Source organism: Rutidosis leptorrhynchoides, chromosome 4 (assembly GCF_046630445.1).
Source record: "Rutidosis leptorrhynchoides isolate AG116_Rl617_1_P2 chromosome 4, CSIRO_AGI_Rlap_v1, whole genome shotgun sequence".
NCBI classification, from domain to species: domain Eukaryota; kingdom Viridiplantae; phylum Streptophyta; class Magnoliopsida; order Asterales; family Asteraceae; genus Rutidosis; species Rutidosis leptorrhynchoides.
Genome location: NC_092336.1, coordinates 444,538,113 through 444,610,201, shown reverse-complemented (window position 1 = coordinate 444,610,201; position 72,089 = coordinate 444,538,113).

Genomic DNA, 72,089 nt, shown 5'->3' with positions numbered 1-72,089 from the left:
GGGATTTAATGCTTGGGGGTTACCCTACTTCACCCCTATATAATAGAAATCCTAGGCTACGAATTGAGGGGATCTTCCATCAGTTTTTAGAGCATCAAACACACAAAAACACACCATTAATCATCATCAAATCAAGATTCAAGCTAGGTTTCAAGGAGTGTTCTTCATGCAACTTCAAGAAGTAACCATGATCATCATCACCAACATGCTTGGCTAGTTTCTTTCACTTTATTCCTTCCATGAACAATTGATACATGTATTCTTTTCATTCAAGTTTATGTGGTTTGTAATGTTATGAAACTTATGTCTTTTGAATTGTGGTATTATAAACCAATTATTTATTGATCAATGCAAGTATTATTGATTGTGATTATTGCAAGTTGAATTATAGTGATTTAACATTGTGTTCTTGATCCAACTTAGTGTTAATTAGATTAAGGATAAAGACATAGTGTCTAGGTTGCATGATTCAATCCCAAGATAGTTATAATTGATAAGCCTAAGAAATCTTGTCTATGAGATTTGATCAATACTTGATAAACATAATACTTGTTTGAATGAATGCATGTTAGATTGGGATTGTGAAGGAATAAAGACTTCCATCCAATTGATTACAACCTTTTTAATTAGCTCGTTGTTTATGCTCTTAAATACTCAAAGTTTACATTTGCTTAGTAATTGTTAATCTAGTTTTTACATTAGTTAATTTTAGTTAATCACAAACAAACCAATCTTGAAATTGCTTGCTAGTTAACCACAACTTCCCGTGGAACGAATCCTGATTACCCTATCTAAAGTAGAGTAATTAGGCTATTTTTGACCGGCCCTTCGACACCGATCATGGGCCTATAAAAGGCCGCGCATTCTGATCGATTTCAACATCTTTTTCTAATCTCTCTCTCACGATATATATATATATATATATATATATATATATATATATATATATATATATATATATATATATATATATATATATATATATATATATATATATATATATATATATATATATATATATATATATATATATATATATATATATATATGTATATATATATATATAAATATATATATATATATGTATATATATATATATAAATATATTTTATAATTTTAATTTTAATTTAAGATTAATAATAATAAGGTTATGTTAGCGAATGTTGTAAGTGTGTAACTCAAAATTCTGTCCGTGTAACGTTACGCTATTAATACTCATTGTAAGTTATGTTCAACCTTTTTAAATTAATGTCTCGTAGCTAAGTTATTATTATGCTTATTTAAATTGAAGTAATCGTGATGTTAGACTAAATATTAAAGACGGGGTTATTGGGCTTTGTACAATAATTGGGGTTTGGACAAAAGACCGACACTTGTGAAAATTGGACTATGAGCAATTAATGGGCTTTATATTTGTTTAATTGAATGATAGTTCGTTAATTTAATATAAAGATTTACAATTGGATGTACCTATAAATAACCATATACACTCGATCGGACACGATAGGTGGGATATTTATAAAAACTAATAATCGTTCATTTAACCGGACACGGGAATGGATTAATAGTCAATGGACTCATTAAAACAGGGGTGAATTATGTACAAGGACACTTGGCGTAATTGTTAACAAAGTATTAAAACCTTGGGTTACACGCAGTCGATATCCTGGTGTAATTATTAAACAAAGTATTAAGACCGTGTTACAGTTTAAGTCCCCAATTAGTTGGAATATTTGACTTCGGATATAAGGATAATTTGACGAGGACACTCGCACTTTATATTTATGACTGATGGACTGTTATGGACAAAAACCAGATGGACATATCGAATAATTCAGAACAAAGGACAATTAACCCATGGTAATAAATTAAAATCAACACGTCAAACATCATGATTACGGAAGTTTAAATAAGCATAATTCCTTTATTTCATATTTCATCGCACTTTTATTTACTGTCATTTTATTTATTGCATTTTTTTTATCGCACTTTTTTTTAATTATCGCAATTTTATTTACCGTCATTTTATTTATCGCACTTTAATTTATCGCATTCTAATTATCGTCATTTACTTTACACTTTAAATTAAGTTATATTTATTTTTAATATTTTACATTAGGTTTTAATTGCGACTTAAGTTTTAAAATCGACAAACCGGTCATTAAACGGTAAAACCCCCTTTTTACAATAATATATATATATATATATATATATATATATATATATATATACACAAATATAGTTTAAAATAAAATATAGCGTTAAACTTGGCTAGCTCCATGTGGAACGAACCGGACTTACTAAAAACTACACTACTGTACGATTAGGTACACTGCCTATAAGTGTTGTAGCAAGGTTTAGGTATATCCACTCTATAAATAAATAAATAACTTGTGTAAAATTATATCGTATTTAATAGTATTTTGTAGTAAAAATATAACTATTTCGTACCCCTCTGCTTTAACATCACGTGCTAAGGGGAATCTTTGTGCCGTTATATCACCCACACATATATAAAGTTTAAGTACTCGTGTCTAGTATGTAAAACTTAAAAAGCGCGGGTATTCTCAGTCCCAAAAATTGTTAAAGTAAAAAGGGAAGCGATAACTCACAGTGAATAAGCAGTAAAAGTCGATATGAAAAGTATGCAGGTAGTAAGTCGGTCCGAAAGGTCGTCAACCTAAGTCAAAGTTCACTAAGTCAGTGAATTTTCCCCAAAAGTTTAAAAGTGAATAAACTAAGTCTTAAGTATCATCATCATCATCATCATCATCATCATCATCATCATAAGTAAAAGATAAAGTAAGTTTTCAACAAGAATAGAGATCGAAACAAAAGGCTGACTTCGGACAGCTACTACGACCTCTATACAAAATGAAAAGATGCGTGGTCAGTGGCCAAGGCTCCGTATGTGAGTCCTCTAACCGCTGTCCAATTTTCAGATCCTAACTCGATGTCGTTTGACCGTGGCGAGGGTCAAACGCGAGTAGGTCAGAATTTTCAGCACGTCGTTATAACGGCGTAGTGACATTCGTAAGGCTATAAATCCTAAACCGTATATCGGATTTAGGCGAGGCCTAAATGAAAAGTCATCTACTCGAAACGAACTATCTGAAAATAAATTTTACAGAAGTCCTAGGAGTCTGATCAGACCCCAAAAAACAGCAAACAAGTGCTCCGGTGGGTTTCTTGGTGCTTGATGCTCATCACGGTTCTCATCCTTGATGCGTGTAAGCTTCAAGTGTACAACTCTTTGATGTTTTAGCATCACTTTGACCAAGTTTCAACCATCAACACACAACTAAGAGTAAAAGCTAACATTCTACAAGTTTTGAACATCAAGGTTGCCTCTTTATTGCATAAACCCAATAAAGCTTCAACCTTTGTCCTTTTTACACAAGTTTATGAATCTTCATCATATGAGATGATGAAGAATTGATCTTTATCATCACAACAATAACAAAAAGGTTCCAAGTAAGTGAGATCTACAATGATAACTTAGATATCAAGTATTAAGAAAACCCTAAGCTAGAAAGCTTGGATCTTTACAAGATTAATGAGACCATAAGCTAGAAAGCTAAGATCTAGAGAAAGTAATGAGACCATAAGCTAAAAAGCTAAGATCTTTAACAAAATAATGAAACCCTAAGCTAGAAAGCTTGGATCTTTAATGTTCTTGAAGACCCTTAAAGCAAAAGGCTAGATCTTCAAGTTACATGAAGTTCATAAACACAAGTTTTGATCTTTTTAACAAAATAAAAGGATCATAAGCTAGAAAACCTAGATCCAACAAAGTAATGAAGATTCTAAGCTAGAAAGCTTGAATCTTTCATGTTCTTGAAGGATTCAAATCAAAGTTTGAATATTCAAGATATAACAAGATCAAGAAGCTAAAAAGCTTGATCCTTGTATGATGATGATCATGATGTCGATTTTATGAAGAAGAAAAGAAGAAGAAGAAAATTTAAAACTTACACTTTTTAGAGTGAGAAAGGCTAGAGAGAGAATTAGAGAGTAAGTGTGTGTAAAATGTGAATGAGATTAAGTGTGAAATGGATGAGATTTGCTTGGTATTTATAGAGTGGTGAGGTGGTGGTGACCGTGGGTATGGGGGACAAGTGGGGGACAACTTTTGCTTTTTGGTTAATGGTGGTCTAAAGTTGGTACTTATGTTGGGATCTCATGCAACAATTGTGATTATGGTTAACAAAAATGCTAGTATGTTCTCTCTAATAAATGGGTTTTTGTCTTAGATTTATATGGGTCATAAACTTATTAAAATTGGGCTAATTAAATGGTCCATTAGCTAGAGTAGGGTGGGCTAAAGTCCAATAAGGTAGAAAGTCCAACAAGACTAACTAGTGAGCATAAGTAAATTACTAAGCGTAATTAAGCAACCAATAACCCAAGTAATTGTTATTAGAAAATAACAATTAGTATTGCTGATATTGCTCAAAATGAACATATATTTAGTCGCAATATCGGTCCAAAATAATAAGTTTGTATTTGTATTTGTATCACTTTTCGGTTGTAATTGTATAAATAAAGAAAAGTGAAGACGGGGTGCGAAAATGAAGATATGTCAAGAAAACGTCAAAACACGAGAAAGGTACAAGTCAACAAGTACAAAGTACAAGTTCGCGAAGCATGAAGAAAAATTGTCGGCACACCAGAGATGGGTAGCTTCAACTCTCGCATCACTTGGATTTTTTAAGTCAAGAGCTGGGGCATGCACTTAACAATAAAAAAATAAACAAGTGTGTCAAGTATCATGACCAAGATTAAAAATCAATAAAAGTTAGGCAAAGGTGATCTTGTTTCTGTATTAAAATGGGAAGTGGTCAAAGTGGCAAAGACACACATAATAAACAATAATAAAATGTTAGGTGAAAATTTGCTTATGATCATATTAAAATGGGAAAGCAGAACAAGTTGAAAAGAAGAGGATATATACACACACAGACGACATATACAGAGGGGGGAGAGTTCCAAAGAGTTCCACAAGTAGTCAAAAAAAAACATGTACATGTGCGTACAGTAGTGAAAAAAGGGTTACAATTTCAACATTCACAACACAATTACATACACACATATACGCAGCACAAACTTTCAAGAGATACTACACAATTAATTAGTCTTGTATTTTCAGTGTCAGTATTATTTTCAGTCCCGAGTGCAATATTTAAGATAGTTTTTATTTCAAGGGTGTATTGTTCGTGATTAAGGGTATTATTGTGCGAGTAAAAAGGGTGTTATTATTGTAATTTTCTACCGTTTGAAGTTAATGGAAGTGAATATTTTCGTAAGTATACTCTGTTAAAATTATTGTTATAAATTTTTATCGTTATTATTATGTTTGTATATTTATATTTTTACGTTTTCCCTAGTATAATGAGTAGCTAATTTCCCTAGTGTTTGCTTAGATGTAGAGCCCCTAGTGAAATGGATTGTTATCATTTGTAAAAATTAAAATGTAACTTAAGTATTTTTAACATTGAGCCTAGTTAAAAAACCATTATTATATAATTAGGTGTTTAACTCTTGTCACTTAATTTATTAGATTTAAATAACGAAAGTTATTTTTTAGCTATATAAATTAAGCTTCAACACTAAAAAGTGATCTAGACGAATTTATGAATAAGTTATTAACACTAAGTTATAAATAAATTTCGGTGGTTTGGGTAATATCAATAATTATATGACAGTGAAATTGTAAAAAGGGAAACCGTTACGATTTGGGTATTGGCGAAAGTCAAAACTAGATTAGGTCTCAATTTAAATACTTGGGGAATAGTAACTATCTAAATAAGATCAAATGAAAATTAGATTTAATTTAGTTAGTCGTAACCTTATATTTTTTCGAAAGAAAAATATAAAGTTTATTACTAAAACATTTTAATTAGGGCTTAAACTCAAAACAATCCATGGATCTAGAGGTGACACATTTAAGTAAACACTCCCATTATATATTGCAAATTATTATTATTATTGTTGTTTTTACGTATTATATTTATATCTATTTATTTACAAAGTCCAAAAAGAAATGGAAGGTCAAACCGACCAACCCATTTTGACCAGCAAATGAACACATTTTGACCTGAGATACGAAGCATTAGAATCATGACTGTACAAGTTTTAATTGATTTCAAGCACTCGTCAAGGAGCTTAAACTTTTAAGGTTACAATTTATTTTTAACCATCTTAATTAAAATACTATATACTATCTCAAGCCTAGTTTAAGCTAAAAAATTAGAATTATAACTTAAAGTATAAGCTACACGAAACACGTAAGTATTAATACGGGAACAGTAGCAGATTAGGTCAAAATTATGGTTTTGAATAGAATATTATTATAATTACGTTATTAATTTATATTAGGTTATAATTAGGTTATAATTAGGTTAGAATGTTTTAATCTTATAATTAGTATTAATATAATTTAAAATTAGTAATTAGCTTATAATTAGTTAATTATTATAATTCCTATTAGTTTATATTAATTTTAATTAAAACATGTCATTTAGTTAATTTAAATAAATTTATATTATAATTGCTCAAAACAAAATTCTAATCATATAGTTTTATTAAAAGTTATTGTTTTAATTAATTATCATTTAGTAATAAAATTGTTGAATCATAACTAGTATAATTTCATTTAGTTCCTTTTTAAGTTAAATCTTGTAATCTTGTAATTTTATTTATGAAGTAAATTAGTTAAGTTATTTTCCATTATTGTTATTTTATAAATTCCTAATACAAAACCCCCTTTAAATTAGTTTAACATCAAAGACTATTAAAAACCATTAAACACTCCATCTCCCTGTGGAACGAATCGGATTTACCTATAAAACTAAACTACGCGGATAGGACCAGTTGCCTATATATGTGTGAAATCAACCTGAATTCATTAAAACACCATATATACAAGAAATAAATTCGTGTAACAAAATAACTCAAATCCGTTCAAAATAAAGGTTACGTTTCGCAGCATCAACTTTTTGGCGCCGCTGCCGGGGAGTTGGCAGTTAAATAAATAGATAATTTTTCTGATTCGTAGTAGTAGTTGGATTTGTACGTGGACCGGGTTGTTGGATCACCAATTTTATTGGTCTTTGAAGGATCCTGCCCCTCTGCTGCATCTTTTGGCTATTCGAAACGTGGCCAAAATCAGAAGGATAATCTGTTTGTTTAAAGGTTTTTATCATTGTTTTTATGTTATTCGATCTTCTCGAGGAAATTCATTTCCAAGAAAGTTCAAAGTTTTTGAATAAATCCTTTAGTTCTTTGTACAATTTCCCAAATTGTATGATCCGTTCAATCCTAAACTCGTTAAACTTAATCTGGAATCACAAAGAATTAATAAAGGACAAAAACAACAAAAAGAAGTAGGAAGTACTAGTAATTTTAAAACACCGAAAAAAAAAAAACACTAAAAAGAAACAAGTAGGTAACCCTAGATAAACCTTTAGTGTTGTGATTTCATAATAAAAAATTAATGTATGAACTTACGTTCCTCCAACGCTGAATTAACTCCTTCACATCCTGAACCTGAAAGAAAATTTCACGAACGCTTAAGAGCTCAAGAAGTAGAAACTCTTGCTAAGAATTTAGAATCACTTTCCTTAGAATCCGATTCTAAACCAATAATTCAACCAATCATAGAGCCAATTATTAAAGAAGAAGAAGAAATGGCTGACACAAATTTAACGATGGAAGCATTAATGAAGGCCACAAGAAAAGGTCAAGGCCACGCAATCATCCAACCCGAGATGACTGATGGCTTTGAAATAAAAGGTCAATTTTTACACATGGTAACTAACACATGCCAATTCGGTGGAGCTCCAAACGAGGATGCTAACGAGCATCTTCGTAAGTTTGTAAGCATTTGCAAACTATTCAAAATTAAGGATGTCACCGATGATGTCGCATGTTTAAAAATCTTTCCATGGTCATTAAAGGATGAAGCTAGATATTGGCTAGACTCATTACCTGAAGGCTATATTGAAGACTGGAATGATATGATGGACAAATTTTTGTCAGAATTCTTTCCTGCTTCAAAAGCAGCAAAATTACAAAGTGATATAAATCATTTTAAACAAAAACCTAATGAAACTCTTTATGAAGCTTGGACTAGATTCAACAAAATGCTTCGAATATGTCCTCAACACGGGTTGAGTACATTTCAAAAAGTTTGTATATTTTATAAAGGAGTCAATGTAGCAACTAGAAAAGATATAGATGTTGCAGCCGGAGGATCGGTTATGAAGAAAACACCTGAAGACGCTCATACAATCATTGCTGATTTAGCGTCCCATTCTCATAATTGGCATCAAGAGATAGAATTCTCTAGATCATCAACCGTTGCTAATATCGAAAGCAATGATGAAATTGCTTCTTTAAAAGTTCAAATGGCAAATCAAGCCAGACAAATTGAGAAAGTAACCAAGGAAATGCATGCTATCAGAGTAGGATGTGAACTATGCCAAGGTCCCCATCTTACTAAAGATTGTAATCAAGCAACGATGGAAGAGCAAGCAAATTTCTTAGGTTACTTGCGAAAAGGTGAAATGAATTTTAGCGATTTTCCAGCAATAGAAGCAAATAACCGAAGATATCCTCCTATCAACAGCTATCAAATAGGAGGACCTTCAGGTTCAAATAATAATAACTATCAAGGAGGAAATCCAGGTTACCAAAATAACCGAAATTACCCAAATCAAAATCAAAATCAAATTCAAAAAAATCCACCACCAGGTTATAATAACCTAAACAACCGTAATCAACCTCAACGAATTTATCAAAATAATTTCCAACACAATCAACCACAACCACAACAATTAGCACTTACACAACCACAACCCGAGAAGAAATCCGGTTTAGAAGATCTCTTGAGAGATTTTATGGTTAGGAACGAGCAAACCGCGGAACTTCAAAATCAGCAAATTCGAAATCAACAAGCTACGATTCAGAATTTAGAAAGAGATGTTGGAAGGATTTCACAGTTACTAGCAGAGAGACCGCCTGGTACTCTCCCCTCAAATACTCAAGTGAATCCCAACAACAGTCAAACAAGGAATGAGCAAGTAAATTCCATAACTACGAAAAGTGGGTTAACCATTAACCCCGATATTCCAAAACCTCCTGCTCGTGTTTCTATTCCTAACGAAAAAGAGTCTTCCGTGGAAGAGGATAAAGTGCCAACCACAAGTGCACCTAAAACTCAACCGCCATTAAAAGAATACAAACATCCAATTCCATACCCACAACGTTTGAAGAAAGATAAATTACAAGCACAGTACAACAAGTTTTCCGAAATGATTAAGCAAATTTGTATCAATGTACCACTTGTAGATGTTCTTGCGGGTATGCCAAATTATGGAAGGTTTATCAAGGATCTCATAGCCGATAAAGGTAAATATGAAGAAGTTTCAACCACATTCCTCAATGAGGAATGCTCAGCAATTTTGCAAAAGCAAAAGATGCCACCGAAACTTGGAGATCCTGGTAGTTTCATTATTCCGTGTCTGATGGGAGATTCAGTAATGTACGATGCATTAGCTGACTTAGGGGCAAGTATTAATCTTATGCCACACTCCCTATACTTAAAACTAAACCTAGGTGATCTAAAACCAACTAGGATGTGTATACGCCTAGCCGATAGAACTTTTAACTATCCTATTGGTATTGCCGAAAACCTACCGGTTAAAGTTAATCATTTAATTTTTCCTGCCGATTTCGTTGTCCTTGAAATGGAAGAAGATAGCAAGGTTCCCTTAATTCTAGGGCGACCTTTTCTAAATACCGCTGACGCGATTGTGCGTGTTAAAGATAAAAAACTTAGTCTAGGTGTAGGGGAAGATAGAGTTACCTTAAACATTGATAAAGCTATGAAACAACCTATCTCCTCCGATGACGAAGTTTATAAGGTAGACATTGTGGATTGTTGTGTTGAAAAAGAATTGCAAGAATTACTAAATGTAGACACCTCGGATTTCACCTCGACGGGTGAAAGTGAAGAATTTGATGTCGAGGTTGAACTTGAAGAATTGTTGAAGGTAGTCATCGATGAAGATGACATTGAGGAAGAAATTCTCAAGGAAGATGAACCCTTTGAAGAAATTACCGATGGTAATAGGTTCCGAATAAAATCTTCCTTGGAAGAACCACCAACCTTAGAACTTAAAGAATTACCGGAACATTTGGAGTATGCTTATCTCCAAGGTACGTCACAATTACCCGTTATAATTTCATCAAAACTCTCCGATGACGAAAAGGGTAGGTTAATGTCCGTTCTAAAAGCTCACAAAAGGGCAATTGCTTGGAAAACAACCGATATTCCTGGGATTAACCCAGCTTATTGTACTCATAAGATTCTAATGGAAGAAGATTTTAAACCCGTGGTACAAAGGCAACGAAGGTTAAACCCTAACATGAAAGAAGTTGTCAAGAAGGAGGTTATCAAGTTACTTGATGCCGGGTTAATATACCCTATATCCGATAGTCCGTGGGTTAGTCCTGTTCAAGTAGTACCCAAGAAAGGGGGTACAACTGTCGTCCTTAATGATAAAGATGAACTCGTTCCTACGAGGACAGTCACTGGTTGGAGAGTCTGTATAGACTACCGTCGTTTAAATGACGCCACAAGGAAAGATCATTTCCCACTTCCTTATATTGACCAAATGCTAGAACGTTTAGCGGGAAAAGAGTACTATTGTTTCCTTGATGGATTCTCCGGTTATTTTCAAATTCCCATTGATCCAAAAGACCAAGACAAGACAACTTTTACTTGTCCATTTGGTACCTTCGCATACCGACGAATGCCGTTCGGATTATGCAATGCGCCAGGCACCTTCCAAAGGTGTATGATGGCAATATTTCATGACATGATAGAAGGAAGTATGGAAGTCTTCATGGACGATTTCTCTGTTTTTGGAGACTCCTTCGATTCATGCCTTTCAAACCTCGAGCGAATGTTAATTCGTTGCGAGGAATCAAATCTTGTTTTAAATTGGGAAAAATGCCACTTCATGGTGAAGGAAGGCATTGTTTTAGGACACAAGATTTCTCGAGATGGAATGGAAGTAGACAAAGCTAAGATTGATGTAATCTCAAAGCTTCCTCCTCCAACTAACGTTAAAGGAATTCGTAGTTTCTTAGGTCATGCGGGATTCTATCGACGATTCATAAAGGACTTTTCCAAAATCGCTCGACCCATGACTAAACTTCTTGAGAAAGATAGTACATTCGATTTCAATGACGAATGCTTACAAGCTTTCTCCATTCTAAAAGATAAACTTACGAATGCACCTATCATAGTATCTCCCGATTGGTCCAAACCATTCGAACTAATGTGTGATGCTAGTGATTTCGCACTAGGAGCCGTTTTAGGACAACGCCAAGATAAGAAATTTCAACCAATATATTATGCAAGTAAAACACTAACAGGAGCACAAATTAACTATACAACTACCGAAAAAGAACTCCTTGCAATTGTATTTTCTTTCGATAAATTTAGATCGTATCTTGTGTTATCCAAAACGATTGTTTTTACCGATCATTCAGCCCTAAAGTACTTGTTCAAGAAACAAGATGCAAAGCCTAGATTAATACGTTGGATTCTTCTCTTACAAGAATTTGATATAGAAATCAAGGATAAAAAGGGTGCTGAAAATCTCGCTGCTGATCACTTGTCTCGTCTTGAGAATCCCGACCTAGAAAAACTAGACGAGTCAGTTATTCATGACACTTTTCCCGATGAGTTTCTAATGAGAATAGAAACCGAATTTGAAGTTCCATGGTTTGCTGATTTTGCAAACTATCTTGCTGCAGGAGTATTAATTAAAAACCAAACGTACCAGCAAAAGAAGAAATTCTTTGCTGACTTAAAGTTTTACTTCTGGGAAAACCCTAATCTTTTTCGAATAGGAGCGGATCAAGTTATCCGCCGATGCGTATATGGTAAAGAAGCTCAACAAATATTGGAGCACTGTCATCAAGGCCCAGCTGGTGGTCATTTCGGACCTAGCTATACAGCTAAAAAGGTCTTTGACTCAGGCTTTTATTGGCCAACTATTTTCAAAGATGCACACCACATGGTTAAAACATGTGATTCTTGTCAAAGATCTGGAAATATCTCCAAGAGAGACGAAATGCCACAACAAAGCATCCTAGTATGCGAAGTATTTGACATTTGGGGTATTGACTTCATGGGTCCATTCCCCGCTTCTAACAAATGTAAATACATTCTCGTAGCAGTCGATTACGTTTCTAAATGGGCTGAAGCAAAAGCCCTACCCACTAACGATGCTCGAGTTGTTGTCAGCTTTCTTAAAAACCTTTTCTCACGTTTTGGGATTCCAAAGGCATTAATCAGTGATCGTGGAACTCATTTTACAAATCAATTACTCGAGAAAGTGCTTAAAAAGTACGGAGTTAATCATCGTTTCTCAACTTCTTACCACCCTCAAACGAGTGGCCAAGTTGAAAACACGAATCGAGGTCTTAAACGAATTTTAGAAAGAACGGTAAAAAACAATCCAAAAATCTGGCATCGAAAGCTAGATGATGCGCTGTGGGCATTTAGAACCGCATTTAAAACGCCCATTGGTACTACACCTTTCCGATTAATTTATGGAAAGGCGTGTCATCTACCTGTCGAAGTCGAACACAAGGCATATTGGGCTTTAAGAGAATGTAACACCGACCTTGTGCAAGCCGGAGAAAACCGATTCTTACAACTGAATGAATTAGATGAATTAAGACTACAAGCTTATGAAAACTCTAAAACATATAAAGAAAAAACTAAAGTATGGCACGATGCACGATTAAAAAAGAAAGAATTTGAACAAGGGGATAAAGTATTGGTATTCCAATCAAGTTTCAAGTTTTCACCTGGTAAACTTAGATCCCGATGGACTGGGCCATATATAATAAAACAGGTTTTTCCATCTGGATATGCAGAGTTATATAGCAAGGACGGTGGAACTTTCAAGGTGAACGGACACAGACTCAAGTTATACTTTGACGGAATCAACACTACGGAAAGAGACGAAGTCACATTCTACCCTAAGGACAAATAAATTCAGGGTAACTCTAAGGTTTTAAACTCCATTCTCGATTTGTATTATTTTTTATCTTTAAGAGTGGGGTTAGATTGGTCTTTCCCTAGCAGACCCTAAAGAACTAGTCTTCTCCCTCCATTCTACCTTTTTAATTTCTTTTGGTTTGTTTTTATTGTTTACTTTCAAGATGCGAGGTCAATATATCTACAACCATTTCATTTTAATGTGCGATAAGATTTTACCAAGGGATGTAGTGTTAGATATTAAGAAAAGATGCGATGCGACGAGAAAAGAAGAGAGACAAGATTATAATGAGAAAAATTATGGAAAAGGCAAATCAAAATGCGCTAAGAGACGTCGAGCACGTCAATTGGGTAAATGTGAAAAATGTGGAAAACCGGCTCACTCCGGAGATTGCCCAAAGAACCAAACGGACTCTAATTTCGAGTACGTAACTTTATGCCGAGAAGGGCCTTTCAAATGTTTAGAAGAAAACCTCTTAAACCCACGAGGTTACGCCTACGAGGCAATGGGAAGCGAAATTTCACGACTCGACTACGAGGCGAGTCAACGTGGGTTCACTATCTAATTCTTTTTCTCGTCGATTGTATGTATGTGCATATTTTATTTTTATTTTTTATTTTGTGTGTATTTTGGTTTATATTTGTTTGCAGTGAGTTTTATAAAAAGATCTACTATTTAAAATTGATTAAACTTGAATTTAACCTGTTTTCATTGAAAACGATAATGTTAAAGTGTTAAAACTGAATTATTGTTGTTCAAATTGCACGAAATTAATTGTTAAATTTTTAAGATATCATTTAAATAGTAAATCACGAAAACAAAATAAAAATTAAAAAAAAAAATTCTTTCTACTAAATTGAGGTGAAACGCCTTGAGTTTAACTTGTTTCTTTGAAAATGAAAATGTTAGGTTTCACAACTGAATTTTCATTCTTCAAAATTGTACAGAGTATTTGTTAAATTCTAAAAGTCTATAGTAGATTGCAAAAATATACTCTTTTATCAATAACCGTAAAAATATATAACTTGTAAATCTTTGTCGTGGATAATGATAGGTTTGACAACCGAAATTAATCTCTACCTAGACGATAGGAAACAAAGTTTTAAGTTTGAAAATTAGTTGATTTAAGGGTATATAACAAAAATAGAGTGAATTTTTATTTATTTATTTTTATTTTTCATGTACTTGTTTTTATTTTATTTATTTTCGATAAAATTATAAAAACTTTAAACTTTTAATTAATTGAATTTTATAAATTGAAATTAAAAATTTATAAACGGATTAAGATCAGGTGTAAAAACCGAATTTCCGTTACAAATATAAATTTTCAAAAGATATTTTAAATTCAATTGATTTTAAGTTATATAAACAAAAATAGAGTGTATTTTACATTGTGTAATTTTTATTTTTCATGTACTTGTTCTAAAATTAAAAATGTTAATATTTTTAACACAAAAATAGAGTGTTTTTATTTTATTTTGAATTTGTTTTCGAAAAAGATTTAAAACTTTAACTTTTAATGGATTGAATTTTATAAATTGAAATTAAAAATTTATAAACGGATTAAGATCAGGTATAACAACCGAATTTCCGTTCCAAATATAAATTTATAAAAGATATTTTAAAATCAATTGATTATAAGTTTTAAAATAAAAAAAAATATTAGCGGTGTGTTTTAATATTCTCTTTTGCTTTTATTTGTATATACAGAAATTTTAAGTGTGGGGTAAAATTTTTGTACTCTTGAAGTACAACCCCATATTTTGTATGTTTTTAAAATGGTTTTGATAGGTACAGAAGAAAATGCAATTAGACGAAACGAAACATCAAATTACATTGTGATACAAAAATTGGATACAATCATAGGTAAAACAATTTAAGAAAATCCAAATCGGTTAACAAAGGAAGTTCCAAATATTCTACACTTTTTGTCCTCTCAAATTTATAAATTATTATCTGATTTTATGTAATGAGGGCATTACATAATCTTAAGTGTGGGGTGGGAATATATAAATTCTCGAGAACTTATAAGTTATTGGTTTTTATGAAAAATTTGAAAATTTGGAAACAAATATATCTAATCAATTTTTAAGGTAACTACGAGCAATTAAAGATCAGGCGTCAAAAACCGAAATTGTTGTCTCAATACATTAAAAACGCATAAGTTTATTTGTTTAAAACCTATAAAAGAAAAACCATTTATAAACAAGAATTTATAAAACCTTATGTTGAGAACCATTTATCACATGTTTCTATGAAGTTATTGCAGATATCATTGCTTTGGAATGTATAAACCTGAATATTCTATTATCACGAGTAATAGAGGATGAATCAAGTCCATCCCTTAAGGAAGTAAAGTCTTCCAAATTGACACACTTGCTAACTTATGTTAGAAGATGTAGTCCAGAACAGCTGTAGATTGACGAAAAATCTTGAAAAGTCATCTCTATCATCGGCTGGAAATCCACCTAACCTCAGCATCAAACAGGGTTTTTGGTGGTCAGACTTATCCTAACCATGAGATGGATCTGTCTCGTACAATGGGGGGGCACAATGCAAATTAGCTTTTAAGACTAATGAATCTAATCCCCAGATGGATGATCTCCGTAAAGATTAATAGCATCTATGTTTGACCGCGGTCAACATACATATGCCATAACAAATTGAGGTGTGCAAACTCATGGTTCACCGATGATATTTGGACACGATATAATTTTGTTCTAAAACTTATGCTATTTTATGAATTATATTGTGTAAAACTATTTTTGGACATTTGGCTTCAAGTTCCATGATACTACAATCATGGGGGCGAATAGCTTGCTTATCGCCGACTGAGACTTCGGTTTTCAGTTACCCTCAACCGGAATTTGAGGTTAAAACCGGAAAACGTGTCTAGTGTAAAAACTAGCATGACATTTTATATAAATCATAAAACGTTTTCACAAAGGTCCAATTTTCCCTAAGGATCCAAATTTTTAAACCTTAATCACGAGTTTCAACTTTGTTTCTGTTGTCAGAATTTCATTTCGTGTGGTGTGCGTGTGATTCAATAAAAATTGTGTAGTGTTTCCAACTTATTCCATATAGCGTGTGTTTCATTTTATGTAGCGTGTGTTGTGTGATTTAATGTTCGATAAGGAAAAATATGTAATGTTCCGATTCTGTTTAAAAGATGTAATTGCTTGAGGACAAGCAATGTTTAAGTGTAGGGTATTTTGATATTGCTCAAAATGAACATATATTTAGTCGCAATATCGGTCCAAAATAATAAGTTTGTATTTGTATTTGTATCACTTTTCGGTTGTAATTGTATAAATAAAGAAAAGTGAAGACGGGGTGCGAAAATGAAGATATGTCAAGAAAACGTCAAAACACGAGAAAGGTACAAGTCAACAAGTACAAAGTACAAGTTCGCGAAGCATGAAGAAAAATTGTCGGCACACCAGAGATGGGTAGCTTCAACTCTCGCATCACTTGGATTTTTTAAGTCAAGAGCTGGGGCATGCACTTAACAATAAAAAAAATAAACAAGTGTGTCAAGTATCATGACCAAGATTAAAAATCAATAAAAGTTAGGCAAAGGTGATCTTGTTTCTGTATTAAAATGGGAAGTGGTCAAAGTGGCAAAGACATACATAATAAACAATAATAAAATGTTAGGTGAAAATTTGCTTATGATCATATTAAAATGGGAAAGCAGAACAAGTTGAAAAGAAGAGGATATATACACACACAGACGACATATACAGAGGGGGGAGAGTTCCAAAGAGTTCCACAAGTAGTCAAAAAAAAAACATGTACATGTGCGTACAGTAGTGAAAAAAGGGTTACAATTTCAACATTCACAACACAATTACATACACACATATACGCAGCACAAACTTTCAAGAGATACTACACAATTAATTAGTCTTGTATTTTCAGTGTCAGTATTATTTTCAGTCCCGAGTGCAATATTTAAGATAGTTTTTATTTCAAGGGTGTATTGTTCGTGATTAAGGGTATTATTGTGCGAGTAAAAAGGGTGTTATTATTGTAATTTTCTACCGTTTGAAGTTAATGGAAGTGAAGATTTTCGTAAGTATACTCTGTTAAAATTATTGTTATAAATTTTTATCGTTATTATTATGTTTGTATATTTATATTTTTACGTTTTCCCTAGTATAATGAGTAGCTAATTTCCCTAGTGTTTGCTTAGATGTAGAGCCCCTAGTGAAATGGATTGTTATCATTTGTAAAAATTAAAATGTAACTTAAGTATTTTTAACATTGAGCCTAGTTAAAAAACCATTATTATATAATTAGGTGTTTAACTCTTGTCACTTAATTTATTAGATTTAAATAACGAAAGTTATTTTTTAGCTATATAAATTAAGCTTCAACACTAAAAAGTGATCTAGACGAATTTATGAATAAGTTATTAACACTAAGTTATAAATAAATTTCGGTGGTTTGGGTAATATCAATAATTATATGACAGTGAAATTGTAAAAAGGGAAACCGTTACGATTTGGGTATTGGCGAAAGTCAAAACTAGATTAGGTCTCAATTTAAATACTTGGGGAATAGTAACTATCTAAATAAGATCAAATGAAAATTAGATTTAATTTAGTTAGTCGTAACCTTATATTTTTTCGAAAGAAAAATATAAAGTTTATTACTAAAACATTTTAATTAGGGCTTAAACTCAAAACAATCCATGGATCTAGAGGTGACACATTTAAGTAAACACTCCCATTATATATTGCAAATTATTATTATTATTGTTGTTTTTACGTATTATATTTATATCTATTTATTTACAAAGTCCAAAAAGAAATGGAAGGTCAAACCGACCAACCCATTTTGACCAGCAAATGAACACATTTTGACCTGAGATACGAAGCATTAGAATCATGACTGTACAAGTTTTAATTGATTTCAAGCACTCGTCAAGGAGCTTAAACTTTTAAGGTTACAATTTATTTTTAACCATCTTAATTAAAATACTATATACTATCTCAAGCCTAGTTTAAGCTAAAAAATTAGAATTATAACTTAAAGTATAAGCTACACGAAACACGTAAGTATTAATACGGGAACAGTAGCAGATTAGGTCAAAATTATGGTTTTGAATAGAATATTATTATAATTACGTTATTAATTTATATTAGGTTATAATTAGGTTATAATTAGGTTAGAATGTTTTAATCTTATAATTAGTATTAATATAATTTAAAATTAGTAATTAGCTTATAATTAGTTAATTATTATAATTCCTATTAGTTTATATTAATTTTAATTAAAACATGTCATTTAGTTAATTTAAATAAATTTATATTATAATTGCTCAAAACAAAATTCTAATCATATAGTTTTATTAAAAGTTATTGTTTTAATTAATTATCATTTAGTAATAAAATTGTTGAATCATAACTAGTATAATTTCATTTAGTTCCTTTTTAAGTTAAATCTTGTAATCTTGTAATTTTATTTATGAAGTAAATTAGTTAAGTTATTTTCCATTATTGTTATTTTATAAATTCCTAATACAAAACCCCCTTTAAATTAGTTTAACATCAAAGACTATTAAAAACCATTAAACACTCCATCTCCCTGTGGAACGAATCGGATTTACCTATAAAACTAAACTACGCGGATAGGACCAGTTGCCTATATATGTGTGAAATCAACCTGAATTCATTAAAACACCATATATACAAGAAATAAATTCGTGTAACAAAATAACTCAAATCCGTTCAAAATAAAGGTTACGTTTCGCAGCATCAATTGCGTAGTCATAATATTCCAATTATGACCAAAGTTTAACGTGTACAAAGTACGTAGCTCGTTTCAAACGTCAAGTGACACCAACGGTCGTAAAAGCATTCGGGGATCAAGTTAAGTGATTAAACACTTAATAGCACGTTGTAAGATGTTAACCAAAGTAATTATCATGAAATAATATCCCAGAGCATAAACTCGCTTAGTACGCACAAATACGCAGTTTCGTGAAATTAACAAGCACAAATATAAGTCGAAAAAGTCGGGTCGTTACATTAAACTTGGAATGCTTCAAATGCTGATTAAGATAATGTTGATTTCAAGTCTTGTGAAATGCTTCTAAACCAGCCGAACTTACTGTTTTTGGATGTCGATTCCCACCCACAACCGATTCTGTTCAAACAAGGTGGAATCTCCACCTTAAACATCCACTATTAAAATATGATTCTATTAGACTTCAAGACTTGAAATTGTTTTTGGCCAGTTTCACGTTAACAGACAATGAACAAGACCAGGTATGATTGATTGCAGTTCCGTCCAATTCATATTCTGTTTCGTACGGCATTCGTGTCATTTTACAATCTTCTAATTACATGCTTCCTATTTGGCCAAAAGTGGTGTGGGGTAATAATGTTCCGTCCAAAATAATGTTATTTCATTGGTTAGCAATTCGGAATAATATTCCCGTTAAAGACGTTCTAGCCCGAAGACATATTTTGCCCTCTACTCAATCGAATCTTTGTGTGTGGTGCACGTCCGAAATAGAAACCACGAACCATATTTTGTTACAATGCAAGTGGTCCTCTCTTATATGGGCAGATCTACTCAAATGGTGGAATATTCGTTGGATCGTCCCTCAATTGATTGAAGCGTTTTCATTTGATTGGCTTTATTGCATGGGAATCAAAGCTTCAAAGTTTTGGAAGTTGATCGATCTCGCTACTATTTGGGCTATTTGGATGGCTAGAAATGACTTCATTTTCAACGGAAAGTTCACTTGTCGTTCGGTTATCGTTAGGAACATCAAGCTCAAAGTTTTTCTTTGGGCTACAAATCTCAATTTTTGCCATGGTTTGCATTCTTATGTTTGGGATATCAATCCTCTTTTAATATGTTACTAGTTCGTAGTGACCTTTCATGTAATATGGTTCTCATGACTGAGAGTTTAAGACCGTCATTGTAAAGCTTTCTTTAATTCAGTGATCGTTTTGATCAGGGCCGGTCCCGAGAATTTAAGTGCCCTGAACGAGACGAAAAAAAAGGCCCCTAGACCTTAACGAATAATAAGACCGGTTTCGAGATTTAAGTACCTAGCACGAGGTGGAAAAAAGACCCCAACAAATAATATAAGATATTAAAAAAACGACATCTAACGTCATAATTTGCAACGTTTCATTTCAAAAGTTTCTAGATTAATACTCCCTTTGTGGTTTCAGGATTTAGCTATACATGTTTCATTGTAGGACGAGTCACTTAAAGATTAAAGAATGATTTATAAGGAAGCCTCGAAGCTATGTTTTTTACACTTTGTATAATAGTTGGTTAGTAGGACTCGGCCAATGAAAATTGTGTCAAAATATTATTCAAGAAATATGACTATTTAAGATTTTATATATATTCACATGTAAAAGATTTTAGTTGGAAACTTGGAATTGTTTTGTCATCCCACATCGGAGGATGAAATAGAGAACATACATCATAAAAGCAAGGGCATTGTTCTAAATGTAATTAAGTGATGAGTTGGGCCTCACTATCATGTCCATATGTTTATATAAGGCTTCAAATCCAATTCGATGATAAATTTGGCCTGCCTCTCTGGCCATATTTTTTGTTGACCATAAAATTATTGCCTCTGGGCCGGGCCGGGCCTGGTTTTGATGAAGATATCTCTATTAATACAATCAAGTTTTTTCGCCAAAAAATATATAAAGTAGTTCATCAATGCCCCATTATTGAATACACAGAGGATTGTGTGTTATAACACAGATACCAACAGTCATTTTTAAGTATGCAGTAAGAAACGAGCAACCGATCGAGCTGCTTTGCATTAGAAAACTTGGGGATTGCTATTATATTACGGAGTCTAAAATATGCCAAATATTTCAAGAAAAGTATTCTTGTGATGACAGTAAACGTAATTCAAAGCATACATTTGGAAAAATAGAGTAACAGGAGGGATGCTATTTAACTGTGATGAATAGCTATTATGCATAAATAGAGAAATCGGATTGGATCGTCATGAGAGATCATATCCCTTGCAATAAGACCATCATTAACCCGATGTCAAATCTAACGCGTCTGACAGGTCAAACGAATTTGACGCCCCCTGAGCGTCAGTTTCATTTCTGACGGGAAAAAATGTCAAATGATGTGGCGCTATTTGATTGGTCCGTGAATTATATCCGTTGGGCAACGGCTAGGAGGGTAATTTATTTTTATTTTTAAATTAAATTTTCAAACTTTTATATTTTTATCTATATAAACCCATTATTATTTATCATTTTAACATACCAAAACATAATATTTTCCTCTCATTGTTATACAAGCAATCTTATTTCTTTTCAAATTATTATGGCATCGTATTAACTCAATTCTGATTCCGATTCGGAAGACGATCGGATTGTTGAACTGATTCAAGAATTAGAAGATGAAGATTCTGAAGTCGATTCTGAGCGTGTTCCAAGAAACCGAATTTATATTTCAAGAGATTGTGAGAAAGCCGCACAAGACTTATGGAATGATGAATTTATAGCTTTTTTATTTTATATGTATTTTATTATATGTGTCAGTGATCTCTTCTATGTTCGACAAGCCTCTCATCATATTCTTCTGTTGGAGTATTTTTAGTGCGTGAAAGTTAAAGTGGCTATATCTTCGATGTCATAACCATGATTCTTTAACTTGAACTTTCATGGTTGTGTCTCCAACGAAGCGGGAAATTTCGGTTCTCCATTGGCACTTCGGTTATTATTTTGTAATTGTTTTCTTGTCACGTATAACACATGATTTATCTTCTAAAAGTAAAGAGTATCCATGCTCCATCATTTGAACAACACTTAGCAAGTTACTCGCTAAGCTTGATACTAAAAGAACACCGTTGACTGATCGAGTGACATTATTAGTTTGACCTGTTATAGTACATTTGCCTTTAGTATCAATGAGCGCTCCGTTCCCTAGTTTGACGCGGGACTTTATTGACGTGTTGATACTATGAAATAACTTTTCATCTCCTGTCATGTGGTTGCTGCACCCACTGTCATGAACCAAGTGTTGTCTCTTAGCTCATTTGCAACATGGCAAGCATAGAATAGTTGATTGTTATTCTCATGCATATCTTCTTTTTCTTCTGTGTAGTTAGCTTGATGATTTCGTTTTAAACGACACTCGTTTTCTAGGTGGCCGAATCTTTTGCAGTTATTGCAATGTGGCTTCCCTTTGTGGAAACAACCTTTCTCCAAGTGATTTGTCTTTTTGCAAATACCACATAGAGGATAGCTTTTCTTCTCTGATCGAACCCGGTTCTGGGTTTTTCTCCTCCTTTCGAGTTTTCTCAAGATTTCTTTCCCCTATTATTAGATTTCTGAGACCTTATTTTGAGTTTAGACTGAAACGCACTTTCAAGTGAGATTTCACTGCGCCGACTCAGTCTAGCCTCGTATGCTTCTAGAGATCCAACTAGTTTTGTTAATGACAGAGTCTCAATGTCTTTCGACTCTTCAATAACAGTAATGACATGATCGTATTTTTCTGTCATACTGATGAGTATTTTTTTCAACGATCCTTTTATCAGTTATATTATCTCCATAGACTCTCATTTGATTTACTACGTAGTATTTCTTTAATTCTAGAATAGTAGTCTTTTACGGTCTCACTGTCTTTCATATTTAAATTTTCAAAATCTCTTCTTAGAGTTAGTAGTTTAACAAATATCACATTTATTCTTCTTGCAAAATTTTAAACGCTTTTTTGGCCGTCGTAGCTCCCATAATTCGTGGAAAGATAGACGGTTTCAAGGCTTGTTGAATGTAGCCTAGAGCGGTAGCATTTCTTACATCTTGTTTTTTGTATTTTTCTTGTTCTTCCGCGGACAGAGTTCCGGTGTCTTTTGGAGTTGTTAACCCGACTTCGAAAATATCCCACAAGCTTTGGGCTTGGATATATGTCTTCATTCGGATACTCCAAAAATCATAGTTGTCGCCATCAAAGGATGGTGAAACGACCGCGACTAATCCTCCCGGACGGAATCTTCAACAGTTGGTCCCATCGCGATGATCGACTCCAAGTAATATCTTTAGTATGAGCTAATGCACAGCGGAAGACTTAATTCGTACCTGAGAATAAACATGCTTTAAAACGTCAACATAAAGTTGGTGAGATATATAGGTTTGATGCTAGCAGCGTTATAACTATGGACCACAAGATTTAAAGTTTATACATAATACACTCCTCGTGTATAGAAAAGATGTTGAGCACTTGGTAACCATACTTAACATTTAAATCATAGCAGCATACTCTTAAATAAACCCTACACCGTACCAAGTGTAGTAACGAAACGAAGTACTGTGCAACCGTTAAATGCTGGTCGTCCAGCCCGGTTGGGGTTGTCAGGCCCGATAGATCTATCAACAGGATTCGCGTTTACGCTCCTCACGTAAATATTAGCTACCAAGTATAAAGAAATATGCAATGGTACAACTCAACGTAGATTTTATTTTTGATCACTTGTGTCCATAACGTAAATCATTTATATAAAAAAAAACAGCGCATGTATTCTCAGCCCAAAAATATTTAGAGTTTAAAAGGGACTATATACTCACCTAATGTATTTTGTAGTAAAAATACATATAACATCATTGATCAGGTATAAGGTTGGCCTCGAATTCAAAAACCTATATCAAGTATATATATTAACACCTCTAATTGTAATCAAACAGATTCATATATTATAAGTGTTATCTTAGTAAATTAGGTGTTTCATTAGTAACTTAATTAAATGTATTTTTGTATACTTTAAAGAAGTTAAGATATTAATATAGTTTTATTAAGCATATTTTTATATAACTAATTTAATTTTTTTTTTTTATAATCATATTGATAATAATATTAATAGTAGTATTGAATATAGTAATATAATTATAATGATATTAATAATAATACTAATAGTAAAAATGATAATAATAATAATGATAAAAATGTAATTTTTAATAAAAGTGTTAACTTTGATAATTTTAGTTATAATGATACTTTTAATAAAATAACAATAATATTAATAATTATAATAATTATAATAAAATATTATAATAACTATAATAAAATATTAACTTTTGTAAAAGTGATGATAATAATTATAAGTATGTTTATTAATACTAATATTAATGATAATAATAATAACAACAATAATAATAATAATAATAATAATAATAATAATAATAATAATAATAATAATAATAAAAATGTTACCTTCTTGAAACAAGTTTAAAAAAATATATTGTCACGACCAAGATTCGAACACCCGACCTTTTATACACCCATTAACACACTTAACCAATGCACCAAACTCATTTTTCTGAAATTAAAACCCCCGATTTAAATATAACTCGTATCCTTCCTATTTTCTATCGGCCCAAGTGCCATTTACGGCCCAACAGCATTTACCCAAGCCCAACACCTAAACTAAAATTAATTTAACCCAGGATCATAAACATAACAGCCCATACTATCATTAAAATAAGTCCACGTTCCTTTTGCTTAAACTTGGAATTCGATACAGTGTTTTTAAGCCGTCATTATCATTATCTAATCATATATCCGTAATTGAAGGGAAAAGATGGGGATCGGTTCTCTCTCTCTCTCTTTTTTTAATCGATGGCTATATCTTAAAATAATGGCAGCCCTTCGTCTTCATCAACATACCATACCATCATCTATCATCCTCTCATCATCAACATCATCTTCACATCGATTTACCATAATTATCATCATAATCTCTCATTAATCACCATCATCATACTTCATCGTTACTATTGGAAACAGAAACGTAAAGACTGCAACAGTAATATAGCAGTAGCACTAGAGGGGTTCAATGGTTGATTTTTGGGGTTTGAATTCGTACAGAAATAGGTGTGATAGCAGTAGCAGTTACGTTGTAGTTTTATAATGATAACGAGTTGCAGATGGAACAGGCAACATATAATAATCACGGTTTGGTTCGTGTTAGTTGTAGAAGGAAACAGAAATAATAAGCAGGTCTTGGTGGTTGAATAAATGAAGGTGGTAACGATGGGTTATGGTGGTGAAAAGTTGTGATGGAGGCCGGTGTTTGTGGTGTTTGATAGTGGTGTTTTTATTTCTTGGCCGGATCGATCACAACAAAAAGGACAAAAGTTATCAAACAAATGGGTTTATGAGCTTTTAGTTGATATCTTGAATTGAAGATCAAATAATAAATCAAGATAACAGGTATTTGGCTTTGGTTACATGAGCAACTTGGGTCCGAAAACGGATAAGAAAAACAGGAAGATCGGGTAAGGTGATGTTTGATCAAAGAAAGAAATTGGTGAAACGTGATTGTTGCGTCAGTGATGGTGGCGGTTCTCGAGCTCGGTTTTGTAATCGAACGAAAGAAGTACACATTAGTGAACAAGATGGTTGATAGTGTAATCAAATGATATTATGGTGGGTTTGTATATGTTTTGGAAAGAGAACCGAAGAAAGAGAGGGGAAGAGAAAGATTAGATGATGATGAACTTAAAAATAATTCATCAATATACCTGTATGCTCGATGGATATATAGACAGAAGATATAGACAGCTCTTCACAAGCGTAACAGATAAAAAAAAAATGAATAAATAATAGATAGATATAACACGCGTAATTATCTGCTTCTAAATATCTGAATTTTAATTATCTATCTTATATATATTAAATCTTAATATTTAGAAAATCTATTACTAATTAATATATTAATTACAATAATATAATTAACCTTTATAAAAACACCATTATTATTATTATTATTATTATTAAGTGATATAAATAAAATAATAATAATATCATTACTAAATATAATAGATTATATATATATCAAATAAAAATACCATTAATAATTTTAATAATAATACTAATGATATTAAATATATTCGTAATAACAATACTATAACAATAAAGTTTATATCTAAAAATTATAACTCCATCTTTTAAATTTGTATTAATTCTAGTAATACTATAATAGTTTGCACATAAGAATTTTATATTTGTATCATATTTATATAGATCCATTTAATACATTTATGTAAAATATTATATATATATATATATATATATATAATACACGTAATTGTTCGTGAATCGTCAGGCAGGGTCAAAGGTTAACTGATTATCCGAGTATAAATTTCAAACTTTCTAGACCTAACATTACAGATTTTTGCTTATCGTGTCGGAAACATATAAAGATTAGGGTTTAAATTTGGTCGGAAATTTCCGGGTCGTTACAGTACCCACCCGTTAAAGAAATTTCGTCCCCGAAATTTGATAGAGGTTGTCATGGATAACAATAGGAATGTTTTCATGACGAATATGAGGTGATAATGGAGTTTTATCATTATTGAGAGATATAGATAAAACGATTCGATCACGTGAAGCGTACGAGTGAAGTTATCACAAAAGAATGAAATGTGTAATATGGAATCGTTTTAACCGATGACGTGATTATGATTGATTTCTGGATTTTAAGGGATTTAAAGAAAATCTTACGTAATAAGATTTGATTTTTCGGCGATCGGGATCTTCTTTGATTTAATGCGACAATCTGTTTCGTTTTCTTTGTCAGATATTTTACTATAAATCTACCCCTTCGTTTTTCTTATTCTCCACACCTTCTATTCTTTCCCTTTCTACTCATTCCTTAATATGCTCCATCCAATCCTGGTTCTTGATATACTCTTGTATTTATAGTGTTTCTAGTTCTCCCGTGTCCTTATATTGCTATATGCATTGATATACACGGTTTGTAATTTCTGAGTGGTTGTTGGGTTTTATATCTTCCCTTATGCTTCATTGTTCCTGATTCTGTCTTCTATAATCATTGTCATTCACAGTTAATGCTCTTTTCTATTTACTACGATTTTTTTACTACTATTTTTATTTCGAAGCTTCATTCTTTTTCTTTTCCTCCTCTTCAACCAAGCATCTCTTGTAATGGTCCGTAATTCACACATATGATTTTGGAGTGAAAATTGTTAATGCTCTAAGATAGAAATGGTAATGGAAAAATTTTGATTTGTCAAATTATCAGAATATCCTGGAAAAGACCGAATCATCAAGAAATATTTTCTTGATATTTTTAGAATTTTGAATAGAATGTAAGAGCCGTGTAACATGGTACATGATGATGGTACTGTGAATCATCACATTCCATTAGAAACTCAACATGACTTACTGTAATATAATGAAGTTGATCAAGTTTCATTATATTATACTAATTCATGCATCAGTTCCCAACACTGCTTCAGAACATTCCTATTTTAAACTCGAAGGTTTTAGAATTGTAGAAACTAACACAGTTTTTTTTTATGTTGTAACACAGATATTACGGAGAGATATATGATCTTAGATAAGAATAGTTGTGAAAATATCTTCAGAATTATTGAGGATATTTATAATGAAAGACACGATAATACTTAGGTTTTCTATCATCGATGGATAACAAGGAACATTTGTCTATGAAGGTCTAGAATGAGGAATAAAGTATTTGCCGATGATTTTAGCGCACACTGAATCATTTGGATCCTTTGAAGTCATACTTATTCTTTATGATTTGTCCACGGCTTTCTTCATAGTTTCGCATAATCCGCTTTTCGGTACTAAATTTTCTGTCGAGCGTTCCTAACCCTCCTTTCTTCATCATCAACTTTTGGCCATTAAGACCATCTATTACATGCTGCTTCGTCAGCATTTTCAAAGTTAACGGATCTGGGTCATCGGTTATCAAACCGAGGTGGTTTCCGGAGAATTGTGTTTCTAGATGATTAAACGCTGATGGTAATTTGGTGGAATATAAAAGGTTCCCAGTAACAATAAAGAGTACGCATATATATCAAGGTTGTTTCTGATGAAAAGTCGGAGTTGACTTGTTGAAGCTGTGACAAAATTTGGCTACTTTGAAAAAAATTCGTAAGGTTGTTTTTGCTAATAAATGCTAAAGAATTCGACGCGGGTACGTGTTAAGCTGTAACTTTGAGTTCGAGAGTTCTTCAGGTGCATAAATATTTTCTTCCGTAAATGAAGTACGGTTAGTTCAACTTCTCGATTGAGGGATTTTCAAGAATCATGAAAGATTTAAACGCAGATTGTAACTGTCGAGATACAAATGAGATTTAAGATGAAATCAAGTGGCAAACTTGAAGAATTATTTAGTTTCATATGTTATAGTCAATATTTTAATTCATTTCAGTTGTCCAAAGTTAGCAGTCCAATAGTCCGATTGTCCAATGGTCCAAATATTTCATATATAAATTAATATATAATATTCGAATTAAATAATACGTATCGTGACCCGTGCACCGGTCTCAGTATTGATCACAACTCAAACCATATATATATTTTGGAATCCACCTCAACCCTGTATAGTCAACTATAGAGTGTTTATGGTCGTTCCGAAGTATGTATATAGATGGGTCGATATGATAAGTCGAAACCTTGCATACGTGTCCCGTTATTTATAATACGTAAAATAAATAAATATATATCATGACCCAGTATACAATGTGTTGTCTCAGAATTAATCCGACGTATTGTTGTACATGTGTCCCGACGGTATGTACAGTGCAGAAATTAAAATTGCGAGAATGTAAATTGCGATAAATTAAATGTTAGCCGGGAACAGTTAGCTAGGAACTGTTAGCGTGGATTCCTAACAATATTTCAATTTAGTTAATTCGTCTGTTTCTAACAAATTTTATTTTGTCCAATGTTTTCTTCTTTATGCCACTTGTTAGATTCCGATAAGTCAAAATCCGAATATGAAATTTGAATGAAAATGGTTATTCCGGGGTAAGCGGATATGAATATCGGTGGTTGTAAGTAGGATAATAAATGACCGTTGAATCAGATTCGAAGAATGTACAGTGTAACTTGTTAATGTGGATTCTAAATATTCCTTGGGTACTACCCACCCGTTAAAATATTTTCATCATTAACAGTTTGTACGAAAGAATTTTTAATTACGATCTTTATGAAAAATATACTTGCATATATATTTTCTTCAGATGTAATTATGGATTTAATGAGTCAATAAGATTTTATACTCATTTGATTTATTGTTAGCACTTGATTACATGATCTATAAAACTTTAGAGATTACATAATTGCCATGTCGGACGAAGGTAAAATGAGGTGGAATGATACGTAAAGCGAAGATAATCGATGTAGATCGATGTGTAGAACGAAGTTCATACTTGAAGTACAGATGGTGATATTGAGGCATGTAATGTTGATATTAGAGGTACAGGTTGTGATGTTGAGAGTTACGGCGCGGTTATGGTTTAGGGATAATAAGGGTACTGTCGACGTCGATAATGGTGGCACTGATTATGCTGCTGGTGCTGCTGCTGGTGTTCGTAACCTTCGCACCAGGTTCTCCAAAGTCGTCACACGAGCGCGTAGTTCGTTAACTTCTTCTAGTACTACGGAATGGTTGACGGTTGAGACGAGCGGTTGAGTAAGATTTGAAATATAGAATAATATATATTTGTGACGGGATACTCTAGAAATGAGCGAGAAAATGGTGTTTCGAATAGGTTCGCCGGTAAGTGCTTCAGGTTCATCGCCAAGGGGTAATTGGATGGATGGAAAGGATCTTCAATGTGAAATGATTTCCGGATATCGGATGATATTCTAACTATATAGAATATCTATATGTAATACTAAAGATTTCGTAGGCTACAAAGGATGTTACGACATATATCAGGCAAATCTACCGATACGCCAAGATAGGAATTATCAGATACGCTAAGATATGAATTTCGTCTATACACTATCGATGCACTAAATGCAGTAGAGCGTGTCTAGACTTGAGAATGATAGGCAGGCAATTTCCTAAGGATGATAAGCAGATGATTTCCGACTAGAAATGATAAGCAAAACTTTTAACAGGCAGACACGGTCAAAGTCCAGACTCACTAATGTATCCTAACAACTACCAGTTAGACACACTAATGCAAGGCCTGGTTCGCTAAGACCAACGCTCTGATACCAACTGAAACGACCGCGACTAATCCTCCCGGACGGAATCTTCAACAGTTGGTCCCATCGCGATGATCGACTCCAAGTAATATCTTTAGTATGAGCTAATGCACAGCGGAAGACTTAATTCGTACCTGAGAATAAACATGCTTTAAAACGTCAACATAAAGTTGGTGAGATATATAGGTTTGATGCTAGCAGCGTTATAACTATGGACCACAAGATTTAAAGTTTATACATAATACACTCCTCGTGTATAGAAAAGACGTTGAGCACTTGGTAACCATACTTAACATTTAAATCATAGCAGCATACTCTTAAATAAACCCTACACCGTACCAAGTGTAGTAACGAAACGAAGTACTGTGCAACCGTTAAATGCTGGTCGTCCAGCCCGGTTGGGGTTGTCAGGCCCGATAGATCTATCAACAGGATTCGCGTTTACGCTCCTCACGTAAATATTAGCTACCAAGTATAAAGAAATATGCCATGGTACAACTCAACGTAGATTTTATTTTTGATCACTTGTGTCCATAACGTAAATCATTTATATATAAAAAAACAGCGCATGTATTCTCAGCCCAAAAATATTTAGAGTTTAAAAGGGACTATATACTCACCTAATGTATTTTGTAGTAAAAATACATATAACATCATTGATCAGGTATAAGGTTGGCCTCGAATTCAAAAACCTATATCAAGTATATATATTAACACCTCTAATTGTAATCAAACAGATTCATATATTATAAGTGTTATCTTAGTAAATTAGGTGTTTCATTAGTAACTTAATTAAATGTATTTTTGTATACTTTAAAGAAGTTAAGATATTAATATAGTTTTATTAAGCATATTTTTATATAACTAATTTAATTTTTTTTTATAATCATATTGATAATAATATTAATAGTAGTATTGAATATAGTAATATAATTATAATGATATTAATAATAATACTAATAGTAAAAATGATAATAATAATAATAATGATAAAAATGTAATTTTTAATAAAAGTGTTAACTTTGATAATTTTAGTTATAATGATACTTTTAATAAAATAACAATAATATTAATAATTATAATAATTATAATAAAATATTATAATAACTATAATAAAATATTAACTTTTGTAAAAGTGATGATAATAATTATAAGTATGTTTATTAATACTAATATTAATGATAATAATAATAACAATAATAATAATAATAATAATAATAATAATAATAATAATAATAATAATAATAATAATAATAATAATAATAATAATAATAATAATAATAAAAATGTTACCTTCTTGAAACAAGTTTAAAAAAATATATTGTCACGACCAAGATTCGAACACCCGACCTTTTATACACCCATTAACACACTTAACCAATGCACCAAACTCATTTTTCTGAAATTAAAACCCCCGATTTAAATATAACTCGTATCCTTCCTATTTTCTATCGGCCCAAGTGCCATTTACGGCCCAACAGCATTTACCCAAGCCCAACACCTAAACTAAAATTAATTTAACCCAGGATCATAAACATAACAGCCCATACTATCATTAAAATAAATCCACGTTCCTTTTGCTTAAACTTGGAATTCGATACAGTGTTTTTAAGCCGTCATTATCATTATCTAATCATATATCCGTAATTGAAGGGAAAAGATGGGGATCGGTTCTCTCTCTCTCTCTCTTTTTTTTAATCGATGGCTATATCTTAAAATAATGGCAGCCCTTCGTCTTCATCAACATACCATACCATCATCTATCATCCTCTCATCATCAACATCATCTTCACATCGATTTACCATAATTATCATCATAATCTCTCATTAATCACCATCATCATACTTCATCGTTACTATTGGAAACAGAAACGTAAAGACTGCAACAGTAATATAGCAGTAGCACTAGAGGGGTTCAATGGTTGATTTTTGGGGTTTGAATTCGTACATAAATAGGTGTGATAGCAGTAGCAGTTACGTTGTAGTTTTATAATGATAACGAGTTGCAGACGGAACAGGCAACATATAATAATCACGGTTTGGTTCGTGTTAGTTGTAGAAGGAAACAGAAATAATAAGCAGGTCTTGGTGGTTGAATAAATGAAGGTGGTAACGATGGGTTATGGTGGTGAAAAGTTGTGATGGAGGCCGGTGTTTGTGGTGTTTGATAGTGGTGTTTTTATTTCTTGGCCGGATCGATCACAACAAAAAGGACAAAAGTTATCAAACAAATGGGTTTATGAGCTTTTAGTTGATATCTTGAATTGAAGATCAAATAATAAATCAAGATAACAGGTATTTTGCTTTGGTTACATGAGCAACTTGGGTCCGAAAACGGATAAGAAACACAGGAAGATCGGGTATGGTGATGTTTGATCAAAGAAAGAAATTGGTGAAACGTGATTGTTGCGTCAGTGATGGTGGCAGTTCTCGAGCTCGGTTTTGTAATCGAACGAAAGAAGTACACATTAGTGAACAAGATGGTTGATAGTGTAATCAAATGATATTATGGTGGGTTTGTATATGTTTTGGAAAGAGAACCGAAGAAAGAGAGGGGAAGAGAAAGATTAGATGATGATGAACTTAAAAATAATTCATCAATATACCTGTATGCTCGATGGATATATAGACAGAAGATATAGACAGCTCTTCACAAGCGTAACAGATAAAAAAAAATGAATAAATAATAGATAGATATAACACGCGTAATTATCTGCTTCTAAATATCTGAATTTTAATTATCTATCTTATATATATTAAATCTTAATATTTAGAAAATCTATTACTAATTAATATATTAATTACAATAATATAATTAACCTTTATAAAAACGCCATTATTATTATTATTATTATTATTATTATTAATAAGTGATATAAATAAAATAATAATAATATCATTACTAAATATAATAGATTATATATATATCAAATAAAAATACCATTAATAATTTTAATAATAATACTAATGATATTAAATATATTCGTAATAACAATACTATAACAATAAAGTTTATATCTAAAAATTATAACTCCATCTTTTAAATTAGTATTAATTCTAGTAATACTATAATAGTTTGCACATAAGAATTTTATATTTGTATCATATTTATATAGATCCATTTAATACATTTATGTAAAATATTATATATATAATACACGTAATTGTTCGTGAATCATCAGGCAGGGTCAAAGGTTAACTGATTATCCGAGTATAGATTTCAAACTTTCTAGACCTAACATTACAGATTTTTGCTTATCGTGTCGGAAACATATAAAGATTAGGGTTTAAATTTGGTCGGAAATTTCCGGGTCGTTACAGATGGGGACATGAATATTGTACGCACCAATGGTAGTCATGGTGTACTCGAACAACGCTCAACCTGGCTCTTGATATCACTTGTTAGAATTGTTGTAGTTTTAGATGTATTAAAATTAGATTAGATGTTTAAGTTGAAATATATTTAAAGAGGGGATGTATTTGTAATATAGAAAAGATATTAGAAAGGAAAGACTTTTATTTGTTTTAGACTTGGTAATTACAAGCGATACAAGTTGGCTATTTATAGCCATGTAATGCCAGTGATATCACATCTAGAATTTTCTTGATACTTTTAACTAACTACAAATTCTACTAACTTCTAGTTAGTATCTCTACTTAAATATCTAATTAAACTAATTAAATCTAGAATACTCTAGAAATACATTAATAGTTTAACATACAACCCTCCATACTTTAGCATCTTACACCAGGAACCTTGAACTTTATCCTTTCACAATAATAACACTAATTATCTACCTCTCTTTCACAATGAATCCTACAAAACATGGACATGAATAAATAAAGGGAGATATAACAATAATACAGGCTTAGAGTGTATATTCCATCTTGAGATCAACGCCAAAGAAGATGATCGGTGATGGTAACCGGGCTCTAGATCAACGTGAACTCATCCAATCGGTGGTGGTAATTGGGCCGACACTAATAACTCTACCGATAGTGGTTTTGGTAGTACCATGTTATGAAGAAAACCCTCTTCACAAATCTTGAAACCAAGGAACCTCATAGAACTTGAAATTAAAGAAAGATCATGAAATTAGGTTTTGAGTAATGTAGTATGGAAATGAGCAACAAAGTGCTCCGATACCAATTTGTTGGTCCGATTAAGGATCATTAACAACCATATTCGAGCAAAATCAAAGACGGGAGAGATAAACACGATGAATCAAACATAAATCAATATTATTAATATAAAAGTTGAACTTACAATTGATTTAAACGAAGAAACATCGGTTGGCCAGGGGAGATCAAGCATGATCTCCCCTATGCACGGGTACCGCCAAAACGGCTCTTCCAAATCAGGGTTCTAGCCTGACCCCAATTAGAGTTCTACTCTCTTGATCCTAAAACACATGTAAAACTGATATATATAGACGACCTAGGCTTAAGTAACCCTAATGGGCCTATCGACATGAACGGCCCAACAGTCGGCCCAACAGTCACATATGCTCCTGTAACTGAACAATTTTACGCATGTAATACATCTAGGTGTACAATGTAAGAATAAACGTTATTCGCCCAGCGACGACCATACAAAATATGCATCAACACTATGAATATGGATGGCGCATATCAAAAGAAAGAAGATGGTATGAATCTGAGTGTTGAGTAAAGAGTGGGAGAGTATAACACTATTGTTGACATGAATCCAACAGATAAATAATACATAAAGAACACATCATATAGTTGACAAATAGAGCTATAACCACTTTCAGAAACAATACATTCAGTTGGTATGATTATCATGCAAAATTCGAGATGAAAAGATATCAGATATCATGGATCAACAAATGGGGCTGCACCAATCCAATGAATCATTATTAAAAAGGATGCAGAGAATGAGTTAGAGAAACAACAAATTCAGTGTGTCCTTCTTTTGCCTTGTTTCTACACAAAAATGCATCAAGATTAGTTTAACTTATATTCTATTCATCACCGATTTAGAGGTGGAAATTTCTACCCATTTACTTACTTATTGGTGTATCAACTTGGGTTATGTCTTTACTGTTAATATATAATAAGAAATCACATGGGTCGAAAATCACCAGTAATGAATGTTTATTCTGTAATACCTCCTAACTCCGAATTCTTCTTTCTTCTTTATTTTTCCAAATTACTAGATTGCTTTTGGAATAGTATAAATGTCTAATATTTGGATATCCGCTTATAAAAATATCTCTATATTCACGATTCCTACCGAAATATATCATCGAACTCTATGATAAGAAACAAAACGCAGCACCAGACAGAATCAAATAGCAACAACATCATATATTGGAGTAAGTTATTAGTAATAAACTGATGATGATGAACATATGGAGTGAATATGAAAACTGAAGCTTTATATTGATAATTGATAAATGAAACAAAAAATAGTACATCCCAATTCCCAATCTTAAATAAAAGAAAGAGAGACTAATTAATAATATGTGATGAAGTACGTACGTCTGTGAAATAGAGTAATATAATGAATGAATGATGATATATAAGTGTGACATACACCAATTAATAACCTAATAACAAGAACTAAGGCCCCGTTTGGCTCACGGAATCCAATAATATTCCGGCGGAATTGGTATTAAATTTAGACATGCGTCGTGTCAAAATTCATTTACAATTTTTTCGAAATCTCATTGGATTCCGTGAGCCAAACGGGGGTTAAGTGTAAGCCTATAGAATAGTTCCTCAGTGCTCCTTTAATAAATACACAGAGGAGTGTATTATGTTAAAATATTAATGTTTTTCTAGAAAAATCTAGATTAGTTTAGCATTATTTAGAAGTCATTAGATATTAATTGATAGATATTTAAGAAGTACTTACTAGAAGTAAGTAGATGGGTTGACTAGTAAAAATTCTAGCAAATGCTAGATGCATCACAACCGACATACATGGCCTATAAATAGGCAAATGGTGTTCCAAATTGTATACACTCAACACACAAACAAATCAACAATTCTCAATAAAGATTCAAACTTTCTAAATACCAAGTCTTCATATTTCTTTAACTAAACATCCCCTCATAAATTTAAATCAATATTAATCAACTACTAATTAATCTAAACTAAAACTACAACAATTCTCACAAGTGGTATCAAGAGCCGTGTTGGGCGTTGTTCGAATACACCATGACTACCGTTGGTACATACAATATTCCCATCCCCATCTTTGATGGCGACAACTATGATTTTTGGAGTATCCGAATGAAGACATATTTCCAAGCACAAAGCTTGTGGGATATTGTCGAAGTCGGGTTTACAACTCCAAAGGACGTCGGAACTCTGTCCGCGGAAGAACAAGAAAAAAACAACAAAAATATTGTAAGAAATGCTGCTGCTCTTGGGTACATTCAACAAGCCTTGACACCGTCTATCTTTCCACGAATCATGGGAGCTACGACATCCAAAGAGGCATGGAAGATCCTTCAAGAAGAATTTCAAGGAAACGTCAAGGTAAGATCCGTCAAACTACTAACTCTAAGACGGGATTTTGAAAATTTAAATATGAAAGAGAGCGAGACCGTTAAAGACTACTACTCTAGAATCAAAGAAATAGTAAATCAAATGAGAGCCTATGGAGATAATATAACTGACAAAAGGATCGTAGAAAAGATACTTATCAGTATGACCGAAAAATACGATCATGTCATTACTGCTATCGAAGAGTCGAAAGACATCGAGACTCTGTCGGTACCAGAATTAATTGGCTCTCTTGAAGCATATGAGGCTAGACTGAGTCGGCGTAGTGAAAACTCACTCGAAAGTGCCTTTCAGTCTAAACTCAAATAAGGTCTCAGAAATCTAATAATGAGGGGAAAAGAAATCTCGAAGTAAAGTCGAGAGGAGGAGAAAAACCCAGAACCGGGTTTGATCAGAGAAGAAAAAACTATCCTTCATGTGGTATCTGCAAAAAGACAAACCACTTGGAGAAAGATTGTTTCCACAAAGGGAAGCCACAATGCAATAACTGCAAAAGATTTGGGCATCTAGAAAAATATTGTCGTTTAAAACAAAATCATCGAGCTAACTTCACAGAAGAAAGTGAAGATATACCGGAGAACATAAATCAGCTATTCTATGCCTGCCATGTCGCAAATAAACAGAGGCACGATACTTGGTTAATCGACAGTGGGTGCAGCAACCACATGACTGGAGATGAAAAGTTATTTGATAGTATCAACACCTCCGTAAAGTCCCGCATCAAACTAGGGAATGGAGCGCTTGTTGACACTAAAGGCAAAGGTACGATAACTGTTCAAACTAATAACATCACTCGATCTGTTAATGACGTTCTTTTAGTACCAAGCCTTGCAAGTAACTTGCTGAGTGTTGGACAAATGATGCAGCACGGATACTCTTTACTCTTCGAAAACAAATCATGCGTTATTCGTGACAAGAAAAATAACTATAAATTAATAGCCGAAGTGCCAATGGAGAATCGCAACTTTCCGCTTTGTTGGCAGTATATCCAAGACACGGCTATGAAAGTTCAAGTTGAAGAATCATGGCTATGGCATCGAAGATTTGGCCACTTTAACTTTCACGCACTAAAAATCCTCCAACAGAAGAATATGATGAGAGACTTGCCTAACATAGAAGAAATCACTGACATGTGTGAAAGCTGTATGATGGGCAAGCAACATCGAAAACCTTTCCCTTGTGACAAAGCTTGGAGAGCGAAAGGTATACTGGAGCTGGTGCACACTGACATTTGTGGACCAATGAGGACCCCGTCACTTAACCAAAACAGGTACTTTATTCTCTTCATCGATGACTATTCTAGAATGACGTGGGTTTATTTCATGCGTGAAAAATCAGAAGTCTTCACGATATTCAAGAAATTCAAGAATTACGTAGAAAAAACTAGTGGCCATTATATAAAAACACTAAGGAGTGATAGAGGAAAAGAATACACCTCTACACAATTTAATAAATTTTGCGAAGATGAAGGAGTTAAACGCCAACTCACTGTTGGTTACGCCCAAGAACAAAATGGCGTCTCTGAACGCAAAAATAGAACTGTAATGGAAATGGCCAAAACAATGATACATGAAAAAGGCCTTCCAAACAGTTTTTGGGCTGAAGCTGTATACACGGCTGTATATATATATTAAACCGATGTCCAACGAAAGCAGTTGAAAACAAGACTCCAATTGAGGCATGGAGTGGAAGGAAACCGTCGGCAAAACATTTACTGTGAAGACATGTCCTAATCCATCCGGACGAAGTCCATATCGATTATAAACGATTCACAACAGTTGATTACATCACGAGGTATTTGACCCCTATATGATACATTTTACAAACATTGCATTCGTTTTTGAAAAGACAAACTTTCATTTCATCGAAAGTTGACAGCAGGCATACCATTTCATAATATATCCAACTATAATTGACTTAATAATAATATTGATGAACTCAACGACTTGAATGCAACGTCTTTTGAAATATGTCATGAATGACTCCAAGTAATGTCTCTAATATGAGTTAATGCACAGCGGAAGATTTCTTTCGTACCTGAGAATAAACATGCTTTAAATTGTCAACCAAAAAGTTGGTGAGTTCATTAGTTTAACATAAATAATCATTTCAAAATTTTAATAGACCACAAGATTTCATATTTCCATTTCTCATAAACACAAGTCCCATGCATAGAGACAAAAATATCATTCATATGGATTGAACACCTGGTAACCGACATTCACAATATGCATCTAAGAATATCCCCATCATTCCGGAATTCTCCTTCGAACATGATATAAATTTCGAAGTACTAAAGCATCCGGTACTTTGGATGGGGCTTGTTGGGCCCGATAGATCTATCTTTAGGATTCGCGTCAATTAGGGTGTCTGTTCCCTAATTCTTAGATTACCAGATTTAATAAAAAGGGGCATATTCGACTACGATAACTCAACCATAGAAAGTAGTTTCGATTACTTGTGTCTATATCGTAAAACATTTATAAAAGCAGCGCATGTATTCTCAGTCCCAAAAATATATATAAAAAGGGAATAATGAAACTCACCTAATGTATTTTGTAGTAAAAATACATATGACGACATTGAACAAAAGTAGGGTTGGCCTCGAATTCACGAACCTATATCATTTGTTTATTTATTAATACACATAATCGAAATCAAAATATATATATATATATATATATATATTTTAATTTATTAGTTATATCATTTTTATATCAATATATATATATATATATATATATATATATATATATATATATATATATATATATGTTTCATGTATTTATTTTGTATGTGAGAATATTAATTTTGTTATGTTTAATGTATAAAATATATATCGTTTGTTTGTTAAAACTAATAATTGTACTAATACTAAAATGTTATTTATAATGGTGAAATGATAATGTTGATAATACTTATTATTACTAATAAAAATGTTAAAAATCCTTTTAGTGATAAATATAATGATATTAATAATAATAATAATAATAATAATAATAATAATAATAATAACTATAAAAGTACTAATTTTACTATTAAAGATGTTTATGATAACATTTTTAATAATTATCTAATAACGATACTCATGATAATAATAATAATAATAATAATTTTAAAGATTTGTTAATATTATTTAAAATGATAATAATAATAATAATAATATTACAACGTAATGATAATACTAATAATTATAGAATGTGACTAATACAAATGTTTATGGAAATAATGCTAATTTGTATTATTTTCATAATACTAGTAATAATAATAATAATAATCATAATAACTATAATAATGATAATAATGCTTATATTAATGATAAAAACATTAATTTACATTATGTTAGTGATAATAATAAGTAAACTTAACAATAATAATAATAATAATAATAATAATAATAATAATAATAATAATAATAATAATAATATTGATAATACTAATAATCATTGGTATTCATAATACTTAATAACATAAATATCACTAATACTTAATAATAATGCTATTAATAATAATAATAACCATAACAATAATAATTTATAACAATAAAAATAAAAATAATAATAATAATAATGATTTTTAAAAATAAAAAATAAAACTACCTTGAAAGTCCTTTAAAAAAATAATTGCACAAAGCAGGGATCGAACCCACGACCTCTTGAACACCCGACACACACCATAACCATTGATCCGTCTATGTTTTTCTGAATTTAAACCCAACTGATATATACTTAACCCGATATACTTTTTCTGTTCCATTATCCTTCTTCACAATTACTCAATCGATCAAAGATGATTACTACAATCAAATTTGGTTTTCTGAATCAATATATAGTCAGCTAGTAACGTTTTTTTTTCTTGATTTAATTTAATCAAAAAAAATATAAAAAAAATTAAAGAAAACACCTCCTGTACTGTTCGCGACAGCTTTAAAAAAAAATTTGATTTATGAATTGGAGCACGTTATGGACCAAACTCACAACATGAAAAAGGTTATAAATTATTCTTATAAACTCTAGGAATCCTCAATTGAACTTCAATTGTAACAATTAACCTGAATTTGATCGTTGGACATTGTTTGACTTTTTAATTCCAAAACTTTGACTCCAAAATTCTTAGTCGATATGAAGAATTGAAAGATGGAACTTTGCAGATAGTTTCTATAATGGATTCCTAACAGAACTGCGTTTTTACTTTTTGTAATTGATTTGAATTCGGGTTTATGAAGAAAAAGTTCCTGAACAGAGACTTTGTTCCAGTTTCTTTTATTTTCTGTTTTCATTTGATTGAATGGGAGCTGTAAAGGTGTTTGATAATTGATAATGGAAAAGTTGTCTATATAAAACAGCATTAAGATTTGATCAACCTTGTTTTGTAGCAGATTAGTAGTCGACAGGTAGTACACTTCTAAACAGGAGAAGAAGAAAAATAAATCAGATAAAATTTCCTTAATCTAATTCGTACGCTTTTATTGACCTAATCAACAGATAATTAGTTTAGATGTGATTAGGATATCCAACAGAATATTTACCAGCTGCATCGATATGTATATAACCGTATAAATTTAAATAACAGTATATTTAATTGTATTACCTAATTATATATGTATTTATGTATATGTGGTTTTATATATCCATTTATATATATCTGTTTATATATATTTATATATATTTATATATATAAATACGTAACTGAAACTTATATATAAATATTTGTATTTATTTACATATATGTATTTGTATAATTATATATATTTATTCATTAAATATATAATGAATCAAAATAATAACGTTATTTATATGAATTTTAACATCTAATATCCATGAACAAATAATAATAATAATAATAATAATAATAATAATAATAATAATAATAATAATAATAATAATAATAATAATAATAATAATAATAATAATAATAATAATAATAATAATAATAATAATAATGATATTAATCATAATACTAATATTAATAACAATATTAACAAGGGTAATAATAATGATAACAATAATAAGTTTAATAATAATAATGATAATGATACTTTTATTAATGATACTAATAATAATACTAATTATAATAATATTAGTAATGACAATATAACATTTTTCATTTATCTCCATTTTTATAATAATATAACAATACTAATATAATATTAAAAGTAATAATAATATTACTATAACTACTATATTCTTAACTTGTAATTACATTTAATCTATTGATATTACATATTATTAATTGTGTAATATTTAATTATTATACAATATTTATTATATATGTTAGATATTTAATATTCATACATTTTTATATAAATACATTATATAATATGTGTTTGTATATTAAATATGGAAATATGATTGTTTAATATATATAAGTGGTTACATTTCTTTAGAACATGATGTAGAAATAAATAATATTTACTTCCACATATAATATTTATATCTCTAGTATATATTCCATTATACATAGAATAATAATTATGTATAAAAATCATATCTCTTTATATATAATTTCATTTTAATAAAAACATAAATTTACATACCATTTTACATATTTAATTCTTGTATTTAATTAATTCAAAATATTATATATGCACTTATATTTATATTTATATGTATATACATATATACATTTACATATTTATTTACACACTGTTGTTCGTGAATCGTCGGGAATAGTGAAAGGGTAAATGAATTCTTATAAATAGTTCAAAATTTTTAATACTCAACATTACAGACTTCGCTTATCGTGTCGAACATATATAAAGATTAGGTTTAAATTTGGTTGGAAATTTTCGGGTCGTCACATTTACGAGTATTTGGATCTATCTGCTACATTCATATTCCAAAGGAGAAACGTCACAAGCTCCAAGAAAAATCAGAGAAGGGAATATTCTTGGGCTATAGTACACAATCAAAAGGTTACCGAGTCTACAACTTGAAGACCAATAACATTGTAATCAGCCGAGACGTGGAGTTTGACGAAGACGCTTCTTGGAATTGGGCGAAAGATAAAGTCGAAAAACAAACATATTTGCCGAGGATATCTATAGAAACTCCAGCTCAACAGCCACTACAAACGGAGCTTCCTAGTCATGAAAGTACTGGCGAAACAAGCCCTACTACGCCAACTTCTCCATCAGCAACAATACCTATGGCACAAGACGAGTCAAGTCCGGAATCAACACCTGGAAGAGTCAAAAAGTTATCAGAGGTGTACGAGACTTGCAACTTCACAACTATAGAACCTGAAAGCTATGAAGTTGCATCCAAAGATGAAAAGTGGGTGGCTGCTATGAACGAAGAAATCAGAATGATCGAAAAAAACAACACATGGGAGTTAGTTGATCATCCCGAAGATAAAGAAATCATTGGAGTTAAGTGGGTTTACAAAACAAAGCTCAACCCTGATGGTTCTATGCAAAAACACCAAACAAGGCTAGTAGCTAAAGGCTATTCACAACAACTACGAGTTGACTACAACGAAACTTTTGCACCTGTAGCTGGACTGGATACTATAAGAGCACTTGTGGCGCTAGCAGCTCAACGAAGGTGGAAGATTCACCAACTACATGTGAAATCAGCCTCTCTAAATGGGTATCTCGAAGAAGAAATATATGTAGAGCAATCACAAGGGTTCATTTAAAAAGGAAAAGAAGACCAAGTCCTGAAGCTCAAGAAAGCCTTATATGGACTTAAACAAGCACCACGTGCATGGTACAGTCGAATTGACAGCTACTTCACAAGTTCAGGATTCAGGAGGAGTCAAAGTGAGCCCACACTCTACATCAAAACCCAAGGTAACTCGGACACTCTCATTATTTCCTTGTATGTCGATGATCTAATATATACTGGAAACAATGAGAGGATGATACAAGAATTTAAAGAAGACATGATGAAAACGTTCGAGATGAGCGACCTTGGATTGATGCGCTATTTTCTTGGCATCGAAATCAGTCAAGAAAATGAAGGCATCTTCATATGCCAGAAGAAATATACAGAAAATCTTCTGAAAAAGTTTAAAATATACGGTTGTAAAACCGTAGCCACGCCACTAGTTGTCAATGAGAAGATGAGACAAGAAGATGGATCTGAGAAAGCAGACGCTTCAAGATTCAGAAGTCTCATTGGAAGCCTACTCTATCTGACAGCAACAAGACTAGACATCATGTACGCAACCAGTTTACTATCCAGGTACATGCAAAATCCGACTCAAATACATTATGGAGCTTCTAAAAGAATATTAAGATACTTGCAAGGTACCATGGACTATGGAATATGGTACAAGCCCACTATAGATGCGAAGCTTCATGGATACACACATAGCGATTGGGCCGGATCGGTGGATGACATGAGAAGTACTTCCGGATACGCATTCACACTTGGATCTGGTGTATTCTCATGGACATCAAAGAAACAAGAAATGGTGGCACAATCGTCAGCCGAAGCCGAGTACATCGCAGCCGCTAACTCAGCTAATCAAGCTAAATGGCTAAGAAGAATACTTGAAGACATGGGCGAAAAATAAGATGAAGCTACTCAAATATTATGCGACAACAAGTCTGCAATTGCAATGGCAAAGAATCTTGTGTTTCATGGTAGAATAAAACACATTGATATCAAATATCACTTCTTACGAGAAGTCACCGCTAAGAAAGAAAAACTGTATGGTCGTGAAATATCATAGCCCTTGCGAAAATGGAGTAACATAACTGTCTTTAAACTGAATAACTAACATATTTGCAGATAATAACAAAAAAGAATCTGTATCTGTATGAATATATATATGAATCCCAAGAAGTAACTGATTAGTCAGTCTCTGATCCCTTCTTATCTCCACACATCAAAAAATATTACGTCTTCCAAATATTGTTAATTCTGAGTTATCAAGTGGCACTAGCGATTCCGAATATGATGTCACATTAAACGAATCAATTCTTCCATAAAACTCGAGATTTTTGATACTTTTTGTGCAGGGGTCATAAGCTACAAGGTCACCTGAACCTTTTGCAATGCCACTATCCTTTTTCAATAAAAGTTGGCCATTCTTCGTAAATCCGCAAAGGTTCCCTAAATCTGGTAATATGTCGATGTTGAAGAGTTTGGTAAACGATCTTGTTACGCCATTATTCTTCATCTTCCACACTTCACAAACATTTTCCCGGTTCATAATATTGTGTTGAACCACAGCAAGAGACTCACTAAGCTTGAATATTCATAAATCCATTTGATAAGATAACTTTAATTCATCCGGCAGTTGTATCTCCATAAATTCTTCACTCGTCAAATCAAATGAAACAATCATATAAATTCTCTCGCATGTTGTTTCACGTGCTGCAATCCAATAGATTAACCCATCTATAAGTACTTTCAAAATGTCGATGTTAGTCAGATGACAATTTCAAAGGTGTTTGAGTGGATCAAAGAAAACACTTCGGTAGAACACTTGGGCGTGATGTTTTGGAATGAAGATAAAGGAAAATTCAAGCAACTTTGCGAGGAAGAGGAATGGAATGTAAAAAAAAAATGAAGCAATTGTGAAAAATCAACCTCTTCCCTTGCATCTTGTTTAATTATGTGTTACATTTACTGTACGCGTTGTTTTTAATTATATATTTTGTTGGTGATTTTAGTGTCATCCAACGTACATTTTAGTTAGTTGCGATTTACTTGAATGCAAGTGTTAGCTAGCTATACTTACCAACGGGTTCGGAGAGTGTGGAGTACACGCCTGTAAGAGTTGGCTACTAACTATCGCGCAAAATGCGGGGGTCAAGGGGGCTGCGCCCCCTTGCGGGGTCCAAGGGGCAGCGAGATCGTTCATTCGAATAAGTGTCAGCGAACGGGTATACCTTTTGGTATAACCGATTTTTCCGCCAAAGTTGAAGGGTTACACCCTTTCGGTTTTAACTGTTTTCCTATAACAGTTTGATGGACGTTTTGTTCATCTATTCTGCATTCATCAACAAACAGAAAACGCACACATATTCTCTAATAATTTGATCAGTGATTTCATTGCCAAAAACACTGATTGCATTCTTTTCTTAGCCCTGTAAAGATTTTGTGCAACCAAGGCAATTGTAGGGCCGAAATACTTTATAGAGACAGTGATTACACGATTCAACAACGAATTCGGCAGTCAATTTATACCCGATTTCTAACATATTTTTATTTTCAAAAAAATGTAACCGTGTTATTGTTATTAATAAAAGTGTTATTCAAAAAATATGTATTTGCAGATTACTACTAATAATATGTTGTTGTTTGTAATGTTATTATTGGATTTAAGATAATAGTAGCGTATATAACTGTAAAATAACGTATCAAATCTAAGCGTTAATAGGTTAATTAGGGTTTATATAGTGAAGACTCAAAATCGTAGTTTGAAACTTCGGATATGGCAAAACCGAAGTTTCAAACTTCGGATTAGGGTTTCTCTCGCATGCTCATGAAAAACCAAAGTTTGAAACTTTGGATTTGGCAAAACCGAAGTTTCAAACTACGGTTTTACCATTTTTGTAAAAAAAAAAAAAAAACCTTTTCTATTTTTGCAACATATCTAATAAATTACTATTTTTTTTAAAAAAAAAATCCAATTAAAGGGATCTCTTGGAAGCAAGATCGTTCATTCGACTTCGTGAGATTTGAGAAATTTGTTCAAGCAAATGAACCCATATACAACATGAATGGTAAATCAGTTAACAACAGGACCCTCTTTGTAGGGTATGCCAAAAAAGATTTGAACATATCTTTTACTCCTACTGCTAATCACTCAGTTTCGGTCAAAAATCAAAAAGCTAAAGATAATAATGTGAAGATTAATCTCCCCATTAATCAAGAAACGAGTAGTCGTTTAGCCTTAACATCGCTCATTATTGATAAAGAACCTAGCGATGCTTTAAGCTTTTCAAATGGTTGAAGAGTAGATTTATTTCCATTGTTTCAATTTCGGCTTGGGGACCATATGGATACATGGTCCAGTGTAGTGATGCTGAAAGTTTCCATAGAATGACCATGGGACCAACCTTGAATGAGCTAGAATTCATGGATGTCATTCCTATGACCAAAAGGATGAATAAATTCTTTAGAATCACGAAAGTGAGGATATAAGGCATCTAATTCGACTGTGTTTCCGCAAATTTGACTATTGAAGTCGCTAAGAATTATGGTAGAGTGATTCACATCGATCGTCACTCCTACAATCTCAAACGTGTCGACGTGCTATTAGCCTTGATCGAGGTCAGCGATCCGAGTCGTATTAAGGGATACACTGAAGCAAATGTGGCAAACATGTCTTCATACAATATTTGGGTCGAAGAAGTATACATTGATGAACCAATCGTGATCATTAACGATGAAACAATTGATGAATATAATGCGGGTCTTCAGCTATTTATGTAGTCTTTGAGAAATAATTCTGACAATAAAATTTCATCGATGCTGGAAGTCTCACCGGATTTTGTGCCGGAAGAAAGTGAAATAAACGTTTGAGGTGAGGGTCTAGATTTAAAATTCAAACTCCAACTAAACCCATCAAACTAGAAGGGTAATGGAACCAACAATCATTCACAATTCAATGGAAAAAGTCAAAAACGCAATTGTATTTGAAAAAGAAAAAGCTGCAGAAGAGATTAGAAAATATCTTTTTTCACCAAAAAATAAGGGAAAGGTACAGGAAGTACATGATGGGTTCAAGTCAAATACCTATTTCCAACCCACCTCCCAACCGTTGCCTTTTAATCTCAATAAGAATGACTATCCTACCCATAGCTACTCACCTACAAATAACCCATCCAATTCCCCTTCACATTCGGTTAAAACGCCTCTTCCTACTGCTACTGTCAACTTAACCTCTTGTCTCAAAGAAACCTTTGCTTCTAAACTTGTTGGGAAGTTATCCCACATCGGTCATGGACAAAAACAAATGTATGCATATAAGACTAAGGGGGAGTCCCTCTATCACCAATTAGTTTTAGAAAATGATGATCTCTTAGACTTATATGTTGTGCATGTTGTTAAACTATACGATTTATCAATTCTGTCATGGTATCAGAGCTAAGGTGAACGGTTTGTTCTACAGCGAGTCCGAGTCAGGCCCCCATGTGTGTGCCACCGTCACTATAAAGAGATTGAGTCAGGCTTTCTTCTTCTTCTCTTGCCGCCATCTCTATAACCATTCCACGCCTCGATGTGAGGGGGCGTGTTGGGAAGTTATCCCACATCGGTCATGGATAAAAACAAATGTATGCATATAAGACTAAGGGGGAGTCCCTCTATCACCAATTGGTTTTAGAAAATGATGATCTCTTAGACTTATATGTTGTGCATGTTGTTAAACTATACGATTTATCAATTTTGTCAAAACTAACTTCCAAATTTAATTCGGATCAGTATGTGGGGGCTGAATGTAAAACCTCATGTAAGAAAATAAAAGCACATTGCATCCCTAATGAGATTTCTAAATCTCTTTCTAATAACCTACGCAGCGACTGTAACCCAAATACCTCTCAAGTCAATTGGGCCGAACAAGATTCTGTTATTGATAAAGCAGATCCTTTCGATACAGAGAGTGAAATCAACCATGTCTTCGGTCAAGATACAAATCACAACAAGAGTAAGATTAATGGGAATCTATTTGGAGAAAAAAGCTTACTCACAAAGAGGAATTGATCAACTTTGATATTTTCATGAGCAATATCACGGATGAAGAGCTCATTGCCAACTCTCCAAAACAATGAGGCTCGCGCCGTGGAATACCCGAGGCCTCGGTAACAATTCAGTAGGTCAAATGGAGGGTACACTAGTCAATCTCTTTCAAATATAATTCCTAGCTATTCAAGAAACAATGATTCAAAACGTGGCTCAACCCGTTTTAAACGAAGTTTGGAGACACTTTGCATTTGATGCGGTTCAAGTTAGTGCCTTGGGAATATCGGGTGGATTGGTCTCCATTTGGAGAACTGACTTTTTCAAGTTAATCAAGTGTTGGAAGGAAATATTTTGGATAGCCACCATTATGAGGTATTTACCTTCTAATTATCTCATTCTTATAGTCAATGTGTATGCACCACAACAAGAGAATGTTAAAAAGATTGTTCGGTCTCATTTGGCCAATATTTCTATAAAGTGGTCGGGTCCCTTATGTGTTTTGGGTGATTTTAATGTGGTATGCTCCCCGAAAGAAAGGCTTCGCGAAGTTATTGATTTCAATAGCATTGCCTCATTCAACAATTTCATCAAGCATTAATTAATGATGCGTTTACTTAGGAAGGGTCTTTAGGAAAATTTTCAAGGATAGATAGAGTACTTATAAACATTCAATGGGCGAATTTGTGGCCCAATGCTATTCTCCAAATGGGCCAACCGGATTGTTCCAATCATATACCTTTAATTTGGGGGAAAAAGCTATGTTATTGGGGGCCCAAACCATTTAGGTTTAATAACTCTTGGCTATCGACTGTTAATTTCCTAAACATGTGTGATACTTTATGGTCATCTTATTCGACCAATGGGTAGTCTGCCTTTGTTATGGGCAAAAATCTTCGCCTACTAAAGTTTGACTTTAAAGCTTGGTGTGTTATACAAAGGAACCAACACACTGTCGATATCAAAGAGATAGAGGCTGAGATTTCTCGCATCAAGTCTCTTTTTAGGGTTCGTGATCTCACTGATGTTGAGATGAATGATCTTGTTTCTTTCAAAAAATTGAAAAAAAGCTACTGATTAAAATCGAATCCAGACTTAGACTTCATTCAAGACTTATGTGGCAAAAACTCAAGATTTTGTCATCTTTTTTCAAGAATCAAACAACAATCGTATTATATCGCGGGGATGCAAATCAACAATTCTTGGGTAGAAGATCCTGCTACTGTTAAAGAATTTGTTATCACGTTTTATGAATCTCTTTTCTCTAAGTGCAACAATTATGTTACTCTCACCGACTTGGAATGGGACTCGTTACAGTTAGCCCATATTTCAGCCCAACAACGCTCCTCTTGAATCTATGTTCGCATCTGATGAAGTGATAATGCTAAAAACGAACATAAATTTCATAGCATTATTCCTCAAGAAAGACAAGCTTTTAGTTGCAATTGTTCTATTTACAAGTGATATTCGTTTAAATAATAAAAGGTGAAGACAAAAGACAGATTCGACGAATTGAAGACGCAAACGACCAAAAAGCTCAAAAGTACAAAATACAATCAAAGAGGTTCCAATTATTGATAAGAAACGTCTCGAAATTACAAGAGTACAAGATTCAAAACGCAAAGTACAAGATATTAAATTGTACGCAAGGACGTTCGAAAATCCGGAACCGGGACCGGAGTCAACTCTCAACGCTCGACGCAACGGACTAAAAATTACAAGTCAACTATGCACATAAATATAATATAATATTTAAATAATTCTTATAATTATTTAATATATTATATTATTTATAAAACCGTCGGCAGAAGAAAACAACCAAAACTGAGCCTCCCCAGCTGGCCATGCGATCGCATGGCCTGGAAGGCATAAATCCATGCGATCGCATGAGCCCCAGTTCCAGCCCACATGCCTATAAAAATCGAGCTTTGGTGAACCAAAAAAATCCATCTATCCTTCTCTTCTCTCATATATACGTAAAATATATATATATATTTATAATTTATATTTTAATTTTAATTATAATTCTAATAATAAGGGTATGTTAGCGAATATTGTAAGGGTGTAAGTCGAAATTCTTTCCGTGTAACGCTACGCTATTTTTAATCATTGTAAGTTATGTTCAACCTTTTTACATTAATGTCTCGTAGCTAAGTTATTATTATGCTTATTTAATCCGAAGTAATCATGATGTTGGGCTAATTACTAAAATTGGGTAATTGGGCTTTGTACCATAATTGGGGTTTGGACAAAAGAACGACACTTGTGGAAATTAGACTATGGGCTATTAATGGGCTTTATATTTGTTTAACTAAATGATAGTTTGTTAATGTTAATATAAAGATTTACAATTGGGCGTCCCTATAAATTACCATATACACTCAATCGGACACGATGGGCGGGGTATTTATATGTACGAATAATCGTTCATTTAACCGGACAAGGGAATGGATTAATAGCCACTAGAATAATTAAAACAGGGGTGAAATTATGTAAAAGGACACTTGGTATAATTGATAACAAAATATTAAAACCTTGGGTTACACTCAGTCGACATCCTGGTGTAATTATTAAACAAAGTATTAAAATCTTGTTACAGTTTAAGTCCTCAATTAGTTGGAATATTTAACTTCGGGTATAAGGATAATTTGACGAGGACACTCGCACTTTATATTTATGACTGATGGACTGTTATGGACAAAAACCAGACGGACATATTAAATAATCCAGGACAAAGGACAATTAACCATGGGCATAAAACTAAAATCAACACGTCAAACATCATGATTACGGAAGTTTAAATAAGCATAATTCTTTTATTTCATATTTAATTTCCTTTATTTTATATTTAATTGCACTTCTAATTATCGCATTTTTATTGTTATTTTATTTAAATTGCACTTTTAATTATCATACTCTTTAATTATCGCAAGTTTATTTTATCGCACTTTTATTATTCGCAATTTCATTATCGTTATTTACTTTACGCTTTAATTTAAGTCTTGTATTTATTTTTAATATTTTACATTTGGTTTTAACTGCGACTAAAGTTTTAAAATCGACAAACCGGTCATTAAATGGTAAAAACCCCCCTTTATAATAATAATATTACTTATATATATATATATTTGTATTTTTATAAAAGTAAACTAATATAGCGTTAAGCTTTGTTTAAAGATTTCCCTGTGGAACGAACCGGACTTACTAAAAACTACACTACTGTACGATTAGGTACACTGCCTATAAGTGTTGTAGCAAGGTTTAAGTATATCCATTCTCTAAATAAATAAATATCTTGTGTAAAATTGTATCGTATTTAATAGTATTTCCTGCTAAAATTAATAACTATTTTATATACACCCCGCTGAACATCAAGTATTTTTAGCGCCGCTGCCGGGGAGACTCTTAAAAGCCGGAAGCGCAACGCTAATATAAAAAAAAAAAAAAATTTAGTTTACTTTTATTCATTTTTATAAAAAAAATACGTTTTAAATATTCAAAAATATAAAAAGAAAAACAAAAATATAAATATTTTTAGGAATTTGATAAATATTTAAGTTTTATAAAGTTTCTTTAGTTTGTAAAAATATAAGTTTTATTTAATTTATTTTATAAATATATTTTAAAACCGAAAAAAAAAATTAATTATATATAAATCTATTTTTTTTATTGTTATTTATAAAATCATAAAGTATTTTATCTTTATCTTAGTTTTTTAGATAAGTTTTATTTAATTTATATAAATACTTTTTATAAATATTAAAACAGAAATAAATAAAAAAGTAGTAAAAAAACCACTCGGCCCGATCACTGTTGCAGCCCAAAGTGTGGCCCAAATTCGCAAGCCATGCGATCGCATGGTAAAACAACTAACACCTCATGCGATCGCATGAGGTGAGTTGACAGGTCTGGTAACCTAGTCCGACCAGTTTAGGGTTTAAATTAATTATAATTATTATTAATTAACCCTAATTAGGGTATTGTTATTTTATTATTTAGTTTATTTTGTATTTTTTAGTTTTAATTAATTTTATTTTGTTTTAATAAATTATAAAATTGATACTTTTATAAAATAATATAAAAATAATATTTTTATAAAAAAAAATTGTACTTTTTACAACTTTTTGTATATTTTTATATTTTGTCCCTTTTTAATCGTTTTAGCGTAATATTTGTATTTTTAGCTCATATTTAGTTTTAAACTTAGATTTTGCCATAGTTATTTTTACTTCTAGATTTTTTGGATTTGCCGTAGAATTCCTTAAGTGCTTTTTCTTAGACTAAGATTTAGGTACTTTAGAATTTTGCGACGTCTTTAGTTTCTTTTTAAGTTATTTCCATTTGGGATATAGTTTTTTCTATAAGCTTTAATATTTTTAGACACCTTTTACTATGTACCAATTATCATTCCAATTAGTAATTTCAATTTGTGATTATAATTTTAAGTTAGTTGTAGTAATAAGGTTAGGTTAGTCAAGTATTTTTAAGTTTTATAAGTTTCTTTTATTTTTCCGTCATCTTTTATTTTTCAACCATTTTTCTTTTTCGACCTTTTTCGACGAACTCTTTTTCTTTCTTATTTCTCGCTATTCTAGTTTTAGGACATAGATTTTTATTCTACTTCTTATCTAAATTTCTTAAAATTACGAAAATTTATTTTAAGTGGTTAAATTGATAGACATCAAAATTTTCTGGTTCGTAGTAATAGTTGGATTTGTATGTGGACCGGGTTATTGGAGCCAAACAGTCCTCAATTATATTGAGACCAAACGAATCCTGCCCCTCTGCTGCATCTTTTGGCAATTCGAAACGTGGGCAAAATCAGAAAAGTCTATTAATTGGATAACTTATTATAATTTTTCTTTCCTTTTTAAAACTAATAGGATATTCAGTGAATGCACCGAGCAAGACGTTCACCACCTTTTGTACATTCACCACCTGTAACTAGATCAAGACATTTAGCAAATATAACCACCGTTGATTTCTCTTTAGAATCGTCATCCAGTCGACCAAGTACTTCAGTTCAAATTTCCAATAATCCATTTTTTGAACCCGACCTCACAATTGAGAATCCGGAGAATATTCAGGAACGATTCATAGATCCCGAACCACTAAACTTTCCCCCGGAACCACCAATCATTCAAACAGAGATTGTTGAGGAACGAACCATTAAATCAGAATCCTCTAGTGATTCCGATTCAACAAATTCAATTATGGAGAATCTGGAACCTTTAAGTATGGAAGACCGAATGAGAGCTAAACACACTGGCCAAGGTCACGCAATAACTCATCCAGACATTAATGCGCCAGATTATGAAATCAAAGGACAAATTCTACACATGGTGACTAATCAATGCCAATTTAGTGGTGCGCCGAAGGAAGATCCAAATGAACATCTACGTTCCTTTAATAGGATCTGCACACTATTTAAAATCCGAGAAGTGGAGGATGAACAGATATATCTCATGTTATTTCCCTGGACTTTAAAGGGAGAAGCCAAAGATTGGTTGGAATCGTTACCTGAAGGGGCGATTGATACATGGGACGTTTTAGTTGACAAATTTCTTAAACAATTCTTTCCTGCATTTAAAGCCGTAAGACTTCAAGCAGAAATTGTTACGTTTACACAGAAACCAAATGAAACTCTATATGAGGCATGGACTAGATATGGAAAGTTGTTAAGAGGATGTCCGCAACATGGTTTAGACACCTGTCAAATAGTACAAATATTCTACCAAGGATGCGACATCACTACAAGAAAAGACATAGATATAGCAGCTGGTGGTTCTATTATGAAGAAAACCGAAACTGATGCTTACAAAATTATTGATAATACTGCTTCCCACTCACATGAGTGGCACCAAGAAAAAGACATCATTAGATCATCTAAAGCAGCTAGAGCCGATTCTAGCCATGACTTAGATTCCATTTCCGCAAAGATAGATGCTGTGGAGAGACGAATGGAAAAGATGACTAAAGATATTCACTCAATACGAATTAGTTGTGAGCAGTGTGGAGGACCACATTTGACAAAAGATTGTCTCAGTATTGAATTAACAATGGAACAAAGAGAGAATATTTCATACATAAACCAAAGGCCTGGAAATAATTATCAGAATAATTATCAACCGCCAAGACCGATTTACAATCAAAACCAGAATTATAACAGAAATATTCCATACAACAACCAACAAGGTCCCAGCAATCAACAAGTATCCAATAATACTTATAATCAGCAAAGACCTAATTTTCAAAACAAACCACCACAACAAACCGATGATAAAAAGCCAAATTTAGAAGATATGATGACGAAGCTAGTTGAAACTCAAACGCAGTTTTTCACATCTCAAAAACAAACCAATGAACAAAATGCTCAAGCATTTAGAAATCAACAAGCTTCTATTCAAAATCTGGAACAAGAAGTAAGTAACCTAGCAAGATTAATAGGTGAAAGAAAACCGGGAAGTCTACCTAGTGATACAAATGCTAACCCCCGGAATGAAACAGCTAAAGCCATTACCACAAGAAGTGGTACAACACTTAAACCACCTGAAATACCTGTAACTTCTGATGAAGCTATTCCTACTCCACAAGAACCACAACCTGATCAAGATAAGGAAAAAGAACCGGTAGTTGAGAAGGTTAATGAAGATAACACAGTTAAGGATAAACCTTATGTTAAACCATACCAACCACCACTTCCTTACCCGAGTAAAATGAAGAAAGAGAAACTTGAAGCCGAGCAATCCAAATTTTTGGATATGTTTAAACAGATAAATGTAAATCTTCCTTTCATTGATGTGATTTCAGGAATGCCTAGATATGCTAAATTCTTGAAAGATCTAATCTCAAATAGAAAGAAAATGGAAGAACTCTCGGCTGTTACTATGAATGCTAATTGTTCAGCAGTGCTGTTGAATAAGATACCAGAAAAATTATCTGATCCAGGAAGTTTCACAATTCCATGTTTTCTGGGTAGTCTTAGTTCAATAGAAGCATTGGCAGACTTAGGTGCTAGTATAAATTTAATGCCGTATTCACTATACACTAAACTAGACCTTGGAGAATTGAAACCAACCAGAATAAGCATACAACTAGCCGATAGATCAATAAAATATCCTAGAGGGATTATGGAGAACATGCTAGTTAAAGTTGGTAATTTAGTATTTCCAGTAGATTTTGTTGTTTTGGACATGGAAGAAGATTCTCAAGTTCCTCTCATATTAGGAAGACCATTCTTAAACACGGCTAAAGCAATGATAGACGTGTTCGGTAAGAAACTGACCCTAAGTATAGAGGATGAGAGTGTTACCTTTTCAGTTGATAGAGCAATGCAACAACCACAATCTGCAGATGATACATGTTATTATATTCAAACTATAGATGCACATGCAGAATTATTAGAAGAATTTCCAGAATTACAAGGAACAGGAGAATGTTCTTTAGGAGAAGGTAATGAACCAATTGATGAAGCTGAAATGTTAGCTACACTTATAGCTAATGGATATGAACCAACAACAGAAGAAATTCAAATGCTAAAAGAAGAAGACAGATATCGATACAAATCATCGATAGAAGAACCTCCGAAATTAGAATTAAAGCCACTTCCAAACCATTTGGAATACGCTTATTTACATGGTGAATCTGAATTACCTGTAATAATATCGTCTTCTCTTACTGAAAATGAGAAATCACAACTCATTTCTGTGTTAAAAGCTCATAAACCAGCCATTGCATGGAAGATTCATGATATTAAAGGAATTAGTCCTTCGTATTGCACACATAAAATCCTTATGGAAGAAGGTCATAAAACGTATGTGCAACGCCAACGAAGACTAAATCCAAATATGCAAGATGTTGTTAAGAAAGAAATTATTAAACTGCTAGATGCAGGTTTAATTTATCCAATTTCCGATAGTCCATGGGTAAGCCCAGTTCAATGTGTACCTAAGAAGGGTGGCATGACTGTCATCACAAATGAAAAAGATGAGCTTATTCCTACTAGGACTGTAACAGGATGGTGTGTGTGTATTGATTATAGAAAATTGAATGACGCCACCAGAAAAGATCACTTTCCCTTACCTTTCATTGATCAAATGTTGGAAAGGTTAGCCGGAAACAGATACTATTGTTTTCTAGATGGTTTTTCCGGATACTTTCAAATTCCAATAGCACCCGAAGATCAAGAGAAAACCACATTCACGTGCCCTTATGGTACTTTTGCTTACAAAAGAATGCCATTTGGACTTTGCAACGCCCCTGCAACCTTTCAAAGGTGCATGATGGCGATTTTTCACGACATGATAGAAGAATGCATGGAAGTTTTCATGGATGACTTTTCAGTCTTCGGTGATACATTTGAATCATGTCTAGTCAATCTTGAACGAATGCTAATTAAATGCGAACAATCAAATCTAGTACTTAATTGGGAGAAATGCCATTTCATGGTTAAAGAAGGCATCGTTCTTGGACATAAAATTTCAAAAGAAGGAATTGAAGTGGATAGAGCTAAAGTAGATGTAATTGCTAAACTTCCACATCCCACCAATGTTAGAGGAGTTAGGAGTTTTCTAGGGCATGCCGGTTTTTACCGACGTTTCATAAAAGATTTTTCTAAAATTGCCACTCCTATGAATAAACTCCTAGAAAAGGATGCTCCATTCATCTTTTCAGATGAGTGTATCAAATCTTTTAATATTCTTAAAGAGAAACTCACTAATGCACCGATCATGATAACACCAAATTGGAATCTACCATTTGAACTAATGTGCGATGCAAGTGATTTTGCAATGGGAGCCGTTTTAGGACAAAGGATTGAAAAACGATTTCAACCTATATATTATGCTAGTAAGACGTTACAAGGAGCACAAACGAACTATACAACTACTGAAAAAGAACTCCTTGCTATTGTCTTTGCTTTTGACAAATTTCGATCATATCTCGTTCTAGCAAAAACAATAGTCTATACCGATCATTCTGCTCTTAGATACCTATTTTCGAAACAAGATGCCAAACCACGATTAATTCGTTGGATCTTACTCTTACAAGAGTTTGATATTGAAATCCGAGATAAAAGAGGAGCAGAAAATCTCGCCGCTGATCATCTTTCTCGTCTTGAAAATCCTGAATTAGAAGTTCTAAATGAATCGGCCATACAAGACAACTTTCCTGATGAATATCTATTGAAGATAGATTATAAAGAAATTCCATGGTTTGCAGACTATGCAAACTACTTAGTTTGTGGATTCCTTGAAAAAGGATTATCGTACCAAAGACGAAAGAAATTCTTCAGTGATATAAAACACTATTTCTGGGAAGATCCACATCTGTTTAAAAGTTGTCCCGATGGAATAATACGCCGATGTGTATTTGGAGATGAAGCTAGTAAAATTTTAAACCATTGTCACACAGGACCAACAGGAGGGCATTATGGGCCTCAACTAACAGCAAGAAAAGTTTATGAAGCTGGATTCTATTGGCCTACAATTTACAAAGACGCACACCTTCTTTGCAAATCCTGTGATGCTTGTCAAAGGGCCGAAAAAATAAGTCAACGTGATGAAATGCCACAAAATGTCATCCAAGTATGTGAAGTATTTGACATTTGGGGTATTGACTTTATGGGTCCATTTCCAAAATCTCATAATAATCTATATATACTCGTAGCCATTGATTATGTATCTAAATGGGCGGAAGCACAAGCTCTCCCAACTAACGATGCACGAGTTGTAGTCAACTTTTTAAAACGTCTTTTTGCAAGGTTTGGAACACCGAAAGCTTTAATAAGTGATCGGGGTACTCATTTCTGTAATAATCAACTTGAGAAAGTTCTTAAAAGATATGGAGTAACTCATAAAATCTCCACCGCATATCATCCACAAACAAGTGAACAAGTTGAAAATACCAACCGAGCTTTAAAACGTATTCTAGAGAAAACCGTAGGATCAAATCTGAAGGAATGGTCCATTAAATTGGAGGATGCACTCTGGGCTTTTAGAACAGCCTACAAAACTCCAATTGGAACCACACCTTTTAGACTTGTTTATGGAAAAGCATGTCATCTTCCAGTAGAAATTGAACACAAAGCATTTTGGGCTTTGAAGACATGTAATCTTGATTTACATGAAGCCGGACGTCTACGATTAAGTCAACTAAATGAATTAGAAGAATTAAGACATGAAGCATACGAAAATTCTTTAATCTATAAAGAAAGAACGAAGAAATGGCATGATAAAAGAATCAGAAGTTCAAAAGAATTTAAAGAAGGAGACAGAGTTCCTCTTTTCAATTCACGATTCAAGCTATTTCCTGGAAAATTGAAATCAAGATGGTCTGGACCATTCATAATCAAAAGAGTTTTCCCATACGGAACGATAGAATTAATAAATTCAAAAGGGATTGAATTTAAAGTTAATGGTCACAGAGTTAAACATTACATACATGGTCCGATGGAAGTCGACAACGAAGTTAATCACAATTTCGACACAACAGCTAACTAAGTGTGGGGAGAATCAAGTCTTTAAAGGATAATATGTATTTCTGTTAGAGTTAGATTGTCTGTTTTCGTGTAGTTCTCGAAAATGGAACCCGAATGGTCTTTCCCTAGCAGACCCTAAAGAACTAGTCTTCTCCCCCCATTCTGAATTTTTATTTTTTTTTAGGTTTTTACAAAATGAAGACTGCCTGTGAACTAAACCATGGTCTAATGCTACACGCTTTGATCACTAAACGTAATAATGACATACTACCGAGTGAAATAGTATCAGTAATCAGAGAAAGAATGGACGGAGTTAGAAAAGAATCCAGATGCGAAGATAATAAGTTACAATTTGGTAAAGGAAAATCAAAATCCGCAGCAAAAAGAAGAGCACGACACCTAGAAAGATGTCACAAATGCGGAAAATGGTCACATGGAGGTAAATGTTCAAATAATCAAACCTATTCAAATACCGAATTTGTTACTTTATGCAGAGACGGACCGTTCATATGTTTAGAAGAAAAGACACTGAATGCTCGAGGTTACGCCTATGTAGCCATGGAAAACCAATTAAACCGACTATCTTATGAATGGGATAGATCATATAACTAAGAAATCTATTTCACAGGTATGTCTGTACAGTTTTTATTTTTATTTTTATTTTTAACCTTTTGATAATAAACGCTAATTTGTTCGCTAAAAAGTATTAAATTGGTATTGAATAAAATTAGGTTTGGCTACCGAAATTATTGATATCATTCAAAAATTTATTACATCACTGCGAAATTTAACGTTTATTCTTAAGGTATAAATATCTTTAATCAATCAACCCAAAATATTTCAAAAATTCGTCATGAGTTAAATTAGGTTTTGGAACTGAAATTACTTTACCGAAAAGAGGGGCGCATATTTTTGATAATATTTGATTGATTAAAGTGGGATAAAAAGCCAAAAAGATTTTTAATTTTATTTTTACCATGTTTTTAAAATTAATATTTTAATCTTAAATTAATATTGTAAACTTTGTAAAAAACAATATTTTTAAAATTATAAATATTAGAATTTTTAAATTAAGTTTGGTGTGAATTTTTAATTTTTAAAATATGAATTTTTTATTTTATGCATTTCAAATTTTAAGTTTGGTGTGAATTTTTAATATTAATTTTGAATTTTATATTTAAGTTGTGTGAATTTAAAAACAAAAATTTACTTTATCTCATTAAGTTAAAAATATGATTTTTAAAATTCGTCGTAAGTTGAAGACTAGGTCTTTGAACCGAAATTGCTTTACCCGAGGGAGGGACGAGAACTTTTATTATCATTATTTTTAATCTTATTGAATTAAAGTATGCCAAAAACATTAAAAAAACCCAAAAATTTTTACTTTTAAAAACCGAGCTTTGATTTGACAAATTTTAAAATTTTGTCGAGGGACAGACTAGGACAACGATCCGAAACGCCCTCGCTCCTAAAGGAAAACAAAATTTTTAAAATTTAATTAATTATAAGTTTTATAAAGCATAAGGTTTTTTTTAAAAAAAAAAAAAAAAAAAAAAAAAGGCTGAAAACACTGTAGCCGGCACCCCCATGCGATCGCATGGGGTTTACACACCAACCTCATGCGATCGCATGAGGCTGGAAAACTGGCCAGATCAAAAACTCTCAGCGAGTCTGCTTCTACACCACAACACACACACATACCCGAAAATACTCCCAAATATTCACCAAATTTCACCAAAATTCCACCGTAATTCATCAAATTTCTTGCTCTAATCATGCCTAGATTCTCATTCCTCAGCAAATTGGTAAAAATTACACCCCTAAACCCTATAAATTCCTAGTTTTTGTGATAATTACCAATTTTTTTCCTAATGCAATTTTGTTAATTTCTAGTGTAATTAGTGTTAAATTGTTAGTATTTTATGCATGTATAACCTAGATTGATGCTATTTAACATGATTTGAAGCCAAAAACTTCAAAATTTTTAGAAATCTGGGGTTTGTGTTCTTGAGAAATTTGGGGCTTTTTGATATAAACAGGTTATGGCCGATTTTTGTCATGAATTATTGCTAAATTGAGTAGTGTAACATGTTTAGATAGTTAAATGATCCAAACAATGATCCTAAACATGATTTTTGGAGATTAAAGTGGACTTTTTAAGTCCAAAATTCATGAACTTGATTTATTTGATATATTTTCCATTTGAGACTTGTTTAATTATTAGTAATGAATATTTTGACATGTTATTTGAGTTAAATGCTTATGAATTTGTATACATTTTCATATGTGCTTATTTGGAAAGTGTAGAATTGTGAAAAATTGTGAAAATGTGTATAAGTTTAATTTTGATTTAACATGTTATAGTGATTGTTTTAAGTTGTTATTTTGCTAACACTAATGCATATTTGGATGCACAATTTTTGTGTTTAATGTGTTTTACAGAGAGCCGATATTGGAGGTTCAGGAGCATCATCATCTAGACGACCAGCAACAGAACAAGAACCAGAAATGCATCACGAACAAGAACCGCAACAGGAACAACAACAGCCTGATCAGCACATACCTTATTATGATCCAGTACAGTTTGTTGATGAATTCATAGTATTCCCAATGAGGCCGCCAGTAGAATTCTCAACGATTCCTGAGCACACTCTACATCCTAATCTGAGATTTGATAGAAGATGGAGAGATTACGAGACATATCAAAGGAACAAATTCAAATTGGTAACAAAAAATGTAGAGGTGCCAAGGGTAATCGATTGGGCCCCTTTGGAAACGGTCCATCTAGCTGACCGTGTTAGACAGCTTTTAGTTCAAAGGTATGGCAGTTCTTCTTTTACAGATTGGGAACGTCTTTTCACCATTCGTAGACCTGTATATAAGGAATGGTGTGTTGAGTTGATGAGTACTGTATCACTTGATACAAATATAGTTAGGATAGATGATAGAAGATTTCTTAGGTTTATCCTTGGCGGTAGGATGTACAGAATGTCCATGCTGGACATGGCCAGGGCCTTACAGATATATACTCCTGGTGAGTTGCTATTACCCGATTGTACAAACCTGATTAATTATGGTGAACGGGTAGATAGTAACTTTGACGCTGACGCCATTTGGAGGCGTATGTCACATTTTGATGTTTTTACACGAGCAGGAGGACACTCCTATACACATACTGACATAGCCGAGCTTCGTATTATTCATAGATTTTTGGCTAACTCGATTACACAAAGAGGTCATAATAAAGAAAAAATTACCTTATATGATTTATTCTACCTAAAGTGTATTCGGGATCCTAGAAGCTTTGTCAATATCCCTTACTGTGTTGCTTTTTATTTATCTAAAATGGTAGAGGGAATGCAGGACGGGAGTATAATAGGAGGAGGTATTTTTGTTACTCTGATTGGAGAGTATTTAGGTGTTGATAGGAACCAAGGGGGTCCATTACAGATTTGTAGAGAACAGGTTGAGCCCTTAGGATTGAAAGTTTATGTGGGTGCTAAGGTATTGAAAAGTAGACGTAACCAGGCAGTACCATATGAGGGATCTCATCCTCAGGTAGAGAGAGGCTCAGACGAAGAAATGGAGGAGGCGGAAGACATTAGGGATGTCTTTCGAGATGCTATTCTTGACATCCACGTTCGTATAGATGAGGAAGCAATGACGAATGCGGCAAGACATAGTATGTATGAGCAGTGGAACTCCGAGCGAGTATACGAGGATTATAGGCGACGCCAACACGATAGCTGGTTAGTTCATCAGCACCAAATCATGAGCCAGCTATCATATCAGGTACCAAATAACTATGTACCTACTCGACCTGCTCATTTTCCGCCACATAGCCCCGATATCCGACCACCCTTTAACCGGTATGACTAGGACCAAGCCTATCAGAACACCTATAACCAACAATGGAACCCACCCGATGAGATGAACTGGAACCCCTATCCAGACTGATTTAGTTCCATTTGGTTATTTTTATGATTATTATGTTTTTATCTTTTGACTTTTTCATGTTTAAACTTATGTTATTGGATAAATTTGTGTAATTTTTATTATTTTATTATTATTGTGTACTAATATTTCATATTTAGAATTTGAAAGTGGGATATTAAGTCCCATTTCAAATTGCCATGCATGATTATACTTGTATATATGTATATTGTCGATTGTTCAAAACAGGGTAAAACAGCGCATTTTCAAAGACTGGCATTAAGTTCAGCAAAAGCTACTAATTTTGACGACAAGATGACAAATAAATGTGATGTAAAAACAGACGAAATGAACAAATGCTATGCACCATTTATCATTCAGCAAACAAACGCCAATATATTTGGAAACTTTGGTAAAATTTAATCATTTCTACGCTAATCACCCTCAATAATTTAAATTGTACTGATTTCTTGCAAGTGAGGGCATTGCAAGATCTTAAGTGTGGGAAGGGGTTAAATTCTTTCGGATTTTTAAAATTTTTATCTTTATACACTTGGTTACCATTAAAAATACTAGTAACGTAGTAGTTGTATTAGAATCTAGTGCTCTCTGATAATAAAGAACAGCCCTAGTCTTATATACTGACTACCAAATTCTAGTAAATTTTTTTAAAATTTTCAATTAAATGAACTCAAAATCATGTTTATACATATTTATGAACGATAAAACTAGGTGTTAACACCGAAATTATTGTAACCTCGGAAAGGACATAAATTGAGAAACAAACCAAAATGTTGAAATTCATTTAAAATGGAATAGAGGACGATAAAAAGGAAAATAAAAGCCAAGTGTGAGAAAATTTACCAAGTTATCTTAAACATATGTCACATATATCTGTAACAAATAACTGAAAATACTTTTGCTTTGGACTAAACTAAACCATTTTACCCGATGAAAGAAAAGAAGAGATGGATTTACACGATGAATCAATTCCATCATTAAAAGGAGGTAAAGTCTTCCGAAAAAGAAACGCGCTTCTTGATTTAGGTCAAGAAGTTGTCGTCCAGACCAGCTATAGGTTGACGAAAAATCTAGAAAAGTCATCACTAAAATCAGCAGGAAATCCACGGACCTCAACATTAAACAGGGTCGCCAAGTGGTCAGATTTATCCTAACCATGAGAAGGATTTATCTCGTACAATGGGGGGGCACCATGCAAATTAGCTTGATAAGACTAATGAATCAGATCCCCAGAAAGGATAATCTCCTTAAAAGATCAAAAAAATCAGCTTTTAAGACTGATATTACTCAATCCTAGAGATTGACCTTAAAGATTGAGAATTACAAACTCATGGAATTCAATGATATCTAAACTCGAGCTTGAACGAGAAAATATTTTGATCAAATTAAAACCGATTTGTTTTCTGAAAACCCATTTTCAATGCGTTCATTAACATTGAACGTAAAATCCTAGGAATTCACCTGGAATTCATTAGGTCACCTGAACCAAATCGGGTGTCAACCGTAAGAACGGTGGTTGCATAGTGGTCAAAGACAGGACCTTGTGCCAGACCGAAAAATCATAAGGGTGAGCTTTACTATTGCTCCTACCAAGGATAGTAATTGCATCCGACACGTTATAGACCATAATTAAAAGCATGTCAGGGGACATTGCCTTAACAGTTGCTTGTTCAACGCTTTCCTTTACAACCGGACGGTAGTTTATCGAAAGGTAATATACGGGACAAGTAAACTGAACGTGTTGCTTTCCAAATACAAGGTTAGCAAGTGGGTGACACAAAACCGCAAGTTTTGAGCTAAAATTTTCAAATCTGAAACCCACCAAAACCACAAAAAATATTTTGCAAACACCGGTGAAGGGTTATTCCAGAAAACTTATCTAGGGTAAAAGCTAGATTGACTTTTCAAAAGATCAAATATTTTCATAAAGATCCAATTTCCTTAAGGATCTACATTTTCATAGTCATGTGGGACTGTAAACCGCCTTTCAAATGTGCACTTTGCTTTGGAAACCGAAAGTAAATCGGCTATTTGATTGCAAGTGTCGTTGACCTAAACCCGAGGCAACTGTGGATGACACACCCACCTTTAACCATGGTTCTATCGTTACTATCATTGTTTATACCGCCGTATAGAAATCACTGATGTACAAAGTGTGAAGAATAAAGAAGTGATTCTTGTATTTCAAGACGATATTGCTTGAGGACAAGCAACGCTCAAGTATGGGAATATTTGATAATGCTAAAAACGAACATATATTTCATAGCATTATTCCTCAAGAAAGACAAGCTTTTAGTTGCAATTGTTCTATTTACAAGTGATATTCGTTTAAATAATAAAAGGTGAAGACAAAAGACAGATTCGACGAATTGAAGACGCAAACGACCAAAAAGCTCAAAAGTACAAAATACAATCAAAGAGGTTCCAATTATTGATAAGAAACGTCTCGAAATTACAAGAGTACAAGATTCAAAACGCAAAGTACAAGATATTAAATTGTACGCAAGGACGTTCGAAAATCCGGAACCGGGACCGGAGTCAACTCTCAACGCTCGACGCAACGGACTAAAAATTACAAGTCAACTATGCACATAAATATAATATAATATTTAAATAATTCTTATAATTATTTAATATATTATATTATTTATAAAACCGTCGGCAGAAGAAAACAACCAAAACTGAGCCTCCCCAGCTGGCCATGCGATCGCATGGCCTGGAAGGCATAAATCCATGCGATCGCATGAGCCCCAGTTCCAGCCCACATGCCTATAAAAATCGAGCTTTGGTGAACCAAAAAAATCCATCTATCCTTCTCTTCTCTCATATATACGTAAAATATATATATATATTTATAATTTATATTTTAATTTTAATTATAATTCTAATAATAAGGGTATGTTAGCGAATATTGTAAGGGTGTAAGTCGAAATTCTGTCCGTGTAACGCTACGCTATTTTTAATCATTGTAAGTTATGTTCAACCTTTTTACATTAATGTCTCGTAGCTAAGTTATTATTATGCTTATTTAATCCGAAGTAATCATGATGTTGGGCTAATTACTAAAATTGGGTAATTGGGCTTTGTACCATAATTGGGGTTTGGACAAAAGAACGACACTTGTGGAAATTAGACTATGGGCTATTAATGGGCTTTATATTTGTTTAACTAAATGATAGTTTGTTAATGTTAATATAAAGATTTACAATTGGGCGTCCCTATAAATTACCATATACACTCAATCGGACACGATGGGCGGGGTATTTATATGTACGAATAATCGTTCATTTAACCGGACACGGGAATGGATTAATAGCCACTAGAATAATTAAAACAGGGGTGAAATTATGTAAAAGGACACTTGGTATAATTGATAACAAAATATTAAAACCTTGGGTTACACTCAGTCGACATCCTGGTGTAATTATTAAACAAAGTATTAAAATCTTGTTACAGTTTAAGTCCTCAATTAGTTGGAATATTTAACTTCGGGTATAAGGATAATTTGACGAGGACACTCGCACTTTATATTTATGACTGATGGACTGTTATGGACAAAAACCAGACGGACATATTAAATAATCCAGGACAAAGGACAATTAACCATGGGCATAAAACTAAAATCAACACGTCAAACATCATGATTACGGAAGTTTAAATAAGCATAATTCTTTTATTTCATATTTAATTTCCTTTATTTTATATTTAATTGCACTTCTAATTATCGCATTTTTATTGTTATTTTATTTAAATTGCACTTTTAATTATCGTACTCTTTAATTATCGCAAGTTTATTTTATCGCACTTTTATTATTCGCAATTTCATTATCGTTATTTACTTTACGCCTTAATTTAAGTCTTGTATTTATTTTTAATATTTTACATTTGGTTTTAACTGCGACTAAAGTTTTAAAATCGACAAACCGGTCATTAAACGGTAAAAACCCCCCTTTATAATAATAATATTACTTATATATATATTTGTATTTTTATAAAAGTAAACTAATATAGCGTTAAGCTTTGTTTAAAGAGTTCCCTGTGGAACGAACCGGACTTACTAAAAACTACACTACTGTACGATTAGGTACACTGCCTATAAGTGTTGTAGCAAGGTTTAAGTATATCCATTCTCTAAATAAATAAATATCTTGTGTAAAATTGTATCGTATTTAATAGTATTTCCTGCTAAAATTAATAACTATTTTATATACACCCCGCTGAACATCATGAAGTGCAGGGAGTAATCATGGCTTTTGATGGCAATAAAACCCCGGGCCCGAACGGTTTTACTTTACAATTCTTCAAAAATTCTTAGTACTTTTAAGAGGATAGCATTATGGACGTTTTTGATAAATTTCACGCCAACCCTTCGTTTCCAAAAGGATTCAATTCTTCCTTTATCGTCTTGATTCCTAAAACCAATTCGGCTAATACTATTGATCATTTGAGGCCTATTAGTCTTATCAATTCTACTTATAAAATTTTAGCCAAGATGCTCTCTAATAGATTAAAGAAAGTCATTCATTCTATTATAAGTGAAAATCAAAATGGTTTCATCCTCACGAGACTTTTAATGGATGGCGTTATGGTGGTCAATGAAGTTGTGCATATGGCTAAGAAAAAAAAAAGTGCCCCATTATTTTTTGAAAATTGATTTCTCAAAAGCCTATGATTGTGTGTCGCACGATTTCTTACTTATCGTTCTTGAAAAGATAGGGTTTGGTGCCAAGTTCATCTCTTGGATTAAAACGTGTATCTCCAACATCAACTTTTTGGTCCTTTTGAATGGTTCTCCTTCCCGGAAAGGTACCATGAATAGGGGTTTGAGACAAGGAGACCCTTTGTCTTCTTTTTTGTTCATCGTTGTAGCGGAAGTGTTGAGCAAGCTTTTTTCTTTAGACTTAAATAACCGGTCTTTGAAAGGGTGCAATTCGGTTACGGGCAAAAAATTAATCACTCACAATTCACAGATGACACCATCATATTTGCTCATCCTTCCGTACAAAAATTAAATCGCATCAAACATATTTTGCATCTTTTCTTCAAGCTTTCCGGGTTACATATGAATGCTATAAAAACAACCTTGTATGGTATCCACGTTTCAAGGGAGGATATGATGTCCTTTTCGGCTATTTTTGATTGTAAAGTTGGAGTTTTTCCCTTTGAATATTTAGGCATCCCAATCTCTATGTGGAATCCTATTCTCCTTAAGTTCAACAAAAAACTTGCGGGTTGAAAAGGGAGATGTCTTTCTTTCGGAGGGTGCCTCGTCATGGTAAATGCGGTTATTTCTAATCTACCTATTCATTACATGTCCTTCTACAAGGCGCCCATTTCAATTATTAAACAACTCAAGAGGTACCGTAGAAATTTTCTTTGGGGCGGTGATTGTTTAAAAAGAAGACTTGTCTTGTTAAATGGGAGTCGGTTTGCTTACCTAAAGAAATGGGTGGTTTAGGTGTTACCCCTTTACGGTTAAAAAACGTTTCCTTGCTAGCAAAATGGTGCACAAAGTTAAACTCCAACAAGCTTTCACTTTGGAAATCTATCGTTGTTTCTTCCTTCGGCCCTTCATTTCGGGGAAAAATAATGAATGATGTTTCTACTCTATGGTCTTCACAAGTTTCCTCAATTTGGAGAGACTTGATTAATTTACAAAAAGACGACATGTCTAAATGTATCGTGGGCTCTAGCATTTGGAAGTGGAAACTTGGCAACGAGGCGAGTATTCTCTTTTGGTTTGATACTTGGGCTAACGACATATTTTAAAGGACTCTCCCTTCTTTATTCCTTATTTGTTCCAACCGTTACCTCACTGTTAAACAAGCTCGATGGCCCAACGATCCTGCTGAGGCCCAATTCGGTTGGGTTGTTAATTTTTGTCGCACCCTAGATCAGTATGAAGCAATTAAATGGCAAGAGTTATACAATCTTATATCCTCCTTTATCCTTACTGATGACGTTCCCGGTCTCATATTATGGAATGGCTCTTCGTGCGATTCTTTCTCGGTTGCGGATGCAATATGGTTAGTTATTCAAACAGGGCCTCTCATCGCCCCAATTTGGCCCAAAGTAATATGGGGCAACAACGTGCCTTCCAAAGTCATGCTTTTTCATTGGTTAGCTATTAAGGAGAGCATCCTGGTACGTGTCATTCTAGCTCAAAGACATATTTTGCCTTCCAATATTTCAAAGTTGTGTGTTTGGTGCATGCTTGAAGAAGAATCAATTGAACATCTCTTACTTCATTGCAATTGGTCTTTTAAAATATGAGCAGAGTTGTTTCGGTAGTGGAACATTAGGTGGGTCATTCCAAGTTCGGTCGAAGAATTTTCTTTCGATTGGTATTACGGTATGGGGTTTAAAGCTTCCAAGTTTTGGAAAATGATTGGACCCGCAACCATTTGGGCAATTTGGATGGTTCGAAACGACATTATCTTCAATGGCAAATTTACTTGTCCGTCGGTCATCGTGCGGAACATCAAACTTAAAGTCTTCCTTTGGGCTATTAATCTCAAGTATTGTCATGGCTTGCAATCTTATGTTTGGGATCAAAATCTCTTTTTGTTATGTATGTAGCTTATGTACTTTCTTTCAATGTTTCATGTCCGAGCAAGTCTCCGGCTTTGTATCTTTTCATTTAGGTTCTTCATTATTTTGATGAAGTACTTTACGTTTATTTATGAAATATATTCTTCGCCTTAAAAAAAATATATAGATTGTGAATTATGATGGCAATAAAGATTTGTTTAAAGTATCAATTATTTTATACTTTACGGAGTATATGGATTATATCAATGATTAATCATTCATTTGGATAATAATCGTATTTGTCTCTTTTCGAATCAATAGTAATTGATTTGAACAAAAATTGTGTTTAACAATAATTTCGTTTCTCTAAAAAATAATACAAAAGGAGATAGATATAATGTGAAAATGAACAGTAACTTATACTAGCTTTTTCAATTGATTAGCCGCGTGTTGCTGAAGATACACTGCATAACCTCCAAGCCAACCACTTACTATTCTAAAGCTGGTGGTCATGTATACATCGAAACCAGGTATATTAATCATTCGTAAAGGCTGGGCCAGTGAATCGAATCCAAGACCACCTGTTTGGAAATGTGACAACGAAACCATTCAGCCATGAACACACATCTCCTACATGCTACACCTACTATTATATATGTGCTTGAAAAAACTGAAGCAGTTTGCTGTTCATAAACTTTTCTAATTGATAGTATAGTTAATAGTTAATATATATGAACATAATTCATACATTTATTTGTAATAAACTCAGCTAACACTTTTAATTTATAAACCAAAGAGTTGGCTTAGACCAATCCCAACCGTCATGAGCATTTTCTCAACGTCACATCAGCTTTCTCTCTCCTCCTTCCTTATCACTTCCTCCCATAACATTCCCATAACACACCATTGCCAACCATGACATACTTCCTCAAATTTTATTTATTATTTTATATTATTATTATTATAATAAATAATTATTAATTATAATTATAATTATTGTTATTATATTTAATATTTTTAATATTTTTAATTTAAAAATAAAATAGAAACGTGTGTATCTCTACACCACAAACACACTGTACACCACAAACACTGTGTACATTTTGGTGATAAACAAACACTGTACTTTTTCTTCATCTTCAACATGTTCTTTATTCTACAAATATTCAGATGCAAACACAAATATTCATATGCCAAATAACAAATTAAAACAATAGAAAAGAAAAAAGGACCCATATTCTTCAAGACACTAGTGCTCACTTGTGCGTATCCATGATTTGCAGCAGGGCGAAGAGGCCGAGGGCGGTGGAGGGCGGCCGAGGGCGGCACCATTGCCATCGGCGCCCTCCCATGACGGGTTTGATGACATCCCCCATCACTACCCGTTGGGAATGGTCTTAGTGGTGGTAACATGAGATGTTCATTGGCATCAGAGGTTGCGGACCACTTGCGTTCGACCTCATTCGAGAATGTTTTACCACAAGCAATGCTCGTATAGATTGACTATATAATCATTCACCTAAGTTAGCAAAATATATAGTCAACATATACACTCTTTCTTTAAGAAATTTCATCCATATTTTACGGGTGGTGATACTCACACACCAAGTTTTGATCCATACACACCTAAGTTACTATTATACCATTACTTACAATAATGGAAGTTCAACTTCCTAGATAAAGTTAGGGATATGATTGTAAGTTTTATGATCAAAAGTGTGTATGAATCAAAAATGGGTTTGTGAGTATCTCCTCCCATATATTTAACTGATCGAACCAAAATTGGCTCGAGTGCAAGTAATGTGAATGGAAACAGTTATTCTAACCTTCGAGGGTCTCGGCTAGAACCACTAACCTTCAGGAACCGATCAAAGTGTATTGCATGTGTGTGAATAAGTGAGATCCTCTTATGTTTGTATTAAGGATCAACGACTGCTGATAACCGCCAGCCATAACTGCCCACTACTTTAGAAGATTCTAGCAGAGCAGTTATGTGTTAGTATTAAGGATGAGGTGGCCCATGTTCGCTGTTAGTGGGTCTAGATTCACGGGTCTTGTTGACCTGGACAGTAAAATTACGTCACGCTACGAGATGGCATTGCGTACACTCTTCTTTGTGATGGCGCATACTTAGGTGGGTCCATCCTGATGAGCTGGACATACCAAGTGAATGATTAAATGCCATGTGTAAAGTTTACTTATGCTATGAGGCATCATAGCGTGACGTGTTTACACACGTCAGTAAGTCCTCCCAGTTTGGTTAGGTGTCATCTGCAATGACACGTGGTCGAACTAATCATTACCTTTATCTCAACATTAAATGCTACGGCGTATGACCTTTGATTTGACCCTGCAGTCCATGTTCCCAAAGCTAACAACGTTGTAACGCCTTTGGATAACGGTAACTATGCTAACTGTTGATTTGACGGTGGATATTTGAATTGCCATGACACGTGTGTGGGAGATTGAAGCCCATTGTTCCCAGCCCATTTGAACGTGGTTATAAAAGCAAAGGACTTGTACACTTTCAAATTTTTTCTACCATTATCCTATTCATCATCTTCATCTTCTTCAGTTAAAACCGATTGATTTGAGAGGTTAGTTTTCTGCAAACTTTGTTTACATAATGTCGAAGGCGAATGTTAAAAGTGAGGTAAGCACGATCAAGGCAGAACATATATCCAATTTTTTAAAGGCGTATCCGGTTCTTACTTATTACCATCCGATTCCTCCGACTGATGAACAAAGGGCTGACAAACCACTTGAATTGAAAGTATCGATATACATAAAGGCCATTACCGTTGGGAATTTGCAGTTGCCACCGACGGATTTTATTTTGCCTGTATTGAAGCATTATCAAAT